This window comes from Eucalyptus grandis, chromosome 1, assembly GCF_016545825.1.
Source record: "Eucalyptus grandis isolate ANBG69807.140 chromosome 1, ASM1654582v1, whole genome shotgun sequence".
NCBI lineage: Eukaryota > Viridiplantae > Streptophyta > Magnoliopsida > Myrtales > Myrtaceae > Eucalyptus > Eucalyptus grandis.
In genome coordinates this window covers 2,716,047-2,778,391 of record NC_052612.1, presented here as the reverse complement: position 1 = coordinate 2,778,391, position 62,345 = coordinate 2,716,047, and the positions used below count along the sequence as shown (strand labels likewise).

Below are 62,345 nucleotides of genomic sequence, written 5' to 3'. Positions count from 1 at the left end.
CTCAAATCTGGAAAATGTTCGACCCCAAAAGATAACGTTTGGAAAATGAGTGGGTTTGGGCTTAAGCGGATTGGGCTCCATTTTTTCCCGGGCCCACACCTTTACTTACCAACGGTACTCTCTCTTAAAAGTCCAAGGATTCCTTTCGAAATTTTTATACTTTCGGTGTTCCTTTCAAGAAAGATCATATTAAGCACTCAAAGATTAAACAATAGTAAAAATACTGTTTGAAATAACTCCTTTTTACTGCAGTTTCAGCTGTAGAGAAAAGAAAAGCGCATTGTGACCGCACAAATTTTATTATACATCGCAAAAAGCCAAAAAATTTCTATCACATATTATTCTGGTGTTTTTACAAATTGTCTAACCAATCGTAAGGTGAAGGTCCCCCTAAATAGGGCAAGGCAAGGCAAGGCGAGGCGAGGCGAGGCGAGGCATCGGGTGAACCTCATTGGTCACAGTAAAAAAAAAATAAATTTTAAAAAAAAAGAGGAAGAAAAAGGGAAGAAAAGGAAAAAAAGGAAAAAGATTTTTTTTTAAAAGAATTCAAAAAATATTATTAAAATTGTTTACGTCAACGCCAGTTGTGCCACGTTGAATGGTGGATGTCCACATGAATTCTGATAAAAATTAGCTGGATGGATTCAATTGATTAAATGTAAAATGATTTTTGATTCAATTAGCAAAATTAAAATGTTTAAGATTGAATTAGCAAAAATACAATATGTATAAAAATTTTGGACAATTTTCTCCAATTCTCACTGTTGAATGCAAAATTGTTATTCTGCTCAATTCCTCAAAGCAGCCCTTGGTCATCACCAAAAGATGGGAAGTGCCATGAGAGAATTTCAGTTTGCGAAAATTTTCTCTTGCGTAAGAAGAATATGCTGCAACTATTATATTCTTTGATGCCAAATTTCAAAGAGGAGATGCGAATGTACTTTTCTCCCACTCCGTTGCTTCGTCGCTATTGGCAGCTTCAAGCCACCGTGAACGCCTTATCCATTCATTCTATGAAACCATCTCCTCTTTGTCCCCCACATACTTTAACCCATCAATCATGCCAATGAAGATGATTTTTACGTTTATTAGGACATGATCCCAAATATTAGTCCCTCATACACTCAGAATAATTCTGCCGATTTCCCCCTTGTTGATCTTAATAAGATGGATCGTGCCATTTTAGATCAACTAAAACATCGAATTATTATTGTTTAATCTCCCAATTTACAATTCACCAAAAATAGTGCAACCAAGATTTTCTTATAACATCAATCAGCTCATTCTCATCGGAAATACAACCCAAGACGCTGCATAGGTTACATCTTTGTTCTTTGACGACTAAAATTGGAAATGGTTGAAATGGAGCCATTCCGAGAACCAAAAGCATGACTAGTGAAGACAGTTTTTCTGGATTGAAGTTTCCATCAACTAGATCAACTAGTTGAGCTTTTCAATTTGTGTTGTTATTCTCGGTTTATACCTTAGAATCAGTATTATAGAAACGTCTTGCATGGGAAAGAAAAGGAACAATCAAATTGTCCTTGATAAATTTGTTCATACTGTCAGATCTTTCGCATCTTATAAGTTCATTTTCTGCTTCCTCTGATTTATGCAAGACTTTTTAACAAATCCTTGAAAATTTCTCAGAGTTCTTTTCATTTTTTTTCGAAATATTGATATTTGTTAATTAAACAAAGGAAAACCTTGTTATTGAGTGCAGACAAACAAGCCCTAAATCACTCCATTTGGCTAATATGATGGTTTTTGTATTTAATTTGCATTTTCAGTGCAAATTTCATTTTGAAAAGAAAATAAAAACCGAGTCACTTTTCTTATACCAACAAATTGAAAGACAAGTCAAATTGATCCCCGTGCTCTTTGATTTGAATCAATTTGTTTTTTTTTAAATAATTGTAATTGATTATGACCGCATCAATTTCAATCATCATAGATTTCTTTCGGTTGTTGCCAAAACACGGTGCATCTTTTCTATTCCTTGATGCTAACTTAGAAAGAGGAGATATGCGAATGTACTTGTATCTTCTCCCACCTCTTGGGATCCGTCGCTATTTGTAGCTTGTGCCGCCGTGAATGCCTTTCTATTCATCCATTTATGAATTAGATAGTTTTTATCTGTCCCTTAATGTATGAGATACCTTCTTTATATTTATTCTTGAGTTTTTTAATAGATACTGTCTTCCGACAAACAAATAAGGAACCATCTCAATATCCTATATATTTTGTTGTGACCAAAATTATATCAGAGGAGAGCGGTAAAATTCAAACAAAGCAAAAATGCGGCATTTATCTCCATTTCGAATATGTGAAACACATGGAACATCCCAAGTAATCACGTGGATAAATCCCATTTTAGATTTACTAAAGCATTGAATTATTATTGTTTGATCTCTCCCGTTTATGATTTGTGATAGACAATGCGATGGAGACATTACATAGATCACATCTTTGGAGGGGGTATGTGATCTCGATTAACTTTTTTGTTCTATGAAGAATAAGATTGGAAATGGAGCTATTCCTAGAACCCCAAAAATGACTAAGTCAAGACAGAATTTTCTCGATTTGAAATTTCAATCAATTGATCAAGAAGTCGAGCTTTTCAATTTGCGTTCTTCTTCTCGGTTTATACCGTAATATCAGTATTTAAGAAACATCTTGCAAAGGAAAAAAAAGGAACAATCAAATTGTCTTCGATAAAATATCGTCTTATGAGTTCATTTTTTGCCTTCTTCTAATTCATAGATGACCTTTTTAAACCCAAAATCCTTTACACGTAAATACGTATATAAGTTTTATATTTTCTAAATTTTGATAATATTTTAATTGTTCTTCAGTGCAGACAAATAAGCCTTCTGTCTTTGCCAATATGATGAATTCTGTATTTTATTTCAAAATTTGGACAAATACGCTAAAATTATATTACCATACATTGAATATAAGAGCCAGCTTCGTCGTGTTCTTAAATTTCATTTTCAGCGAGAATGGTATTTATTCTTGAAAGTAAAATTTCTCCCAACATGAATATAAATTAGAAAAAACACATTTGATTCTGTGGTTTGCAAAGTTAAAAAAACGTACTACAATTTGCGTCATGTTCATTATAAATACAAATTTACAAACCTTTTCTTTTCATTTTTATTTTGTAGTTCAAAAGTTAATAAAAATTATGTATGTTCGATCCTTACTTTGAAAAACATTTTCTGACCGAATGCATTTTCAATTACAAATCTCATTTTCATAAGAAAATAGGATATTGAATCATTTTTTTTTCATATGAGCAAAATTGAAAATAAAGATAGAGAACTTGTCTTTCAAATGAATATATCAAGTGAAAATACAGTCTATCATTAAACGGAAATATACATTTTGACTTTGAAAATAACATACCCAAATATATTTTTCAATATTTCTATTTACATTACAAGCTTGCGTTTTGCAAGCCAAATTCATTTTCAACAAAATAGGAAATTTAAGAAAAACACATCTATTTTCTTTTTTCAAATGAATACAGTATCAAATCGACCCTAATACTTGAAAATAATAGGGGAAGAAATAAGGAGAAAGGGGGGAAAATAAGAGAAAAGAAAAGACAGAAACAAGGGAGTCAAAGCAGGAACACATTGATGGCCAAGCTTAGAGCCACTCAAAAATCTCCAACCTTTTTCATTCTCTCTCTTCCTCTGTTTCAAAACTCAACAACGTACACAAGAATGACTCCTCCCTTCTCCTTCTCCTTCTCCTTCTCCCTGTCCAGTTCTTGCAGCCAAAGCCAATCACACAAAATCTCTTCTATTTGATTGGAACTGAATCAAGAATCAAGAACCAAAACCCCATTAAAGGGCCATGGCTTTCCTCCTGCCCAACCTCTCCCCTTCTCTCCTCCAACCCAAGTCCAAGGACAAGCCCTTCCACCCCAACCAACCCTTCTCTCCTTCTCAACCCACCAACCCCTTCTCTCTCTCTTCTTCCTCTCCCTCTCCCTCTTCTTCTGCGGTTTCTGTCGCCCTTCCTTGAGCAGTGTCCAAACGCCGACCGTGCAAGGCGTTGAAGTGGATAGCCCCCGCGATGAGCAGGAGAATCAGGAAAGAGACGACTTCTTCGTCAATTTTGGGCTCGCCGTCAGGACTCTCCGTGAAGACATGCCTCTGCTCTTCACCAAGGACCTCATTTATGACATCTATAGGTATACTTTCTCTCTTTCGTTTTTTCTGACGGGGGTTATTTCTAGCTCCTTTTCTTTGGGATTTAATTTTGTAGGATTACGCTTTGATAGTTTGGGATTCTTAATGCCCATTCAATAGTGTGAAGCTAGTTTTGGAATGCTCATAGCTCCATCTTTTTCCTGGGGTATTTGTGCATGTGTTTTTGATTACTATTGTCATCCTTAGCCAATTTGAAATTTCCCTTATGAGTACTGTAAGGCTTACAGTGTAAGCCGCAGGCAAGCAGACCTATCACATGTTCAACAATCCAATACTAGAGGAACAAGCTTCCAAGTCTGCAATTGGAGCGTAGATATTAAAGCCTATCGAAGAAAACATTCCTTCTAACCTCAGCACAGCCCATTATCCTACCACATACTGCCCTCTTAATTCTTAAAAGTATTGAGTGGACACTTTTTCCAACAAAAGAAGAGTCATGTATACAGCAATTCCTCGTGATCCAAATATAATGGAGAAAGGCATCCATGATAGACAACGGGTGAAATGAATTCCCTTGAAAGTGCAAATTGCCCATGTAGCTTCGCTAATACAGCCCCTAAATCACGAGAAAGCATACAAACTGCAAAACAGCAGACCAAGCCTGGGTAGCAAAGAGTAAGCGATTGCTATGCTCCGAAGCTGAGTTGCATAGGCAACATGTTATAGAAATTTGCAATTTCCACTTGAATAATCTATTTTTGTAGCCAATCTCTTGTCCATTGCCAACCAAGCAATAAAACTATCATTTGCTATGCAAGGAACAAAACAGATAAGCTTGCACCATGGCCCCTTCAATCCTTTAATAAGTATCCCAAGACCTACCCACTGAGAAATCCCCTCAAGCAAATAATTTCCCAACTACTCTGTCAGGGACCAGAGGGATCAGGCAGCAAAGAACCAGAAAGCTCAGGTTTAATTGTACCTGGAGCTTCAGATCTAGCAGGTGGCCAATGCTGATAAATCAACTAAATGGCCCGTGAACGTTGCCCAGCAGTTAATGTAACCGAAGATGAGCTCATAGAGATAATTGGGTCAGCGCGATCAAAATCTAAGGTATTTTAGAACAAAATCAAATTTGGAGGAACTTTGAGAAACAAACTCCACTTCAACGGGAATTTTCGGAATTTTACCAGAATGTATATGATCCTCAAATGAGGCCACCGTTAGTTGCTCTCCACAAATTAGCCAATGTCCGATCGTCTGCTACGATTCAGAAAGCTCTCTCTCTCTCTCTCTCTCTCTCTCTCTCAATTTAGATTATCAAAGTTTTTTTAGGAGAAAGAAGACAACATCCGCAACGAGATATCTCTATTATGAAAATGCTACGCGTTCTTCTTTTTTCCCACTGTCGAATGCTAAAATTGTTCTTCTGCTCAATTCCCCAAAGCAGTCACTAGTCATCACCGAAAGATGGAAGTCCAATCCCACGAGAGAATTTCAATTTTTGGAGGAGATGCGAATGTGCTTTCCTCTTCTCCTACCTCCTTCGCTCTATCGCTTTTGGCAGGTTTGAGCTGCCGTGAATGCCTTATCCATTCGTTCTATGAAACCATCTCCTCTTTGTCCCCCATATCATTTGACCCATCATTGATGTCAATGAAGATTATTTATATGTTTATTACGACATGACCACAAACATTAGTTCCTCATCCACTTAAAATAGTTCCCCCAATGTTCCCTTTGTTGATCTTGATGAGATGGATTGTGCCATTTTAGATTAACTAAAGCATCAACTTATTATCGTTTAATATCCTGGTTTCTGATTCGCAAAAAATAGTGCGATGAAGTTTTTCCCATAATACTGATCGGCTCATCAGAAATACACCAAAAGATGTTACATAAATTACATCTATGTTCTTTGAAGATTTAGATTGGAAATGGAGCTATTCCTAGAACCAAAAGAATGGCTGGCCAAGACAGAATTCTCAAATGACATTTCAATCAATAGATGAACAAGTTGAGTTTTTCAATTTGTGTTGTTATTTTCAGTTTATACCATAGAATCAGTATTTTAGAAACAATTTGCATGGGAAAAAAGGAACAATCAAATCGTCCTTGATAATTTCTTATTCTTTATGTTAGATCTTTCGCATCTTATATGTTCATTTTCTGCTTCTTCTGATTTATGCAAGACTTATAACCCAAAATCCTTGAAAATTTCACAATCTTCTTTTCATTTTTTTTGAAGTATTTATAATATTTTAATTAAACAAAGAAAAACCTCGTTACTTTTGATTGAGTGCAGACGAACAAGCCCTAAATCACTCCATTCTGTGAATATGATGAATTTTCTATTTAACTTGCATTTTCGGTACAAAATTCATTTTGAAAATAAAATAAAAACCAAATCACTTTTTTTTTTTCCCTTTACAGTTTTGATTGATTATAACGAACCAATTTCAATCATTACTGATTTCTCTCGATTATTGCCAAAAGCTTGGTTTCACTCTCCTTTCCATTTACGCATCTTGTTTCTATTGACAACTCGATTTGTTGATTTCTATTACACAACCAGTTACTTCATTATTCTTCTCTTCCATTAGAAGAATTCGGTGTCTCTTTTCTATTCTTTGATGCCAACCTTGAAAGAGGAGAGATGCGAATGTTCTTTTCTCTTCTCCCCAGTCGGCTTTGTTTTAAGATACCGTGAATTCAATTATTGGGACTCAATAAATTCGCTGTACTTATCACTGATGAAAATAATTGCCGGCCGATGAACACATGCTCGTCATGCGCATATTTCGCACCTGGCAAGGATTCGCTCATCCCTGAATTGACTTCATCTTGAGCTTCTCATACGTAAGAAGCCCCTAATTGTGTTCACTTCAATCCGTGACGGCGACGTTCTCGGGATCCCTGAAATGAATTTTTTTTCCCCAAAGTTTCGATGGTGCACGGGAGTGGCATAGTGTGTTTTATTCGAACGAAAATGCGCCTAGAAAGGGCGCGAATTGTGTGCACGATGAGCACGTGATTATTGTTGGCCAGCAATCAATATCGCCGAAGATGAGCTGAGAGAGAGAGTCGATTTAAAATGATTGAAACAAAATCCAAGTCCGAAAAAACTTCAGAGATGAACCCGAGGATTTTGGAAATTTTCCGGAATCGATTGTGATCCTCAAACAAGTCCAACATCTCTCCCTCTCTCTCTCTCTCTCTCTCTCTCTCTCTCTCTCTCTCCAAATATCTAATTATTAAATTATTTTCAGAGAGAGTACCGCTCAACTATTCAAAGTAGTCTCTAATCTTCACCTAAAGATGGAAGTCCCATGAAGTAATTTCAATTTGGCAATTTTCTCTTGCGTGAGGGAAATATGATCTCTTTCCTTTTTATTCTTCGATTCCAAACTCGAAAGAGGGGATGCGATTATACTTTTCTCTTCTCCCACCTCCTTATGTTCTGTCGCTATTCGTTGCATTGAGCTGTCGAGAATGCTTTATCCATTCATTCTATCTAACCATCTCCTCTTTGTCCTGCACATCATATACAAGTATACGGGTATGACTTGTTAGATAGTATCTAATTCATTAATAATATCAAGTGCCTTGTTAGATGTGATATGACCAAACATTTCACTAAACTAATGATGGATGAGATGCTTTTCTTCTAACATTTAATGCATGAGATACCTTCCTTGCATTCATTCACGGAACAGTTGGTTCATGATCTTTTACCTTATTGGGTTTTTGAATAGATTCTTTCTTCTAATAAACAAGTACGTAACTATCTGAACATCTATATACATATTTCCTACTATTCTCTCTCATATAAGTTGAAATTATATTGAGAAGAGTGATAAAGTTCAAATTGAATAGAACATGACATTTAGCTTCATTTCAGATTTGTGGAACAAATGGAATATCCGAGGCTCTGTCATACTGAGTCTCTCGCTTCAAGTCTTTCTTATTCTATTTGCACCCCTTAGAAAGAAAATAGCGAACCGCCCCATTGTATTCCTTTTGTGGTTGGCCTACTTGATGGCCGACTCGATAGCTATATACGGGATAGGGCTCATCTCTCACAACCAGGGCAATTTGTACGCTCGTGCAGCTGAAATAAACGGAGCACTTCAGGCGTTTTGGGCATCATTTCTTTTGTTACATCTTGGCGGTCCAGATACCATCACTGCCTTCTCTCTAGAGGATAGTTCGCTTTGGGGGCGACACCTGCTCACTCTCATCTTCCAAGTTGGTGCTGCCATCTATCTCTTTATGCGAATATTTCCTAGCGACAAGTTGTTGGTGATCCCAACGATGTTGGTGTTTCTTGCTGGGGTCATAAAAAATGCGGAGAGGACACTAGCACTTAATTTCTCGAGCCTCCCAAGGCTCAAGGAATCGTTGCTCCAACAAAACATCCTAAGAAGGGATGCACATTTGAAGTTGGTTGAAGAACTCAAAGATTTAAGGGATGCACATTTTGATGAAGAAGAAGCAAAATTTGCCGAGAGCAAAGTAGTGAAGCATGCTTACTTATTCTTTCAAATCTTTAAGGTCTTTGTTGGGGATCTCATGTTTCATAGTCAAGAACGCAAAATGAGCTGTGAATATTTCTGCAAAGTTTCTGCAGTGGATGCATTGAGAATCATATCAGTTGAACTCCAATTCATTTACGAGGTGCTTTACACAAAAACATTGGCAATATGTTCCAAGTGGAGCTACATTTTCCGCTTCATAGCCTTCACTGACATTGTGATGGCTTTCATCTTGTTTAGTCGCTTGAAGAAGCATTGGCTCCCTAAACTTGATGTGGAAATTACTTATTCCCTTCTTTTTGGAGGGATGGCCCTTGATGTGATAGGTCTATTCATGCTCGTTTTCTCTGATTGGACAGTTGGCAGAATGAAGTGCTACAATATAGGATCATCTAAACTAGATTCATTTTTCCATATGTTAGTATCCGCCATGAGTGACCTGAGGAAGCCCCGATTGGCCACACGTGAAGTGAAGGCTAATGCCAATGCTATGTACGCGGTCTTAGATACACCATTCATATTTCGAAGGTGGTCAGAATCCATATCTGCTTGCAATCTTTTATCCGAGTTCTTGAAGGAGAGTCCAAGAAAGATGTATAAATGCGATCGGAGCTGTGGTATCGCTTTATCTAATATTTGCAACAAGAAGATCATCTTTTATTTCCATCAAACCAGTGAGGCAATTGCCAGACTCTATGGTCCAAGGAAAAGATTAATAATTGCGAATACGAAATACGTGTCCAGTAATCTCTTTGTTAAGAAGTTATGGATCTTTATCTTTAAGGAGGTTAAACGTAAATCTGAGGGTGCGAAAACTGCAGAAGATGTGAAGCAGATATTTGAGACCAGTGGTCGTCTATTTCTTCAGAGTACACTAAGTGAGGAAATTTCTAGCGATTTTTTAGCTCATGTCACTAATACTAATTACGACAACAGTATTTTAAGTTGGCATATTGCTACTGAAATATGGTACAACAAAGAGAAATCGACAATGAGAAAGGAGGAAAGAGAATTCAGCAAGATCCTCTCTGACTATATGTTGTATCTATTACTTAATCAGCATAATGTGGTCTCCGCTGTGGCGGGTACTGCCCAGATGACGTCAGCAGAAATGCTGCTTGAGCTAAAGGGCCACATCGGGGATGCGACCAAGGATATAGAGCAGCTATGCAAGAAATTGTATGATGTTCCTCTCATAAACTTCCGTTCTACATCTGTGCTCCTAGGTGGGGTCGAATTGGCCAAAAGCATGGAAAGGCAAGGGGACATGAAGTGGAAGGTGATGAGCGGAGTGTGGGTAGAGTTGCTGTCATATGCAGCAGGTCATATTAAGGGCGAGGCACATGTGCAGGTGTTAAGCAAAGGTGGAGAGCTTCTTACCTTTGTTTGGCTGTTGATGGCTCATTTTGGTTGTTTATACAAACCTGGATGGGGCATATGTTATGAGTTTTCTCCATATGCAGTTGCATTATTCAATGCAATATCCGTATAAGGACTAGTCAACGGCGTGGGTCCTTTTCAAAGCATCGTGCCGGACAGGAAGCATCTAAACATGAAGGGCAATAAACAGCGCTCGGATTGTAGGAGTGGATTAATTTGGCCCAAGCGATGGAAAGGCCCGGGAAAGTAGAGTGGAAGGTGGTGATCGGAGTGTACATTGAGAAGAAATTGCTCCTCCTTTTCTTTTTTTCTATTCTTTGTTGCCAAATTTCAAAGGGGAGATGCGAATGTACTTTTCTACTTAATCACTCATTCTATGAAACCATCTTCCCTTTGTGCCACACCTCTTTTTAACCATAAATTATGCACATAAATATGATCTTTATGGTAATAGGCGTATACAGTTATCAGGACATGACCCAAAACATTAGTCATGTCTCGTATCCAATACACCACTCATACACTTCTACTAATCCAATCAATTTTCCCTTTGTTGATCTTGATCACATGAATAATCCCATTTTAGACGAACCAAAGCGTTGAATTAGTACTGTTTAATCTCTCCAGTTTACGATTCGCGGAAAATAGTGTGACGAAGGATTTTCCATAACATCATTTGGCTCATCGGAAATACAACACAAGACACTCATAGATTACATCATTGCTCCTTGAAGAATTAGATTCAAAATGGATTGCGGCCACTCATACATGTTTATGTTGCAGCCCTCACCTCACCGTGGCCAACGAGGGCATAGAGACCCTCACCGGTAGCTGGCAAGGGCCATGATGCACTCATTTGGATTTGGCCAAGGGCATGGAGGCCTTTGCCTATGGCTTACAAGGGTTGGCAGGCGACCAGTTGGCCTAGAGTTGGTAAAAAGGAAAAAGAAATAAAAGAAAAAGAAAAAAAGGTAAGATAAAAATTTCAAAAATTTCAAAAATTTGCAAAATTGTTCACGTTAGTGCTAGTCGTCCATCGGCCGTGTCATGTAGGAAGGGCAGCATCTATGTTAGTTATTTTCGGCCAAAATTGGCCAAAATGATTAAATTAGCAAGTTGTCAAAATATTTAGGACTAAAATGGCACAATTGAAATGCTTATGACTGAATTGAATGTTGTATAATAGGTTTATGACTTTTTAGACAATTTTCTATTTTGAAAATGCTGCAATTTTCTCTTTCCCACTATAGAATGCTAAATTGTTTTTCTCCTCTCTAATTAGTTTTTTAGCCCAATTCTTCAAAGGAGTCACCGGTCATCACAAAAGGAAAACGAAGGAGAATATCAATTTGGGAATTTTCTCTTTCATAAGAAGAGTATGCTTTCTCTTTCGAATTCTTTGATGCCAAACTTGAAAGAGGAGAGATGCGAATGTACTTTTCCTCTTCTCCCACTCCTTTGCTCCGTCGCTATTGGCAGCTCCAAGCCACCATGAATGCCTTATCTATTTATTCTATGAAACCATCTCCTCTTTGTCCTATACATCATTTGACCCATCAATCATGCCAATGAAGATGATTTTTATGGTAATAGGCGCATATGCTTATTAGGAAATGACCCTATACTTTATGTACAAGTACACCCATACGACTTGTTTAATAGTATCTAATTTATTAATAATATTGAGAATCTTGTTAGTTGTGATATCACCATACATTTCACTAAACGTACTTTTCTTCAGTCATTTAATGCGTGAGATACTTTGCTTGTTTTTATTTGCAGAATGATTATTTTATAATTCTTTTATTTGCTTGAGTTTTTGAATAGATTCTTTCTTCCGACAAACAAACAATAAACCATTTCAACATGCATACATGTACACCCATTGTTCCTACTATACGAATCGAATTATATGAAGAGGAGTGATAAAATTTAAACTAAACAAAAACATGGCATTTTGCTCCATTTCGGATATATAGAACAAATGGAATGACCAAGGTTCCATCATATTTAACTAATCATGGATGAGATACTTTTTTTCAGCCACCAAATGCATGAAATACCTTACTTGTGTTTATTCGTGTAATGATTGGTTCATGATTCTTTCACCTTCTTAGGTTTTTGAGCAGATTGTTTCTTCTGACAAACAAATAAGGAACCATTTCAACACGTAAACATATACATTTCTTAGTGTTTCTTCTATACAAACCGAAATTATTAGAGAAGAGTGATAAAATTCAAACTAAGCAAAAACATGGCATTTTGCCCCATTTTGGATCTGTGGAACAAATGGAATGTTTGAGGTTCCATTATATTGAACTAATCTTGGATAAGATACTTTCCTTTAGTTATTGAATGCATGGAATACTTTGTTTGTTTTTATTTGCGTAATAATTGGTTCACAATTCTTTCACCTTCTAAGTTTTTGAGTAGCCTTTTTTCTTCCAACAAACAAACATTTGAGTAGCTTTTTTTCTTCTAACAAACAAACAAGGAACTATTTCAATATGTATACATATACATTTGCTAGTGTTCCTTTTATGCGAACCGTAATTATATAGGGAGAAGTGATAAAATTCAAACTAAGTAAAAACACGGCATTTTGCTCCATTTCGGATTTATGGAACAAATGGAATGTCTAAGGTTCTGTTATATTGAACTAATCATGGATGACATGCTTTTCTTTAGCCATTGAATGCATGAAATACCTTGCTAGTGTTTATTCATGGAATGACTAGCTCCAATTCTTTTTCCTTCTTAGGTTTTTCAATAGATTCTTTCTTTTGATAAACAAATAAGGAACTATTTCAACATGTATGCATATACATTCCTCACTATTTGTCCTATATGAATCGAAATTATATATAGAGGAGAGATGAAATTTAGACTAAGCAAAAATTTGGCATTTTGCTCAATTTTGGATAGGTGGAACACATGAAACGTTTGAAGTTCTGTCATATTGAACTAATCATGGATGAGATACTTTTCTTATGCCATTTAATACGTGATATACCTTACTTGAGTTCATTAGCAGAATGATTAGTTAGTGATTCTTTTACCTTTTTAAGTTTTTGAATAGATTCTTTCTTCCGACTGTCGACACTTGAATTTTTACCTAATAATCAAATATGCATCTTTTGTAATAAAACATAACAAAAATCGATAATAATAATAAATAAATAAATAAAACAAGCCCAATTCGGCCATTTAGGGGTTGTTTGGTAACGTTTCGGGAACACCCATTTCTATTTTTTTGTTCGTCGGAACAGAAATAAAAAAAATAAATGCGTTTGGTAATTTTTTTTTTTGTTCTTGGGAATAGATTTAGAACAGAAACAAGAAAAAAAAAGTCGTTTCATGTTCTTGAAACAACTCAAGAAATAGATTTTTTTTTCTTTTCTTCTCTTCCTTTTATTTTCTTTCTTTTTCTCTTCATTTCTTCTTCCCTAGCTGGTCACTAGCTCGACGATGGTCAGCAATTAGCCGGACGAGGCCCGGCGACCTCGCTAGAATCTCGTTGGCCCCGGCGAGGTCGTGCCGAGCTTGCCGGCCACCGACGAGGCTCGACTTTGCCTAGATCTGGCGGCTGAGCCTCGCCCGGCCACCACGAGGCCGGGCAAAGTGGCCGAGCGTGGCTAGGCTCGACGTTGCCTGGCCTCGTGGTGGCCAGGGCGAGGCCGAGCCTCGCCGATGGCCGGCGAGCTCATCCGGCCGGTCACCAAAGAACCGGCTAAGAGGAAGGAGAAGAAAAAAAGAGAAGAAAAATGTAATAAAATTATTAATATATTAAAAGCAATTTTACGTCACAAATTTTTTGGGTTGTACCAAACGTGTTTCTGTTCCCGGAATAGAATTTTTTATAGTTACCAAATGCCTTAAAATACTCGAAACTGTTCGAGAACAAAAATAAAAAAATGTTTCTAAAAAACTGCTTCCGAAACTAAACATTACCATACGCACCCTTATTCGGTGGCATTGGCCCAATTCATAAAACCCAATTTGCCTCACTTGGACCCATAAAAAAAAAAAACATGAAATTGAAGCCCTCGGAGCCTCATATGATAAAATAACTTCTTTCTCTACGGCCCAAAGCTTTAAATCAATTAGGGAACACATTAAAGAAAGCCTTCTCTCTCTCTCTCTCTCTCTCTCTCTCTCTCTCTCTCTCTCTCTCTCTCTCTCTCTCTCATTTTGTGGCGCATAGATATCAGAGTAGGAGCAAAAACAAGATGAAAGGCGTGTGTGAGAGATGGAAGCATAACGAAACAAATTGGAGCGGGAGAGACGGCTGCAACAGATTCCCTTCTCTCTCTTGCGTCTTCTCTCTCATCCCTTTCAGTTTTCATCCAAAGCAATCCGACGTTGCCGGTGAATCGCGCTTAGCTCTCCCTGGTTCTATTTTGTCTTCTGGCGAAGAAAACTCAAAGAACTTGGATTTTGTTTCGAGGCTTGTTCACTGGCATCGACCACTAGCGAGCAAGCCATCTTCGACCTACACCGTTCACTATTGTTGAGTCGTGCAGCGTCACCCCTGTTTTGCTCTGTATCTTGATCCGGGATCTCGAAGAGTTTCATTCTTACTCGATCGGCTTTACGTAAAAGATGATCTTCATCAATGAAGTATCTAGGAAATCTATTTGAAAGAAACTAAAGGAAGCAAAGAAATTGTGACTGGATACGAAGAATTTTGGAAGATTTTTGTATTCTCTCTTCAATGGTTTCTAATGTACAGTCCCCTATAGATATAATACAAGATGTACATAATGAATGTAAGTAAAGGATTCTATGAATCAATCTAAATCTAAATCTAATCTTTAATTGATTTGTGTACAATCGTAATCGGATCAGATCCTCTGTCAAATATCACAAACAATTGCCACATATCTTCCAACACTCTCCCTCAAGCTGGTGGCTTGTAGATGTCCAAGATGCCTAGCTTGCTCAATAAATATGCGTGCTGTTTTTGACACAAGGGTTTGGTAAAGATGTCTGTAGGCTGTTTTGTCGTCCCAATTCCTCGTCTTGATCACTCTTTCTTGAATTTTTTTCTCATGTAAAATGACAATCCACTTCTATATGCTTGGTTCTCTCGTGCACTATAGGATTTGCTACAAGTTTAAGAGCCGCATCATTATCACAGAATAGCCTCGTTGCCCCCTTGTACTTGTACTCTGAGATCTTTAAGTAGACCTCGTATCCACACTATTTGGCAGGTGGTTTTAGCCATAGCTTGATACTCTACTTCTGCTGAAGACAAAGACACGGTTGGTTGTTTCTTGGTCTTCCATGAGAGTAGTGATTCTCCCAATTTAATGCAATATCCAGTGATCAATCTTCGACTCATGGGACAAGTCACATAGTCTGCATCACAATATGCTGTCATTTCCATGTTACATTTCCTGGATAGGAGTATCCCAAGTCCTGGACACTTCTTTAAATATTTGACGACTTTCAAGGCAACATTCAAATGAGATTGCTTTGAATTGTGCATGAACTAACTAAGTGTTTGTACCGCATAAGAAATATCAGGCCTAGTCATAGTCAGATATATAATTTTTCCAACGAGCCTTTGATAACCTGATGGATCTCGGAGCGTAGGATCATCATTTTGAGACATGCCCTTATCATAATCTGCGGTAGTCAACTTAGTGTTTTGCTTAATGGGAATGACAGTTGGCTTGCATCCTAATAGACCTACTTCTAATATAATTTCCAATATAAACTTCCGTTGACTGAGGGAAATCCCTTGGTCAGATCGGGTAATTTCGATTCCAAAGAAATATTTAGGTTCTCCTAGGTCCTTAATGTGGGAAGTGGCATGCAAATATTCCTTGAAACTTTCTATGGCAGCTTTATCATTTCCCATAATGAGAATGTCATCGACATATATCATCAAATAAATAGATGGCATACTTTTAGTCCGTGTGAATAGAGCATAGTCATGTTTGGACTGCTTGAAGCCTGCTGTTGCAAGAGCATTCGCAAATTTTGCGTACCACTGTCTGGATGCTTGTTTCAACCCATAAAGAGATTTACAAAGATGACATACTTTATTTTCCCCGTCTCCATAAGCCCTGAGTAATATCCATATAGATTTCTTCGTCTAAATCACCGTGAAGAAAAGCATTATGCACGTCCATTTGATGTAGAGGCCAGTCATGAATAGCAGCAACTATCAAGAATGAACGGACTGTGACATCTTTGGCTACAAGAGAGAATGTCTCGTGAGAATCAAAACCTTCTCGCTGGGTGAAGCCCTTGGCCACCAATCATGCCTTGTATTGTTCAATGGAGCCATCAGCACGATATTTAATTTTGTAAACCCATTTGCAGCCAATCGGTTTACGATTAGGTGGCAGCGATACAAGATCCCACGTTTGATTCTTAATCAGTGCTTGTAATTCTGCTTCCATGGCCTTTTGCCATCGTTGATTAGTAGACGCCTCATCATAGCTAGATGGTTCCTTATCTTCTGATAGACGACTAATGCAACATCTATGTTCCAGTGATAATTTATGAAAGGAAACATAGGATGAGATTGGGCATTGAATACCTGGTGAATTGAGAGTGGCACAAACATAATCCTTTGTCTAGGTTGGAGGTCGTGTAGCCCGACCAGAACGTCTTGGAGGATCGACTTTCGAAGGGGAAGATATTGTCTCACTAGAGGGCGTTAGCAAGATATCCTGAATTTCCTCATCAACAGTAGGATCTTCTAACGAGTTCCCCAAGATACTTTCTGAGATCAAATTCTCATCTGAAGAAGGTGTTGTTGCTAGAATAAGTGTAGGGACAGAAGGAACATTCGTCAGTGGTGCTAGTGGTATGTAACCAGAATCTCCAGATAATGCTTTGTCAAATAAGAAGCTACGAGGGGTGGTGATTATCCCTGAATTTTCATTCGGAGATTTTTTCTCACTGAATGGAAAGATGTTCTCATGAAAGACAACATTTCTACTTACCAAGAATTCCTTTGTAGATAGCTCAAGAATCCGATACCCATTTTGTAGGTTGGGATATCCCATGAATATGCAACGCCGAGCGCGAGGACTCAACTTGTCCCGAGGACCCACTGTCATGACATAACATAAACATCCAAAAACCTTGAGATGGTTCAGCTCCTGTTTCTTCCCAAATAGTAGTTCAAAAGGCATTTGCCCATTGAGTATTTGAGTGGGCATGCGGTTGATTAAATAAGCTATTGTGATAACACAATCTCCCCAATAATCTTCTGGAATTGATGGTTGGAATTTTAGGGCACGTGCGACTTCCAAAAGGCGGCGATGTTTGTGCTCAACTACTGCATTCCGTTGTGGCATATAAATGCATGAGCTTTCATGTTAGATGCCATGAGATGAAAAGAGTGAGGAACAATCATGGTGAAAGAATTCTCTCTCGTTATCAGTACGGATCCGCTAAATGGATTTTCTGAACTGATTCTTGGATAGTGCAATGAATGTTTTTAAATGAGAATAAACTTGACTTTTAGATTGCATAAAAAAAATCCATGTTGCATGAGAATAATCGTCTACTATTGTAAGGAAGTAACGAGACCCATCATGATTTATTATATGGTAAGGTCCCCAAACATCCACATGAATTAATGAAAGGATTTCACTAGGACAAGTACTACCAGATGGATTTGCAAGAGGACATATGAGACATTGAGGACAAAGAAAGGAGGCACCGTAACCCATTCTTAAATGCATAATGAAATTCTTATCATTGGTAGTCAAGTTACACAATGATGGCTTATTTAAGGAAGTGCGGGATAAATCAAAATTACTTGGAAAACTTGTTTAGAAAAATAGTCCTTCAGAAAGACTACCCCAACCCATCAGTCTGCTAGTCGAAAGGGCCTGAAAGAAACATGTGTCAGAATCGAAGAATACGCGATATGAATTTTTTTTGCAGACTCTTGACACAGAAATGAGATTAAATTGGAACTCTGGGACATAAAGAACGTTTTGAAGAGTAATTTAAGGACTGAAATTGATTGTTCCTTTCACACTAACATAAGTGATATTTCCACTGGGTAATTGTACGAAAACAAGAAAATTAAATCCTTCATTTATACTCGAGAAAAATCCTTTGTCACATATAATATGATCGTTTGCCCCTAAGTCAATAATCCATGCCTTTCTTGAAATAGAATTAATCAAGCAATACGTGACACGTGAAAAACTCCCTCCTTTGTTGGAAGTATTCAATTTTGGCAACGCCTGCATCAACTATTGATATTGTCCATATGTAATAAGTTGGTCAGCATTCTGGCCAATGGGTCTAGTGAATCTATATGGATATTCCTCAGGGCTTATGGAGACGGGGGAATAAAATATGTCATCTCCGTAAATCCCTTTATGGGTTGAAACAAGCATCCAAACAATGGTATGCAAAATTTGCGAATGCTCTTGCAACACCAAGCTTCAAGCAGTCCAAACATAACTATGCTCGCTCTATTTATTTGATGATATATGTCGGTGACATTCTCATTATGGGAAATGATAAAGCTGCCATTGAAAGTTTCAAGGAATATTTGCATGCCACTTTCCACATTAAGGACCTAGGAGCACCTAAATATTTCATTGGAATTGAAATTGTCCGATCTGACCAAGGGATTTCCCTCAGTCAACGGAAGTTTATATTGGAAATTATATTAGAAGCAAGTTTATCAGGATGCATGCCATGACTGTCATGTTCCCCTGTTTGAGCTCACTGAGTTCTTGCATGAGGGAAAAAATATTCACTCGGTTCAGTTTACCATACATCTCTTTGATGTTTTCCCACATATTTTGAGCGTCCTTTGTCGGTGGAAGTCCGGCCGTGACTTCTGGGGATATGCAATTTATGATCCAAGTACAGACAAGTTGATTGCACTTCCTCAAGTGTCGGGCTAGGCGTTCATCGAGAGGGATTAAAACGGTTTCATCGAGAAACCCATCTTTATCCTTCGTTACCAGTGCACGCCGAAACTCCTACAACCATCTGGAGTAATTTTCTAGCCCGGTCAGCTGTTGATTGATTAGCCGCAGTTCTAGTCCGTCGGCGGTGGAGACGAACATAGGGTCGTCGGGTTTTGGTCGTCTAGTGAGAGCCACCGTTGGATACGGTAGAAATCCGAGTGAAAATCCGAGGTAGGGATTTGTTCCCATACCCGGATTATTCGACCCGGTTCCATAACTTGCATTGAAAACGGCCGGATATGGATTCGTTCCAATACTCGGTTCGTCTGATCTAGTCGCCAGCCCCGTATTTGCTGATTCAACCCGATGGTCTAGCTTGCCTCGTTTACGGTTGGTGGGCTGCCGTCGGGTTGGAGGGAAACTCGTTGGCCTTGAATCCCTTGCAATGATGCATTTGGGCTTGGCCCAAACAACCATGGCTTGGGCTGTATCTTAAATGGCAGCCATTAATAAGGATGGCCCATCATGGGTTGGCCCGAGATAGGTTGCCCCAGATTTTTCTTTCTTTTTTTGGTAACCAAGGAACCCCGTAAGCCGACAACCGGCAAGCAAACCCCTGGGAGCGACTACGGGACCCACCACCACGCACTCTGTGCACGAATTCCCTAACGGCGCCTCGGGATTCGAACTTCTCCCCTCCTAAGGGGAGAGAGCCGAGCCACTGGGCCGATGGTGTTGCCAGATTTGTCTCGAGCCAAAAAAGTTTGGATATTTTGGGCCCGAGTAATTTGTTCTTGGGGTCTAGTGACATTAATAGCAAGAGGTGCATCATGGTTCTCTGGAGATTGTGCTGGGTTTGTTCTCATGGATTCTCATCGGAGGCTGAAGGTAAATTCTGGGTCATGGTAAAAAAAAAAAACGGAAATTGATTCCTTTGCTAAAGTGTTGACTCTTCTACATAGGATTGAAGATCCTTAGTAGCAATCGAGACGAGGAGAACGGAAGCAAAATCAGGAGCTTCATTGCTCGATACCATGAAAGAAACTAAAGGAAGCAAATGAATTGTGACTGAAGATGAAGAATTTTGGAAGATTTTTGTATTCTCTCTTCAATGGTTTCTAATGTATAGTCCCATGTAGATATAATACAAGATGTACATAATGAATGGAAGTAAAGGATGTTGGAGAAAACTCCTTAACTGTTTTGAAGTTGACAAAACATTTCCAAAGTCTAGTCTGAAGACTTCCAGACTTTAGTGTCAAATTAAAGACCGCCGTACTTTAAGATCAAAGTCTCGCCATCACCGACGATTTCAGATCAAGAATGAAGACTTATCTAGATGCAAGATTATATTTATTTCTTTAAGGATTTGATTCGTATGGTTTATGGATGACTTTATGGCTGGATTTAGTACCTACATAATTGATTATCCTTATTGGAATTAATTCCAATAATCAAATCTTTTGGAAGACAAACAAACTTGGAAAGTTCTACTTATGGAAACTAAGATTCTGATTGTATGGGTGAACGGAATTGACAGGCTTTCATCACAAATTATCAAACGACTCGAGATCTCCTTGATTGATTTGTCCAATGGGTAGATTGGAAGAATTCCTTTGGAAAGTGCCAACGGTCGTGAAGCTATGAATGAGTATTTAAGGCAAAATTTCTAGTTGTTCGATAGTGTGTGTGTGAAAGAAAATTTTCAAAATCTGAAACTTCCTAGTTCTTTGCTATTTCATTCATTGAGCTCAAAGTTGTATACAAAAGAGAGAAACTCGTAGTGAGACTTTGTGAGAGACCAGTAGAGACTTTTCACTGAGAAGTCGAGATCACAAAGTTGTAAAATATCTTTTGATTCTTAGTGGAATCCAACCAGTGGGCTGTCAGCGCGGAAGAGTGAACGTAGGCTTGATCTGAGCCGAACCACTATAAACCTTGTATTTTTATTCTCTTCCCTCAACTCCTTTATTTTGATTCGTAGCTCTAATTAACTGTTTAAGTTTAAACTCATTGATTTTATTTGAAACTGCTAAAGGTTGAAGTCATTCTTAGTTTGTGATTTTCTATAAGCAAATTACTTCTACTGAACTTTGCGAAATTTTTTTATCACACCTATTCACCCCCCCTCTAGGTATTATTACTAGCCCTTTCAAAGGATTCTATGAATCAATCTAAATCTAAATCTAATCTTTAATTGATTTGTGTACAATCGTAATCGGATCAAATCTTCTGTCAAATATCATGAGCAATCGCCGCATATCTTCCAACACTATTCTTAATCTGCTCACCTTTTGAAGCTAAAACCCAAGGTTAGTTGAATATGAGCTCATGTTCTATCTTCAGATGCTCTTCGTGTTGGACAGTGACCGAGAATTCTAATTTCTGTTTTTGAAAGACTTGACTGCTATTGAAGTTCATCTGATATTCCGAACCTGATGGTGTGGTTGCGAATCAATATTTCGCTATACTCAGGGCCGAGATGCTTACCTTCTGCTTGGTGAAATGCTCAATTTAAATCAGAGTCATTTAGTTCGTTCTCGAGTGTGTCTTCTACTTATTGATTGCTAGTTGTAGTCGAGTCTTATCTGAAACTAAAACGTTGATGAAATAACTTTTCCAAAGTCGAGTAGAGCCGTATGGATCCTCTTGTCCATTTGTTTGTCAACTGAACATGCTCTGTTACAACCTGTTTTGATGAAGAAAGGTAATTAAAACATCATGTTATTAGAATCAAATTTGTCCTATTCAAGTTTGCATCATTGACTGCAGAAATTTTGAAAAGATTTCATATGGATTTGGTCTCTACTCTGAACTTTTATGCCTTTGTTTCACTGCTCAATCAAATGCATGTGGTGAGTTCGATGAAATGCCTTAGAGGCACGGCTGAAAAATGATCGATGAAATTATCAGATCCGAAAACATGTTGATGTAAATTGCTTGTTTTCAATTGATTTGTTAAGAATTCAAGTCCGATTCCAGTCATATTTCGTTGTATTTAAATCTGAATGTCAATTTTTCTGGTGTTTTCGTTCTATGTTTTGCATATATTCTTGGGACGTCTCCGTGGAATTCACAGGTGAGGAAATGCCCGAGGTCAATGTCATGCTTATGGATTATCTGGGAACGTTCACGATCACTTCCTTGTGACGGTTTGATTTTTGCATCTTCATCTCGGGATTAGGTTGGTAAGTCATGGATGTAGGTTTTATGTTCAAAGAATGGTAATGGCGGAAGTTGATGGCTGATGGCCATGTTTTGATGATTGGCGATGATTGGAGGTTGATGATGGCGTCGAGAAGTGACATTTACAGAAATAGGCTTAGTTTAGTTGATCTTCGAAAATTGTTAAAGGAGGTTCTGAGAGGTTCTGAAATTGGCTAATGGGAGTTTTCTGGTTCGTCTTTCACTTGAGGAAGACAACGAGAGAAAATAAACAAAAAATGAATAATAGAAATAATAAAAGAGGATAAAATGAATAGAAGGAATAAATGAAAATGGGGCTTGTAAGAGAAAACCGGCTTAGCTTAGTCATGTTCAGAAATGGCTTCGTGAAGTTTTAATCGAAGTAGGGATGGTTAATGAGTCATTTAGTGTTATTATGTGCATTGTTGCTATATGATTGTATATGAAAGGTATTATGTAATATTTTTGTCACCCATATATTAGTGGTGATAATGCCTTGTGTGTCAAGATACCTCATGGTTCGGGATGCCTCGTTAATCAAGATAAATTGGCAATGACAAGTATGAAACATATTATACACACACTCACCTACGTATATCGGTGATCTAATGTGTGGTATTTGCGCATAATGAGATTTATATGTTCATCTATGTGCATTCGAGTATTGAATTGTATATAACTCATGACATTTTGCACAGATGGATATAGTCATTTATATGTGGAGGCAGCGTGCAATTTATGTCCTAAGGCTGCGTTTGGTTGTCCGGATTTCTAAAAGGGATAGGACTGGATATGATAGGATAAGAAATCCATAGATTTCTTCATATCCCATCAATTGTTTGGTGAACTACGAATTTAAAGTCGGATATCCTCATATCTTATCAAATGTACTGTTTGGTGAACTACGGATTTAAAGTCGGATATCCTCATATTTGCAGGTTTAATATTCACAAAATCATCCAAAACAATATATCTTTTTCAAATTAGCATATTCTCATCGAATTTCATGATTACGCATCGTAATAATCTTTTTCGTTACTTTGAAATAATCTTTTGGATAACCCCTTCAACATCAAACATTTTAGAATAACCTCATTGAATGAAAATCGTATGAAAGTTATATCACTCATAAGTAAAAAACACTTTACAAAGACAATTACTTAAAAAGTCGACAGGAAGGGAAAGCATATAATCTTAAGTATCATAATAATGTCCATTTGTGATAAAAAAAAAAATACACACTAAAACGAGGTAGCAAGAGATAGATACAACTTGTCAATTTTCCCTGTTGCAGCAACTAATTTGCTCAATAGAGTAGCAGCACGTTCTCAAGAAATCCTTTCGCCCAAGCAAAAACCCAGAAAAGAGGGAAGAAGAAAAAGCAAAGAAAATTCAAAACCTAAGCAGATTGAGACTGTTGTTGCATATTTCCATGCCAAACCCACACAACATCCTTCAAGGAAGGCTTCAAGTCATGGTCGCAAAACTCCTGGTACTCCAAAGTGTCCCCCGCTTCTTCGTATAGATAAGTTGTTGTCTATGGTGAAACAATTGCTGTAGGAGATGCAGTAGCCTTGGAAATCTGGGTATCAAATAACCGAACCAAGAACGAACAATTCGCGTTGAAGATATCAAATATTTTGCACAAAAACAGAAAGGCCTTTATAAATCTACAAATTCAAAACTACCAAGAAGACGATCTCCAATCAACCAGCAAAAAAAACAAATAGAACTACAATTCTGACCTACGTAAAATTCGTTAACGTTAGAGAGAGAGAGAGAGAGAGAGAGAGAGAATGATTCTTTACCTTTGAAAATTCGTCGCTTTCGTAAAATTTCGATGAGAATCGAAGAGCTATTGAGGAGAAGGCTTCAATGTCGATACGTTGGAAACAGAGAGACGTTTGTGGGTGAACGACGGAGAAAGAAAAAAAGCGTAGGGTTTTATGTTTCGGATAAAAGAAATCCTATCCGACCTTATCCCACCTCCCCCCTCGGATTTTTTTATCCGGTTTATATCCCGTCTATATCTAGCCTTATCCTATCCTAGACAGCTACCAAACACGGGATATGATCAAACATATCCTATCCTGGTTTTTATCCGGTCGACCAAACGCAGCCTAAAAGTATTGAAATGAAGTTTGAGGAAAAGCTTTGGGGAGAAAGAGATCAGATTTTCAAGGGTCAAATGAATGGAGTTTTCGGATTCCATGGGCCTCTTTGTGTGCGTAATAGATTTGAGGAATGAATATCGATAAAAGCTCATTGCAGCTACTGTGGAGCTCTTGTTGAGGAAAAATGAATTTTTCCTATGTATATATGAACTGGATTGTCTTATTTGTTAGCGGACAACCTCTTAGGTATCATGCTAAGATAATCGAGATAAACAAGAGAGTAACTCATGTAGAGAAGTCAATATATATTTTAGATTCAAAAGGAACAAGTTAGTAAGACTATTCCTTTATTCAAAGTCTTATGGCAATATCATGATTTTGAGAAAATAAAGTGGAAAGAGAAAATGAGATGAAATACAAATATTAATAGTTCTCTAATTGACAAGATAAATTTAAATTTCAAGGATGGATTTTCTTTTAGGGAGATAGAGCTGTGAGATGCTGAAATTTCTTCATTTCCTAATATTATTTAGGAGATTAAGATGATAAATGGTTTGCATGAATTATTTGATAACACTATTGATACATAAATTTTCGCGAAAATACTTCTCATGCATTCCATAAGAAAAATTAGGAATTGGTTTCTACATAGAAATTTTTCTACACTTAGAAATTTTCATTCAGCGCATATGCATCGAATGTTGACTTAGGCGAGATCGTGGCCAAACCAAATCGGCTGCGTTTGGGAGTAGCTTCTCAAGGCTACTTTGAAGCCCCAAGGATCTTTGAGCCAAGTATGGGGTGTTTGGCAAAGAATTTTCAAGGCCCCTTTGCAAAATGTCAGCCTTGTGAAGGCTGAAAGCCCAAGGCAGGTGGGAGGCTGCCTTGGGCTTTCAGCATGCCGAAAATGCTGAGGGCGAGGGGCTAAAAAAAAATTTTCTTCCCAAATTATCCTTGTTGTTTCTTCGTTTTTCCGGTTTTGCCCTCTCATCGTCTTCTTCTTTTTGGGTACTGTTCATCTTCTTCGGGGAGACCTTGCTCGCGCCAGCCACTGTGCCGGCAGCCCTCGACCGCGCCAGCACCACCCGCACCGGCACCCGAGCCGCCGACCACTGCGACGCCAGCCCTCGACCGCGCCAGCACCACCCTCGCCGGCGACCCTTCGGCGAGGGTCGCGTGACCCCGCTCGAGAGGTCGCCGCGAAGGTCGCGACCGCGACCCATTTGGTCGCAGATCCGGTCGCCGGCCGCGACCTTCGCGCCTGCGACCGGATGGGTCGCCGGCCGCGACCTTCAGCGACCTTCGCAGGTCGCGACGCGGATCTGCGTCGCCGGCCGTGCCAGCGACCTCCGCGGAGGTCGCGACCTTCGCGCGACCCATCCGGTCGCGGATTCGGTCGCGACCACGCCGGCCGCAACCTTCACGCGCGACCGGATGGGTCGCCGGCGACCTCTCGCGGCGCGGTGGGTCGCCCGGCCCGGATCCGGGTCGCCGGAGGTCGCCGGAGGTCGCCGGGGTCGCCGCGCCGTGGAATGCCGCCGCCTTTGCTGGTTTTCATTTTTTTTTTTTTTTCTTTTGATATTTTTTACAAAAGTCATTTGTCCCCCAAACGCTATTTTGCTCAAAGGTACTTCACAAAGGGCTTTTAAATTATAATTTACCAAACACAGTTTGCATTTTGGAAAACACATTTAACTCAAAGATCTTTGCATTTTCCTAAAGACTTTCCCCAAAAGTCTTTCCAAACGCACCCATCGTACCCTCTTCTTGCTCATTTTGTTGAGATATGGAACTCGCGTGGGGCATCATCTGTACAAGTCTAGATTTGAGATTACAAAACCCAAAGGATAAGAAAAGGCAGAGACGTTGGGTCCAATGGGATAAAAAGCAGAACCAAGAAAGCAGAGATAAGAAATGGAAGAAAACGAGAGCAAGGAATGGGAGCGCTTGGTGGGGTGCACGGGCAGGCTGACAATAGTGTAGATGAAAACGGGGAAAGAAAGAAATTAAAGAGGGGCTTCCATATACGTGGAAAAAACGGGAGAAATGTAGAAGATAGCTATAGCTTGTGTAATCCTCATGCCAGCCACCACCGTGACCAGCTAGCCGTCGCGCCTCCATAGCTCAGCCGCACCGTAGCCCCACACGCCCTGCCAATCTTCCTTGCCCGTCCGCCAGCCGGCCTCACTTTTGGAAACGAAATTCCCTGATCCTCAACTGAACTAGATTTGATCATTGAGTCGCCTAAATTGGAATTATTGCAATCTAACATGATTTTCTTGAGATTTTTAGGCATAATCTCGATTAGGAAATTTTCCCATCTTGAGTCGTGCATCATATTGCGATGTGATCTTTAAGGCTTAAGTTCGGATCTCAAAATGGTCGTTTCCTATTTTGAGCTCAATGAATAGTTTGTTATGGGTTTAATATATTGCATGTCCTTGATCTAGTAAATATTCCTATTAAAAAATACAAAAAAATTTACATTACATGTTAGGATAAACTATTTTCCTAGTCTGCAATTGCTCCTCTAGGACTCATGTAGCAACTTAGGAAATTTCCTAATTTAGAATAAGGTTTAATCTTAAATTATTTTTTCCTTTGAATTAGATAATTACATATTTTAGGTTGTCTCCTACTTTAGTTTAAAAGCAAATCGTGAAAAATATCATATAGAATCAGTTGCATCTATTGACATCTCATTGTTGCCACGTCATCGTTGCCATTGTAATTTTCACATTGAAGAAATTAATAATCTAGGGATTACATTATATATTGAGTTTAAATTCTTTGAATTGTTATCGTACAACCCAAATCTGGAAAATGTTCGACCCCAAAAAAAAAAAAAAAAACCTTTGGAAAATGAGTGGGTTTGGGCTTAAGCGGATCGGGCTCCATTTTTTACCGGGCCCACACCATTTCTTACCAACGGTACTCTCTTAAATGTCCAAGGATTCCTTTCGAAATTTTTATACTTTCAGTGTTCCTTTCAAGAAAGATCATATTAAGCACTCAAAGATTAAACAATAGTAAATATACTGTTTGAAATAACTCATTTTTACTGTAGTTTCAGCTATAGAGAAAAGAAAAAAGCGCATTGTGACCGCACAAATTTTATTATACATCGTAAAAAGCCAAAAAAATTTCTATCATATATTATTCTGGTGTTGTTACAAATTGTCTAACCAATCGTAAGGTGAAGGGTCCCCTAAATACGGCAAGGCTAGGCTAGGCGAGGCGTCGGGCGAACCTCATTGGTCACAGTAAGAGAATTTTTTTTTTTTTTTTAAAAGAGGAAGAAAAAGAAAAAGGAAATAAGGAAATAATTATTTTTTTAAATAAAAATAAAATTTATTAAAATTGTTTACGTTAAGATCGGTTGTGCCACGTAAAATGACGGATGTCCATGTGAATTTCAATAAAAATTAGCCGGATTAATTCAATTGATAAAATGTAAGATGATTTATGACTCAACTAGTAAAATTGAAAGGTTTAAGATTGAATTGATAAAAATGTAATATGTTTAGAATTTTTGGACAATTTTCTCTATTTTCCGACTGTCGAATGCAAAAATTGTTTTTCTGCTCAATTCCTCAAAGCAGTCCCTGGTCATCTTCATCATCAAAAGATGGGAAGTCCCATGAGAGAATTTCAATTCGGGAAATTTTTCTCTTGCGTAAGAAGAATATGCTGCAACTATAATATTCTTTGATGCCAAATTTCAAAGAGGAGATGCGAATGTACTTTTCTCCCCACTCCGTTGCTTCGTCGCTATTGGCAGCTTCAAGCCACCGTGAATGCCTTATCCATTCATTCTATGAAACCATCTCCTCTTTGTCCCCACATACTTTGACCCATCAATCATGCCAATGAATATGATTTTTACGTTTATTAGGACATGATCCCAAATATTAGTCCCTCATACGCTCAGAATAATTCCACCAATTTCCCCCTTGTTGATCTTAATAAGATGGATCGTGCCATTTTAGACCAACTAAAGCATCGAATTATTATTGTTTAATCTCCCAATTTACGATTCACGAAAAATAGTGCAACCAAGAGTTCCTATAGCATCAATCAGCTGAAATACAACCCGAGATGCTACATAGATTACATCTTTTGTTCTTTGAAGAATAAAATTGGAAATGGTTGAAATGGAGCCATTCCGAGAACCAAAAGAATGACTAGTCAAGACAGAGTTTTTCTGGATTGAAGTTTCCATCAACTAGATCGACTAGTTGAGCTTTTCAATTTGTGTTGTTATTCTCGGTTTATACCTTAGAATCAGTATTATAGAAACGTCTTGCATGGGAAAGAAAAGGAACAATCAAATCGTCCTTGATAACTTTGTTCATAGTGTCAGGTCTTTCGTATCTTATAAGTTCATTTTCTGCTTCCTCTGATTTATGTAGGACTTTTTAACAAATCCTTGAAAATTTCTCAAACTTCTTTTCATTTTTTTTTCGAAATATTGATATTTGTTAATTAAACAAAGGAAAGCCTTGTTATTGAGTGCAGACAAACAAGCCCTAAATCACTCCATTTGGCTATAATGATGGTTTTTGTATTTAATTTGCATTTTCGGTGCAAATTTCATTTTGAAAAGAAAATAAAAACCGAGTCACATTTCTTATACCAACAAATTGAAAGACAAGTCAAATTGATCCCGGTGCTCTTTGATTTGAATCAATTTGTTTTTTTTATTATAAATAATTGTAATTGATTATGACCGTATCAATTTCAATCATCATCGATTTCTTTCGGTTGTTGCCAAAACCTAGCTTCACTCTCCTTTCCATTCTACGTATCTTGTTTTTAGACAACCAGTTAATTCATTATTCTCAAGGTTGCAATTGATCATTCTTCTCTTCCATGAGAAGAGTACGGTGCGTCTTTTCTATTCCTTGATGCTACATTTGAAAGAGGAGAGATGCGAATGTACTTTTCTCTTCTCCCACCTCTTGGGCTCCGTCGCTATTTGTAGCTTGTGCTGCCACGATTGCCTTTCTATTCATCAATTTATGAATTTGATAGTTTTATCTGTCACTTAATGTATGCAATACCTTGTTTATATTTATTCTTGAGTTTTTTAATAGATACTGTCTTCTGACAAACAAATAAGGAACCATCTCGATATCCTATATATTTTGTTGTGACCAAAATTATACTAGAGGAGAGCGGTAAAACTCAAACAAAGCAAAAAGGTGGCATTTATCTCCATTTCAAATCCCGTTCCAACTTGGAAGGGGGAGGTGGGGTTCAAATCCCCACATTCTCGGGGGGATGGGGGGTAGGGACGCGTAAGTTTCGAGAGGGGTTGCGACTCTTTACGCCCGCAAAGTAGGGCACAAGTCTACGAGTGAGTGTAGAATAGGCATAGAGTAGGGACCGACCAAAAAAAAAAAATCTGTTAAACAGATTGAACATCCCAAGTAATCAAATGGATAAATCCCATTTTAGATTGACTAAAGCATCGGATTATTATTGTTTGATCTCCCATTTATGACTTGCGATAGACAATGCGACGGAGACGTTACATAGATCACATCTTTGGAGGGGTATATGATCTCAATTAACTTTTTTGTTCTATGAAGAATAAGATTGGAAATGGAGCTATTCCTAGAACCCCAAAAATGACTAAGTCAAGATAGAATCTTCTCGATTTGAAATTTCAATCAATTGATCAAGAAGTCGAGCTTTTCAATTTGCGTTCTTCTTCTCGGTTTATGCCGTAATATCAGTATTTAAGAAACATCTTGCAAAGGTAAAAAAGGAACGATCAAATTGTCTTCGATAAAATATTGTCTTATGAGTTCATTTTCTGCCTTCTTCAAATTCATAGATGACCTTTTTAAACCCAAAATCCTTGACACGTAAATATAAGTTTTATTTTTTTCTAAATTTTGATAATATTTTAATTGTTCTTAAGTGCAGACAAATAAGCCTTCTGTCTTTGCCAATATGATGAATTCTGTATTTTATTTCAAAATTTAGACAAATAAGCTTATATTATATTACCATACATTGAATATAAGAGCCAGCTTCGTCGTGTTCTTAAATTTCATTTTCAGCGAGAATGGTATTTATTCTTGAAAGTAAAATTTCTCCCAACATGAATATAAATTAGAAAAAACACATTTGATTCTGTGGTTTGCAAAGTTAAAAAAACGTACTTCAATTTTCGTCGTGTTCATTATAAATACAAATTTACAAACCTTTTCTTTTCTTTTTTTATTTTGTAGTCCAAAAGTTAAAAAAAAAAAATTGCGTGTGTTCTATCCTTACTTTGAAAACCATTTTCTGACCGAATGCATTTTCAATACAAATCTCATTTTCAAAAGAAAATAGAAAATTGAATCATTTTTTTTTTCATATGAGCAAAATCAAAACAAAGATAGAAAACTTGTCTTTCAAATGAATATACCAAATGAAAATACACTCTATCGTTAAACGTAAATATACGTTTTGACTTTGGAAATAACATACCCAAATATATTTTTCAATATTTCTATTTACGTTACAAACTTGCGTTTTGCAAGCCAAATTCATTTTCAACAAAATAGGAAATTTTAAATCTATTTTCCTTTTGTCAAATGAACACAGTATTTATCAAATCGACCCTAATGCTTGAAAATAATAGGGAAGAAATAAGGAAAAAGAAATGAGGAGAAAGGGGGCAAAAACAAGAGAAAAGAAAAGGCAGAAACAAAGGAGTCAAAGAAAGAACACATTGATGGCCAAGCTTAGAGCCACTCAAAAATCTCCAACCTTTCTCATTCTCTCTCTTCCTCTGTTTCAAAACTCAACAACGTACACAAGAATGACTCCTCCCTTCTCCATCTTCTCCCTGTCCAGTTCTTGCAGCCAAAGCCAATCACACAAAATCTCTTCCATTTGATTGGAACTGAATCAAGAACCAAGACCTCATTAAAGGGCCATGGCTTTCCTCCTTCCCAACCTCTCCCCTTCTCTCCTCCAACCCAAGTCCAAGGACAAGCCCTTCCACCCCAACCAACCCTTCTCTCCTTCTCAACCCACCAAGCCCTTCTCTCTCTCTGCTTCCTCTCCCTCTCCCTCTTCTTCTGCGGTTTCTGTCAGCCCTGCCTTGAGCAGTGTCCAAACGCCGACCGTGCAAGGCGTTGAAGTGGATACCCCCCGCGATGAGAAGGAGAATCAGGAAAGAGATGACTTCTTCGTCAATCTTGGGCTCGCCGTCAGGACTCTCCGTGAAGACATGCCTCTGCTCTTCACCAAGGACCTCAATTATGACATATATAGGTATACTTTCTCTCTTTCGTTTTTTCTAACTGGGGTTATTTCTAGCTCCTTTTCTTTGGGTTTTAATTTTGTAGGATTAGGCTTTGAGATATATATAGTTTGGGATTCTTAATGCCCATTCAATAGTGTGAAGCTGGTTTTGGAATGCTCACAGCTTCATCTTTTTCCTGTGGTATTTGTGCATGTGTTTTTGATTACTATTGTCATCCTTAGCCAATTTGAAATTTCCCTTACTATAGGAACAAGCTTTCAAGTCTGCAATTGGAGCATAGATATTAAAGCCTATCGAAGAAAACTTTCCTTCTAACCTCAGCACAGCCCATTATCCTACCACATACTGCCCTATTAATTCTCAAAAGTATTGAGTCGACACTTTCCAACAAAAGAAAAGTCATGTATACAGCAATTCCTCGCGATCCAAATATAATGGAGAAAGGCATCCATGATAGACAACGGGTGAAATGAATTCCCTTGAAAGTGCAAATTGCCCATGTAGCTTCGCTAATACAGCCCCTAAATCACGAGAAAGCATACAAACTGCAAAACAGCAGACCAAGCCTGGGTAGCAAAGAGTAAGCGATTGCTATGCTCCGAAGCTGAGTTGCATAGGCAACATGTTATAGAAATTTGCAATTTCCACTTGAATAATCTATTTTTTGTAGCCAATCTCTTGTCCATTGCCAACCAAGCAATAAAACTATCATTTGCTATGCAAGGAACAAAACAGATAAGCTTGCACCTTGGCCCCTTCAATCCTTTAATAAGTATCCCAAGACCTACCCACTGAGAAATCCCCTCACGCAAATAATTTCCCAACTACTCTGTCAGGGACCAGAGGGATTAGGCAGCAAAGAACCACAAAGCTCAGGTTTAATTGTACCGGGAGCTTCAGATCTAGCAGGTGGCCAATGCTGATAAATAAACTAAATAGCATTCTACAACTTTAGACTCAAAATGAATGATTGGTTTTGTTTTGTTGCTTGATGTGGACGTATTTCTACATTAGTTCGCAGATTTTCAAACTTGTCCATTGGTGATATTCCTTTTCAGATTGTTCGAACATATTTAACAGAATTGTCTCATGCGAAACTGTCGAATATTCACACTTTTGGCTGTTTATTTGAAATCATTTTGCAGGGTTCTTTTAGAGCTGAATTTTCGCCTTTGTGAATCTGATTTTTCATGGATGTATGATGTTACGATTTCCATGAGAAGCCTTATGCAAAATTTTAAGTACGTTGTATCTTGTCTTGATGCTGATAGAAATTTTTCTTTTTATGTTGGTTGTCTGTTGTTCAGGGATGATATCACTTTTATGGACCCTTTGAACACCTTTACTGGGATTGATAACTACAAATTGATTTTCTGGGCATTGAGGTTTCATGGAAAGATTTTGTTTCGTGATATTTCCCTCGAGGTATACAGAATTTGGCAGCCTTCAGAGAATATGATATTGATTAGGTGGAATCTAAAAGGGGTTCCTCGGGTTCCATGGGAAGCAAAAGGGGAGTTTCAAGGGACGTCACGGTATAAGTTGGATAGGAAAGGCAAGATCTACGAGCACAAAGTGGACAATCTAGCCTTCAATTTCCCACAACCCCTAAGCCTGCAGTTTCAGTTCTGGATTTGGTCACTGCATGCCCAGCTAGTCCAAATCCAACATTCTTGTGGGGTCCAGTTGATGTGCAACCATCATCCTGGGTGGAATTCTATCGAGTTGTGAGGGAGACTTTGGACCTTCAAGATCATTTGCTTGCACAAGACGGTTTGCTACCTTGCTCATAGTAGAATGTGCAGCTCATAGTCTTGTAATCGGTAGGGCATATACTTGTGAAATAGTGCAACGCAGCTTGTGTAGTATAATAATTGATGGCAAATAAAGCTGGTTTTTGGTGAATGATGATACGGTATATGTACATAAGGAGGTATGTTGAACAGTTCAATGTATACTCTTGATTTTGGAGGAGGTGGAGGCGCTCAAGCGTATGGTTAGTCAGTACATATAGACACTCTGATACAGCCCTGGCTCTTCAGTCCTCTGTTTCCATTGAAGTGATATTATTCCAATTCAAAGTTTTTGCCCCCATAGTGTGCAGTTTTTCTATTGCTTGTGGTTTAGTGGAAGATTGTAGCTATGTTAAATCAAATAGGGAGATTTAGAAAGGGAATAATTAAATATATTCACTCAATTTTTAGAATCATGGTAGCTTGTTCTGCATTCCATGTGGCAGTGAGCTTGCCGGGTTCTTTCTATTTTACTCCCCATGAGGTTTTGTTTTATGCGTAACCATGGAGCTAAGGGACATGTTGCATCCTCATTGAGGTTTCAGTTTTTCTTTTTGATGTAGATGTGTATGGGTGCTGACTAGGTTCTAAATCAGGCAAATGCTTATTCTACTTAAGCTGAGTTTGAACTGAAGTGCCATTGTTGTTTGTGTCCATTGGAACACTTGAGCGATGAGTTCTCTTATAGAGATGTGAGAGCTTAAACTTTCAACTCCACTTTGGTTAAAGACTTTTATTTGCAAAAGTTCTTTGATGTCATGCTGTCACAATTTTGCCTTATTGTCATGCTTACATACAGCAATATTTGGATAGGGGAAAAGAAGAAAAACAGAACCTATTCGCAAGTGTGCCTGGGACTGCAAAATCTGTTGTTGAAATATGTACTTGCCCTCTAATATTTTCAAGGTAATAAGCGATAATGTTTTAACTAGGATGTTAAGAAAATGCATTTGATTCTTTATGAAGTAATTTTTTGCCTCTTGACAGGGTTGTATCTATTTCTCGAGCCTTCAATGTGATGTAGTGCTTGAATCCTTGCTTAAAAGAGTTATAGGCAGAGAATAGAAGCGAAACAGATGTTTGGCTTCAAACGTGGGGATATACTCATCACTATTCTGTAATTCGTTTCATATGAAATCTTTCCTAGTAATATCACCAAGGGAAAACAGAATCTTAATAGGGCTTTTGCATGGTAATCTCAGGGGGACAGAATTTACACAAAACCAGCATATAGCTATCGCAATTGGTTTGAATTTCAATATCAATATCAGTCCGCTCTGAAGCTGCAGCAAGAAAATGAACCACAAATCTGAATATTAGATAAGAACTCCATGTTTATAGTGAAATTCAAAAGTGTTGCGAAAGGATGAAAGGCAAGATCAATCTCCAACGAGATGTTAGCCTGAGAATCAATACATTGTCTAATATGTGAAAACGAAAGTGTTTCCGCCATTACCATCAAATGTTGAGGCAGTCCGAATGTTGAGCATGTTACACGAATATGTACACTCAAATCAACAAACAGTCCTATCAGTGGCGGCAGTGGCAAAAAAAAAAAAAAAAAAAAGAAACGATTGAACGGCATTAGCGGCAGTGGTGGCAGCAACCGTAGAACAAAAGCCAGTATTTACTATCTAGGTAGCACCGACACGCGACACGGACATGTGACACGACACGACACGACACGTCGACACTTAAAATTCTATACAGCTAAGAAAGCTGATGTGCTAGGTAAGTTTACTCTATTTGGAGATTAAAATTCGCATTGTCCCTCTATTCATTCTAATATTCGGGTACTTTCTGTTACCTGACGGGCTAATCTGTATTGCTGTATATCTTGTAATAGTCAAAGTAAGTCACAACTATTACAAGATGTACAGCACTATTACAAGATGTACAGCAATGCGGATTAGCCCGTCAGGTAACAGAAAGTACCCAAATATTAGAATGAATAGAGGGATAATGCGAATTTCAAGGAGTAAACTTACCTAGCACATCAGCTTTCTTAGCTGTATAGAATTTTAGAAATCACGTCATGAAGCAGAAAGAATCAAAATGAGCCAAATTAAAAAGGAAGCTCATCCAATGGTTTTATCGCTGCAACACAACCGAGGTCTGACCCCAGATACTTCTCATACGTGACCTTCAACTGCGCCAGTCTAGCAGCTTTATGAAATCTCAGTATCATCTCTGCACATACTCTGCAAGAATAGGCCAAGCTCGTAAATAATGACTGCAGAATAAGGAAGGTTCACAAAAGAATGATCTTGAGATCTATGCCTGATTTGGGACACTTCATAGCGTGCATGTCTGATGAGCAGCGGTGTCCAAGCTGGAGACATCTGTAGCGTACACCTTGCAACGTATAAAGCCGATGCACATAGCAGTGAAGGCTTGAACTCCAACGCCTCGTATTCCACCAAGCAAAGCTCGATAAGATAAAATGCTAGGTGTTCAAGCTGGAAGAAGTGACCGAGTCAACGAGAAGTGTTAGCAGGTTTAGCGCTTAACAAAATAAAACCAGGGCAAGATAAGCAAGATTTTGCAGGGTATGGACATTCAAGTTTCTATCTATACCTCTATAGTCCAAAATCCAACTCACATCTACATTTTAAATGGTGTGAAGCTCTTCATAGGAAGACATGAAATCATCTTACATGCTAGTCTGACCAAACTCATTCATGAGCTACTGCTTACCTTTTTGTCTGAATGAGCAGCTTTGAGAAACCTCAGCATGAAAACATAAGGAGTAGGCAAATTCAGACGAAATTTCAGCTGCTTTAAGATTGATTTTTCCTGAAAACATGACAAAAAGAAGCCATTACATGTTGCTAATAAAGGCGAGTTTTTCCTAGTTAGTAGCATATAAGAAAAATGTCATAAAAGGTCTAATTTTTGCTCTTCCAATCCTACCATTATTTTACTGGATGATTGAAGTTTAAGAGGCCAAAAGCAATTATAACTTATGGGGAGGCCTTTTATTTTCCTACCAAGTGAAAAGCAAGTTAGATGTTCTTTTCTCTTTCTTTGGCCAGAGCAAGTTATACATTCCACATTGCTACGCATTACATCAAATCAAGTAAGCTATCCCAACCACATAACACGACAACACATACCATCCCTAGCATTTGCTCTCTTGTGTAGGACTCTGCTGAGATGCTGATGAGGTCTTTTATCTATTGGAAGAGAAAGGACAGGAGTAAGCATGTGTCAGAAACTTGCCCACATATAGAATTACATGTGGCAAGAGAAACTTCAACATACCCTAGGATGCCAAAAGTCTTCATATTTAGATGACAGCAAAAGTGCAGTGAGACCAACCAACTGCATCTCTTTCTTCTGGATTGATACTTGAGATAGATACCGGTCTAGCAGTGTCACCATGAGATAAAGTGTCTCATGCATTAAATCAAATTTGAAGTGTACCTACAATATTCACAAAGATGTCTAATAATTTTTAACTTGTGACAAGATTACAACTAATACCATAAAATTAGATTTAAGAGAGTGAACTGGAAAAGGGAAGATAAAATGTTGAGTTCTTAAGTCAATACCTCAATGAGCCAATTTATCAATATGGCTCTCATTTTGGGTGTAATGTCTGTTTGAATTGACATGTAATTTGCCAAACCTGCACTATATGCCTGCAAAACGAGACACTTAATGGATATAAAGGATAGGAAAAATTTACTTTGTGCACTACAACAATAAAGTTAAATTTCGGGAACCCACTTGGAGGCACCGAATGAATTAAAACCTATCTCATATGATCCAGTGAAAATACTACAGTCTCCAAGTTTTCATGAAACCTAAATAGAGTCAATCTCTAATCCCTTTTATGTTCCTAAACAATAAAGGCTAACCATGAAATCCTTCATCTATATAGTGAAAATGTAAAGCACATTTGCCTATATGAACAAAGCTGTCATATCCCTAATTCTAAGACATGTGAGACAAGAAATTCCAGATGATGGTTAGCAATAACCAAACGAAGTGAACAAAAAAAGTACCTCAGTATTCCAATAATATTCGTATATATCATCAACATATTCAGCAACTTCAAGTTGATTGCTGGAATCGTCTATGCTTGGTAATTTTTCCAGCTTTAAGACTTCACCATTTTCGCCGAGGAACTGCAGAATAGACAACCACCCTCAGATTTCATGCAACAATCACATTATGAACTAAACCAGTTCTAACCTTTGATCTAGCCATCAAAAGAGATGTATAAGATCTCCTCCGCTGTGGTTTTTTCTTGGCAATGAAACCTGATGTACTTCCACCAGAGTGGATGATATTACTTGATGATATCACTTCCTTGTCCAGTTGAAGTGTATTCTCTGTAAGAGGAACTGACACTTCTGTCTCTTTTTCAAATGATACTCCATTGACAGATTTGTCTGCAATCTTTACATCCTTAGATGTTGAGGTCCTTTGAGCATTTGAAGCCCCAATTGCGTTGTTAACAACTCCCTGGTTTATAGCAAGTTCAAGCTTAATTTAATCACAGTACCAAGTTAATATGACTGCATGTTATTGCTTGACAAATTACAGTGAGAATAATATGCAAACAAAGAGTTGCTTGGATACGAGTAAAATGATTACTGATGAAAAATTTGAATGTACTTCCAATGCAATTATCTTTGGTATCATTTGAATAATAGAAAATCTAAAAGAAAATAACTGAAATACAGAGCAATTGAATTAGTGAGCCATTTAGATCTAAATGCTACCCATGAAACTGTGATACAATGTATAATAATTAGTTACATCCTCTGCTCACTAGTATTAGCAATAATCTAAATATTGAGATATCTGCTGTTAAGAATGAAAAACCAATTAACTCAACTTATTAAAACCCAAGTCTAGAAATGATTTGCTGGTTGGGATAGCTCTAAGACATACAAAGGTAGAGTGTGTGTGTGTGTGTGTGTGTGTCTTTCTCTGTATTTGAGGTGTAAAAAACAAATGTATCACATACATACAAACATAGCCTAGAATTATCTAAAGGTCATCTTGTGAAGTATGAATTTTCTCTTGGCCCAAAAAAGGTATGAATTTCTTACATGTATATATTTGATTATTACTTGTGATGTATCCCATTATTATGAACTTAGCTGACAACGATAAAATCCATGTTAGCAAATATGAATTAAGCTCTCTGCTAAATAAAAATTGCAAAACAAACTTTCAGGGAAAGCTTACTCTTAACTGAAAAAGTTGATGCTTTCAAAGACTTAAACACGTAAACCAGTTATTAATAGAAATAATGCAAATTATGACATTTATTATTATTTTTTAACGATTCCACCTTATGGTGATTAAAGGGTAAATATCAGTCACAATCAAGCGTGAACCAGAATAATTTCTACCCTTGCACGACTATGTTATCAGTAGCTACTCAAAAAGAGTTGGTGCAAGGAACATCCATAATTATATTTAGTGAATCTCAAACTAGAAGCATCTATGAAGAATAAACCAAGAGAAATTAAACAAATTACTACTTGATAAGAGTGGTTAGCTGTTAACTGACTGCTCATAGGTTTGAAAATTTACCAAAAAGATGAGACACAAACCTCAGAATGTTTTCTTGAAGATGCACCGACAGTAGATTGAAACCTTGGACCCCTACAAAAATTGACAAATATGTTGCGAACGTATATCAAAATTTTTATTATAATGAAAGTAATCCTATTCCAATTCGAAAAGGTGAGATTAAAGAAGAAACGCAGAGGTAAAAGGAAGCACAAGTACAGCACACAATCTTGGATTATTTTCAAGTTTCAGTATCGCCTCATCAAGGTTAGCAACATCCATTCAGGAAGCTTCCACTTGTCTCACCACATCTTAAAAATATAAGTAGCACTTCATTAACTATTTTCCGACTTTTATCACCAACTGCAAAGATGAGAACATCAATATAGGCCAACGTGACTTCTGTTTTGCAATGAATACATTTGGGGGGACTAGCTATACCTATACACACAAATTGCAAAAAGCTGGTTGTCCACAGTTCATTTCTTCCATTAGTAAAACTTGAGGTCACTGATTCACTGATACTTACATCATTGTGCAACCACCTGCCCTTGTACTTGCGACATGGCTTGTAAGATTGCTCACACGTGGAAGTACTTTATGACCGCCTTTCATCTTGGCTGAAAGAAAGTGCAAAGTTAAAGCAATTCATTGACTTGCTAAGAAAAAAATCCCAGTGAATAGCAACTTACTGGGTATAGCACTTCTGCCGTTTCTCTTAGCAGTACTTTCAGAATTTTCCTAACAGAAAAGCAACTTCTTTCAGGAAAATCCCCAGCAAAAGGCCCATGCAATATACTGGAGTAAAATGTGTGCCGTGAAAAAGAAAATCAAGAAAAATAACTAGTGTACTTGGTTCATTATAGCAACGTGGTAACATCTTCAACATAAACAGTTACTTATATATATCAGCAACGATTTCCAATGATGGACTTCTTTAAAACTAGCATTATATTGCTCAATTTTACCTGGCTGTTCCTCCTCAACACTGGCAAAGATTTCCTTAAGACAGAAAAAGATAACCAAAGGAATGAATCAATGTAAAGAATGCATATTTTTCTATGAGAAAATGCAAAAGTTAGCTCTCATACCTTGTTAATGTAGCATTAATTCGAGTCCTGACAAAAAAGGCAAAATTACGTTACACTAAAAAGTCGTAAACAGAGTGACAAAACTGAGCCAAATAAGAGTTAAGCGCAGTAGTCATTTTGAGGATCCTGGAATCAACATTAAAATGAAAATCACAGATAGCAAATACCTTTGTTCAGTGATGCTATGATCATGAAATGGCCCCTTGTTTACGACTCTTTGAGAAGCACTAGCAGTATTAACTTCTTTCATACATGGTAATGACAGATAACTAGTAAGTTCCCAAAAGGCATTTCAAATGAGGTAGAAATCATGCTTAAAAAAATAAAATCATGTTTCACCTCTCTTCACTGTAGGAGGCTCTTCATTCCTTTGATTCATTTGTTCTCTCGCTTTTCCCTGGTTCAATCAGATGATATATTTATACCCATTATGATCATGCCACATGTGTTAAAAGATATCAAGAGATGCCCAAGTGCTAGTTTACAAAATGGTATTATGCTGCCGCATATTGTGGTCAATAAATAGGAGGGGGCAGGGGTCATCTCAAATCATAAAACTAAATGGATAATTTATTCATAAAAGGAGCATCAATCTCCCGCAGCTTAAGGTGCCATTCTGTGATTGTCTAAGGAACTTCAAAACTGGCTCAAGGCTTCAATTACCCCATATTTGGTGGTACCCGACATTTCATGGAAAAGATTTTATCCAATAAATGATATGTTCAGACACGACAAATCACCATGATAAATGCAGATTCAGATTTTCATACAAGTTCCTTTCTGTTGCCCTTTTTCTTTCCCAGTTTTATCGCTTCAGATGAAAATCTTTTCCTCCTCTTAGTGCTTCAGTTGCTCTTTCTTCGCTAACGCCATCAAATCTTGACCATTTTCCTATTTCTCTATTTCGTAAACTCCCCTTTGAGCTATTAATTGGTAATTAATTGGGCTTTAAATACAACTCTTCATTGCGTCAAGAGTGACAACATCACTATCTAATTCAACCTGACTATAAAGTCTGGACACCTAGAGCAAACACGTTAGTTTGCCAACCACTTATCAAGTCTTAGAAACATCAAATACAAAGGTATAAATAAGCCATAACCCCCAGCCAATTTACCACTACTCACCAAATTTCAAAATGTAAGAATCGATAAATCTGATAAGTTCAGAAAGAAAATGCTAGGCTGCTTCAAGAGAAGAAAAAGTACCATCGCTTGTATATAAGATAGCCAAGAGCAAAAGAAGGGGAAAAAAAGAGAGCAGGAATGCAGCTTACCACCACAAAGGATTTCTTTTTCGCAACTCCTGCTTTCCTAATGCTTGGATCCACCGAAACACTGGCAAAAAAAAGGTGTTGAGAGCTTTACCAAAAACAAAATCAAAGGAAAAATAGAATTGCTGAATGCATTTCGCTGTAGGTATCCAAAACAAAAACTTCCAACTTTTACGACTAGATGTAAGCCCTACAAATATGTGAAGCACAAAAGATCTCTAAGCATACCGATGCAAAGATGGGAAGCCCTCACTTTTGTACTTCCTGCAATATATTGTTTTTAATGTGATTAGAGCTACGCACACAATTAGGATGCTAATGGAGAAACATAAAATTCTGTAGTCATGTCAACTGTCAAAAGCCACGAAATCTTCACATAACATGCCAGAAATAGATAGGGTAAAAATAGAAATAAAATAAAGGAAGAGAGAAAACTCCCTATCAAGATATAGCAATGCTCACATTGGTTTGGACCCATCGCAAACAACTTTATCGGAAACATCACTTTTTCGAACATTGCTAACATCAGCCAAAGCTTTTCTTCTTATATTTGCTTTGCCTAACAAAAACAAATTATAATCAGAAGAATACAAAATCTCAAGAAAGCTTTCTTTCTCAGCCTAGTTTAACCGTACCAGAAGCATCATTTTTACTAGCGGTCTTCTTTTGGTTCTCAAAACCAACCTGCAAGTGAAATGACTAAATATTTAATGCGTATATGGATTAAGTTCATAAGAAGTAACTTGAACGAAAGGAGACTAATGTAAAAGTTCCACTATGCAAGAGACAGCAATTCTCCTTGCTTCACTTACAGTAGTCCCACTGACGCCTTTGTTAGCTGTCATTGATGTTTTTCTGCAAGAACAAAGAAGACAAGCTAGATAATACAAAAAATATTATTTCTAGAACAACCAGAACAACTCCTTGAAGTAAAATAGTTGTTTATAGGCTCTCTAGCAGCAAAATACCATGTCTACCACAAGCCCTTGATGATTAAAGTGGAATTGCCTAGTACTCTCACAAAATGGTTGTAGGCAGCTTCTGATACCAAAATTATGATAAAATGTTTGACATGTAACTTCATAGAAATTTTGAAAAGGAGTCCAGGGAATTAATGATGAACGCAGAATTTCTACTGTAATGAGTGTCATGGTGTCTCGTGGTCTGAGCGGTTCAACTCTATGGATACTAATAACCGGCCAATATAGCATCCTCAGCTCAAAGTCTTCCGGTTCAAACAATGACATGACCCGCAAGCAACCGGTCCAAGATAACTTTCCTAAGATTCTACATGGAGATCTGAATTCGGTTCAGGTACCACTTGATATCCGAACCTTTAAACAACTCACACTGTAAATATCAGGGAAAAACAGCTCAAGCACTGGATAGGTTTCTTTAAATTTTTCCCACATGAAACTCATCTCCCAATAATGAAGCTGAACACTACCATATAATCCATCAGAAAAGAAAACCTGGACGTGTCTAAAACAAAAGGAGACTCGTAACATTCCCTAATAGCAGTAATTCCACGAGAAAAGTTCAGAAACGTCTCTTACCGTGGAGGCACGCTAAACCTTGAATTTGCCTGCGCAGATTTTCTTTAACCCAAAAAAAAAAAAAAGTGACTATCAGAAGGCAAGATTTGCAGAGCACTAAGAGACTGAACGAATGAATCAAACAACTCACAATCTGTCCGCCGCAGCTTGATCAGTACCGAGTTCCCCGGCATCCGTGTAAACCTTGAACTTCCCGGCGCAGACTGCTTGCATTTACAAAACGATGACGCGCGTCGGCAACGCCAAGTACAAAAGATCTAACGGAAAATTCGAATTCCAAAATAAAAAAGAAGAAGAAGAAGAACTCCTACCGTTCTTCTTCTTGGAGGATTCCTCCGCGAACGGATTCAGGCCTCCTTTGACCTTCGCCTAAGAGTTTCATCCAAGAAAACGCGAAGAAGATTGCAGCAATCAGAAGCCAAAAAAACAACGAAAGTTGCGCCTGCTCTCGGCAGATTCGACATCGGTAAAAACATCGCGAGAAGACGAGGAGAAATCACCTTGGCGGTCACCATTCCTGCTCTGCTCGATCGCTGCGACGATTTCATCCCAGCCGAGAGAATCTCTCTCTCTCTCTCTCTCTATCTGCGAAATGCGAGTTTGAGTTTTGAGTTCGAGAAAGAGAAGCGCGTCTTTTCGGCGTTTTGAAATGTGAGCGTGCATTGACATTAATACCCTCCTGCGGCCAAAGGAGGCCTACGTGAAAACTCTTTCGTTAAACAAAGATGATTATAAATTTTGGCCTAACATGTAACGTAATCCTTAAAAAATTTATTTATTCAATGAGATTTTTGAATTTTAACCCAATGTACAATAACGTTCATTAATTTTTAATATGACTTTTAGTATATAATTGATATAGTTTCTTAATTGTATGAAAATATTTAATATTATTTCTAAAGTTGAATTAATGAAACATTTAACATTTAGGAAAAAGTTACAAAAAATCCTAAACTTTAACTCAGAGTGATATATTTATTTTAAACTATTTTTTTGTACAAAATACCACAAACTTTATCGATTGTAATATATTTACTCCAAACTTTTACTTATATAACACATTTATCCCAAATTTTGCTTTTATGTCGTCAAAAATCCCACACTTTTTTTATAACAATAAATTTCAAGAGTAAATATGTCATAGATTTTTTTTTGTGGAGTTTTTGGTACCACAATAAATAAGTTTGGAATAAATGTGTTACATTGTACAATATTTGAATAAATGTATTACGATGGAGGAAATTTAGGATTTTTCATGGCTTTTACTCATTTTTATAAATTCAATGACTAAATTGAATATATATCCAAATTTTAGAAATTATATTGAACATATTAAAATTTTATAAATTTTATGGACTATACATGTCATTTTTCTACCGAGCTTAGGAGTAATAAGTCCAACAAAAGAATCGACCGGGTTCAGACTGGCTTGAGAATCAAACCGGACCGCTCGCCCCAATTGAACGAGTTCAGATCGGCTCCGGACGATCGAACCGGATTTCTGCGCTCCATTTCTTCCGAGCTCCGATAGGAACGACGGGTTCAAAAAATCAGACGACGCCGCCGTCGAGCGCTTTCGTCGCCACCGCCGTCTCAGAACTTCTCCGACGAGCGAAGCCGAGGGCCGTCGCGATCAGCCACTGTAACTCTCTCTCTCTCTCTATATGCACCCGCAGTGAAGTTCCTGCTACTGAGAATTCTCTGCTCCGTGCGGGCTTCGGATTGTTGCCTCCAACAGTTTCAGCGACCGACGCGGCCGGGCAGTCGAGGTACGTGACGGGTTCGTGCCGGAATTTGGGAAAAGCGCCGAGGGTTTTTGGTCCGGTCGATTGAAGCGTGATAACCGCTGGCGATTGTGAAATTCCTGGGTGTTTTCCGCATTTCAGGTCGCGCGGAGGATTCGGCCAGGGGGCAGGGATCGCTTTCAATGCTGTAGTTGCCCGAGTGTCGTGGCTGTGATCGAATGGCGTGCCATCAGTCCGCGAGCGTCCACGTTCATTCCTTGTGGAGGAGCTTCATCTGCTCCAGGACTTATTTGACGAGGACCGGAAGCATTGGCAGATTGAATCCCGCGATCCATCTACCCATTTCGTCGAGGAAGGTAACAATCGCGGCCTGTTTTTGTAGGCCTTTTCTGGTCGATGTCGTGTGCATCTAATTTATTATCTTTAGTATTGCTGTGGTTGGTTGGTAGTGCTGTTTAGTGAGTAGAGTTGCTGGTATCACTTGTTGAAGCTTTGTTGAACTCAATCAAGGACATTGAGTTGCAAGCCCATAGAACAAGATATTGCCTGCAACTGGAGGTGGTAGTAGAAATATCTGTTCTTAGTGGAAGCTGCTGGTTTACAGTGCAATGCTATATTGCCCTGAAAATCTTTTGAAGGGTAAGTAAGGAATTCGTCTGTGAACAAGTATTCAAGAGACCTACGGTCATTGAAATTCTTAGAGACACATCATCCTTTTAACCAAAATGTGATTAGCATTGAAACATGAGTCTCAGAAGAAGTCCATTTGGAGGATTGCTGATAATAGTTCCAAACCACCCCCTCCCCCTCCTCCTTCTCCTCTAGTAAGGTAGTCTAAGCTTCACCCTACCTTGCTTTCTCCTAGTCCATTGTTTCATATTATGTAATATGGAACCATCTTCTTAGTCTATCTTACAGACTGAGAAGTGGCACCAATGTGGCAGCAACAAATCAGATTCTTCACTGGTTGTAGCATCATGCAATGAACTTCTATATCTTAGGATTGAGTTACAACTTACAAATGACGAATGCATGTTCGCTAGGCAACAAGAGAATGATGTGCTGTTTTTGCTGCCTTCGTGCATGCGATCACACACTTAGCAATCATTTGCCAAATTCTCTTTTCTCTGTTTTTCAATCAAAAGGATACTTCTTAATCAAGTTGTTCCTCCACACCACTGCAAAAAAGTGGACCAACTCGACAGGAACCTCTTTGTTCAATACTTGTTTCCATGAATGGCTCCTGCCTCCCAAAACTTAATGGAAATATATGGAAGAGGAGGAGAAGTCTTTTGGTATCTAAATTGATCCAAATTAATGTCACTTCCCTCTTTTATTGATTAAGGTTTAGTTGAATGCAACTACTAGCATGAAATCAAAGGATATTTGCTAGGGAATCAGTGGCAACTTTTTAAAACGTACTTTTTAGAGGCATACAGAATAGGGTCCATATTATAGCTTGAGCATTGTTCACTATAAGGTTTGTGTTTTTTCGTTGTATACCATGCAGTCTGCATCTTATAATTAATAAAACCCAAATTCACGAAAATGACAACATGACCAACAATTGTTGAGAAAGAGTCTTGTGCTCGTTGATATGACCCTGTTTAGCAGGGCTGGGCTCTAGTCCCATCCACGCTACTTCACTGGATGGTTTCCAATCCGCATGGAAAACCATGGCTGTCTTGCATTATTCTTTTAAGTTTCTCCTTGAAATCTGTTTTCAAGAATGAAGAATGAAGAAGTTTTCCGTTGTTTTTAGTTGTACATAAATTCTAGAAACAAATCCACCATACTCTATAGTTGAAATGTTTGTTAATGTATATCGTCCCCTGTTTAGAAAATAAATTTGTTTCGTGGACTACAGAGGGACAATTAGAAGTTTCTGCAAAATTGAAATCAACATACAATTTTTGTCCTATGAAAATCTGCAATAAAATCTGAGAGAGTGAATTCAGGATTATATTGGCAATCCGAATTCTTGTTTACAGATTTCTTTCATGGCACAAGGGGTGTTTTACAGCTATACAAATATTTAGCTACTCTTTTCTTGGATTAGCTTCTGCTAGCATTTCATTATCTCTCTCTTTTCCAGGGCCACTATGTGCTGGCAAAATGTTCGTTTTCAACTCTACATGGAGTTGCCACTGAAACTTCTAGGAATTCGGTGATTCCTTCTAAAACTAGTCCTTCAGTAGGCCAAGATGCACTTTTGGATCAAGTCAATCAGGGAGAAAGAGAAGCAAAGGCTGATCCTTCCGGTGGCAGGGTAATGCTAATTGATGGCACATCAGTCATATATAGAGCATACTACAAGCTTTTGGGTATGTCATGCTACACCTGCTGAATCCTTCAACTTTTTCTTCTGATTTTGTTCTGAGGTTGACTACAAAGCAAACTTTGGTACTTCTCCTTGTATCCGACATTTCCAATATAAAACAGCATTGAAACTAGATTATTATTAAACTACCAAAGAATAGTGTCTACTAAATGAAGATTTAATGAGCATTTTGACCAAAGTTTTGTTTACTATGGGATGAATGTAAGGAAAGTTAAAAAGGGAATTGCAGTTCTGACGCTAGATTTTGGTAAATAGCATGGATGAATTTTCTCAACTAAGACCCACTCCGCTGTGGGTGCGTTGGTTTGGACCTTTTCCCCTCTAATTGCGGAAGGGGGGAGGTTCGAGTCACCGCATGCGCATTAAAGCGTGACTTAAGCGGAGCACCGTGGGAGGTGGGTCCCCGCGCCAGTGCTCCTTGGGGGTTTACGCCGAGCGCCTGTTGTGAGGCGGTTCCTCCAATTCCAAAAAAAAAAAAAAAAAAAAAATTTCTCAACTAAGTGAATTCTGAAATGGCAACTTCACCATGCCTTTTTTCCCCTTGTGATAATTTAGAGTTTTATTGGCTCCCGAGGTGGTTTTATTGCCACTCCTGCTACAGGCTAAAGCATATCGACAAATGGATCAGTCAAGTGTTATCCCCATGCTACTAGAAGTAACTTCTTCACATGTAACTACCTAAGATCAACTACTTTATGAATAGAATCTGCAACTATAGGTATAAGCTAATGAATTGCAAGATCACAAGACCTCTACAAGCAATAGATGCAGGCAACACAATGGAGTTTTAACTTTAAAAATTTCAAAATATCCCTTTAAGATGTGGAGTAGCCCATTACAGTTCATGATCCCGTGATCCAACAGCCTCTGTTTCTAGAACACAATCTAAATTATCTTGCCCATACTTCCGTTTGACACCGGGTGATCCTAAAACAATTGGCTCTGTGATTCATCTTCTCCAGAACATGAAACACATCCTTGAGACACTAGCATTCTAACAAACTTCTATTATAACCTGGCAGAAATACTGTCTTGGTATATAATTTGCAAACCAAAGCACTTTCTGCTGAGAAATGGTTTTCCAAGAGGTTCACCAAGCATTAGCAAGAGGAAAATGCCATTCTTTGTTGGTATCCAAGTGACAGCAATATTAAAAATCTATGTGAAGGAACTAAACCTCCACAAGCTTTGGATTACCTTTTTCAAATCTTTGTTGGCTATTGTATACTTCATACATGCATCTTGGACATTTTGTTTTGAAACTTCTGTGAACTTCACTGTAGCTTGATGTCTTAAGAATTATTTTGACTCCTTGACCCAACACTTCGTTTGCACAAATCACTTTATTAGCTTTGTAATGTACAGCAGTGGATCATCTATATCTTTGTTAATTGTTCTCTTTCCCGTAGTGAATGTTTCTATTAATTGATAAACTTGTTTATTTTTTTTGGTTAAGAGTAGCCAGGTTGCATCATGGGCACTTACCACATGCAGATGGGAACGGAGACTGGGTTTTGACTATTGTTACAGCTTTATCTCTTGTAAGATTAATCAATTGGTGTCTTCATTCGTACAGTCCTTGATCAGTACTGAACTCATTATTGGACTTTGTATGCCTTTGTATAAGCTTTGGCGAAATGTCTACAGTATTCTCTTCTCTGTGAAGAATTTTATAGCCTTTGCCTAAAAATGGTAAACCTTGGTGATATAATGGCAGTGCACTTACTGTTGATAATTTAAAAAAAGGACATTGTGCTTAGTGGATAAGACTTGAGACTTAAGAGGAGATTTGCTTGATTTTTGTTTGTTCCACTCAGGGATATCATAGCATAGCTACAAATGTTGTACTGACTTACCCAAAGAACCAATATTTATTCATGTTTTGGGTTGAGTAACTTACCTATGCAGTAAGAGAGGCTAATTTTTTGTTTGTTCCACTCAGGGACATTGTGCATATTGGATAAGACAAGATGGTTGGTATATCTTGCTTCGTTGCATATCACCACCTAGAGAACTTTCCTCTACTACGTATAATTTGACTGTCGCCCTTTTGTACTCATCATGCTTTTTATTGATCTTAGTTGGTTTACAAAGTTGGACAGTTTTAGGATGTCGTTTAACTTACATCAGTTTGATTGAGCATCACGGACTTAATCACTCCGTGGGGTTTAATTTGCTGCAATGACTCAAGACTGCGAGGAATTTCAAATTCTCATAGTGATGCGTTCACACCAATTCCTGTCTTATAATGAGTGTGCAGTTTACAAAGTTAATTCTGTGCAGTCCAGTTGATGTACTTTCTGATGATTTTGTGACTTTTTTTATGAGAGTGTGCATCATGCATCCATTTTTCAACCATGAAAAGATGGTGTCTCTTCATTTGAAATGGGTAATAGGAGCCTTTTGGTAGAAGGTCTTAAGCATAATATTGAATCAACCACATCCACTAGTCTATACACATATCCTGCAACTTTCAGTTGAATGACAAACTTCACATACTTGCAATTGACCACCGGCTGGCTCAGTAATGTGAGCTTATAAGCAAGTGGGGCATAAAATGGTTGAATGTTATGGATGGGTTGGATCAATGATTGGGCCTAGGCCCTTTGACCTATATTGGCTTTGCATTCCCCCTTACGGGGTTAAAAGGTACCCCAAATCACCACAATTGGGTTGCAAAAATCTAACGTATTATCAACCCCTGAGATGTTGCTATCCGAAAGGTTCTTCTCTCCCTTGACCATACTCCTAAAAGGATATTCTCGTCCTTGCAGCATCACTGTGTTCTATTAATTTTATACTTCGAGATTGACTTGACTGCTCTAATCTTAATGGCATCATTTTATTCCTAAAGCTCTTTGTTCATGAAAGGAGAACTAAAGGCCATCGACCTTTTATAATTATCTCCTATAATAAATATATAACCGAGCTGTTTTCCAAGTGAAGAAAATAAATGCTGATCTTGAAATGATTTATTGAACTAGCAAATGATGCTTAGATATTACATGACAAGAAGAGTGTTCTTTTGGCCACTTATAGTTTCACACTAGTTATTCTGCAAGTAGTGCATCACAATATAAAGTCAAGTTGGTTTCATCAGGTATTTCCATCCTTACCTTATCTTCTGGATATGTGGATTATAATTGCTGTTTCACATGGTATGAAATTGTTTCAATAAAAAACACTTTTTTTTTGTGTGTCAAGTGTTCTTACGTAGGATTTTTCAGCTCTGGAAGCATGGTGAACTTTTTCTTTATCATTTTCACCTTTTCATTTAAATTTTTCTCCTTCTTTTTTTTTCTTTTTTTAAATACTTTATCTTGTTTCTGCTGCAGATAATTGATGTCCTTGAATTCGGCCCTTCCCATGTGGCAGTAAGTCCTCATCTCCCTTTGGAGATCTATATTTGTATTCATAGTTGCTAGCTATTATGTTATTCCTCATTTTGTAAAACAGTCTATCAAACCAATATAATTAAAGGCTTCTTCAGATGTTTTCTCTGCAAATGCCCCTCATTTGCACTTGTATAAAGCTAGAGATTTTTTTTTTTTTTTTTTTTTTCCTTTGGGGTAGAACTTATGCTAGCATTTATTTGCTTAAACTTGCAAGACTCAGTATTTCATGTTCAGTTTGACAATTTTATGGATGTTGTGAGAAAGCCTACCAGTCTGTTTGTCTTATCATTTGCTTTTTCTATTCCTCTAGTAAATATATGTTGCTTATTTTTTAGTATTGATTTCCCTGCAGGTGGTATTCGACCATGATGGTGAGAGTTACCCTTCGCACTTTCCTTTTCTTCTGAAGTCTCTTCTATTGCGGTAGATGCATTTAATTTTCATTTATAATTTTCTTCGAACTGCATGCTTTCTTTATATTCCCCGAATAGTAAAACATGGATAGAAAGAAAGCTACCGCACAAAAATTATTCTGTGTCAGATTTGGCATATTTAACAAGCATGCAAATTTTTTTTTTTGTGCTTCCTCTGCAATGAGTGAGTTTTAGTTGACGATGCATTTGAGACACTCTTATTTTACCTGCCTTGAAATTAATCTTAATCGAAGAAATTTCTTTCAGGCATTTGCATGCTTTTTCTGAGGAGCTGCTCTTTTGTTCCTCTTAACAGATTAGATAATCGGATGGTTTTAATTGAGGGTGAACAATGAACTATATGCTTTGAAGTGAACAACGTTTCTTTTCCTTGGTCGTTGGTTCCTGGAAATGCTTGGATCTTCAAATTTTTATACAGCAAAATAATTTCATGATTTTGTTAATGTTGCAGACGAACAATTTTTTGCTTATTTATGTTTCCTTTTTATCATTTATGGGTTGTGACTTTTGGGCTTTTGGACTGCCATGATCTTCAAATGCTTGCTTCTGAACCAGAAATTTTGTTCTTTTCTGAGTTCTTCTCATGAATTACTCAAAACATCTTCATGCACATATATAGTGTTCTCATAGATATGGTGAGCCATGTGATCTAAATGTGGTAAAACTTGAATATTATTACCTTCTATTTCACCAATACCCTGGTCAATCAATGAACGCATCTCCCTTCAGGAAATTTCATTGACGTTGCTACCTGAAACTTTAAAAAATTTCAATAATGAAGTTGTTAGAAGCAAACAACAAAAGCCCGATACCTTTCGCCCGGGGAAATCATTAAGAGGGAGCCTAAATTTGAGCTTGTTAATATATCTAGTTGGATCTACCTTCACTCAAAAGTTTAAACCAGTGAGTTATGGGCCAATTAGAATATATTAAGTGCTCTAAACCACATCGATTCTTCAATGTGGGATTTTTCTAACACAACTCACACTTGCATTCTAACAATCTCCCCTTCACATGTGAGCTCCCCCTTAATTCAAGTATCCTTCTGCATCAAAATATGAAGTCTTCTACTAGGCCGACATTGTTACACCACAATGCCTACCGCTTGGAAATTACGCCTAACTTCATCCACCAACGCTTCCACAAATATCGGAACAAACCATCAGCTCTAATACCAATTTGTTAGGAGCAAACAGCAGAAGCCTAAGAGCTTTCACCTAGGGAGATCATAAAGAGGGAGCCTAGATTTGAGTTTGTTAATATATCCAATTGGATCCACCTTCACTCAAAAACCTAAGCCAATAAGTTATGAGCCAATTAGGATATATTAAGTGCACTACACCGCATCAATTCTTTAATGTGTGATTTTTGTAGCACAACTCACGTGTGCATTCTAACAAAAGTATTATTAAAACTGGAATATTCACTAAGTATAGCAAATGGTGGGGTTGTTCGCTAGCATGTTTAGTGGGTCCTTGAAGTTTTTGGGAACTTAGGTCCTTTGCAAATATTTGCCAAAATTTACATCATTTTGAGCATTAGAGCAACCTGTCGAGGAATTATTTGTCCATCACTTCAAGGAGCCCTTCATGTTACTTTCTATTGTTTGGCTGGACTTTCATGATTATGTTTGCTTCAATGAATGTGACAGAAGGGGAGAAGGTTAATGGAAGAGATTATGCTTAGTTCTTTTGAATAGTTTAGATTGTGAGTAATTTAAGTGTTTGGTGGAAGAGTATTTTCTTTGAATTGTTTTCCTTTACAAAGCTCGTGTTCTTTATTCAATGGTAAGTAGGTGATTGTAACTAAATTTCCATAGAGATTTTGTCCTAATCAGTGGCTCTTCCTGTTGTCTTAAGTCCCTTCTTTGAGACCGCAGTTGCTGCCCCATGCCATATTTTTAGCCATTTTTTGAGAGAGAACAATTTGTTTGACTCTGCTTTTTTTTTTTTTTTAATGGAAATTTTTAATGTAAATTATTAGTATGGTTTGGAAATAAATGAAATTAGATTAACTGATTTCTAGCTACTATTCAAGAAGTTCATTGAACTCTGGATTACAAACATAATTGAAAGCTGCAGCTTAATGCATTAATTTCCTGGGAAAGCATCCAATGATAGCTTCCGTCTTGCCATGCATACCTCTCTATCTCTCTCCCCCCATGCCATGTGCAAAGGAGTGATGGTGTGGGTGATTCTTGCAGTTATTTTCTGTTGTGACTTAATTTCCGATTTTGAAGCAGTTTTTTAATAGAGTTTTACCTCACCTTCTAATGGGGTATTGCCCATGTACACTGTGAGTGTGCATGAGGACAAGACTCAATTCCTTAGAAGCTCTGGAAGTTCCGGACTATCTTTTGCTAATAACGGATGTTGTAATTTTTTGTTCTGCCTTATTTCTGAAAATTTACATTGTTGTTTCAGTCCTTGTGTAACCAGTTTGTCTTGCTTTGTGATTAACTTAAAGTGTTTAGTTGGTGATTGTGAGATGCTTGGCTTGCACTAGTGGTTTTAAGCAAAATCATACTAAGGGGACCTTTTATTTTCAGGAATTCCATTTGGTCATACTTTTAATCAGTCCAAAGAAAGTTTCATGGCTAAAGGTATGCTTTTCAGAGTTTTTTTTTTTTTTTTTTTTTCGAGATTAGATAAAATAGTTGGGCCATATTGAAGCCAAGGAAGTGATGTTTTCGTTTAGTATGACAAATAAGAGATCGTTCATACTTGATCATTTAAGTGTGTCACCTGTAGGGTACATGCCCCTGTTTCTTGTGGAATTCTCTTATATGAGTATTGCACTGTGGAAGATGACTAACATCATCCTTCTCTCAAATATTGTCTGATACCAAGTCACCTTACAGGTGTTCTGTTGGATTACCTTTTATCTTTAGAATCTAGCATGATAAAAGTTCTTCTCTAGGTATATGCGATCTTTTCCTTTTAGTTTGGAACAGCTTGTAGAATATGTCATCCTTTTCTTTTTTTTGGTTGGAAGTAGAATATGCCATCTAGAGTGAGGTATACTAGGGCAGTTCATTCCAATGTGGTATGCATATTTAATCAGAATGAGATTGTGAAGATTATCCTTATTTATCTGGCTTTTTAAGCATCAGTAATTTTACTGATGTCCTCATTTAGCTACCAAATGTCAATTATGATATGTCTAATTCAATGTTTGAACAATGGATTTGTGACAATAAGTTGGGGGGTTGCTTGTATTTGTAAAAATAGATTGCTGACAATCTAGCCTACTTATCTTCGCTTTCTAACTTCATTATTGTGGATCTGCTTCAAATTTGACTCTGATGTTTTGTAATTCATGGCCTTGCCATACAAATATCTGTTGGTTAGAAATAGTTGTACTCCGGACAAAGCATCATAACATGAATTCCAAGCCACCCCAAAAGAGTTATTTTATCTTGACGATTTTATTAGTTACACCTCATCTTTTTAAAAGGCAAATTCAGATGGGGACTGTATGAATCTTTATTAATGACAAGGAGTTGACGATTGTTGTTGAGTTGTAAAGAGCTGAATGGTGCTATTAGTAGATTCTCGTGCGACTGGATATAGTGAGATAAAGCACGATCTATAGAAATGGCAAGGAGTTGATGATTGTTACCGAGTTGTAAGGAGTTGAGTGGTGCTATTGGATTCTCATGGGACTCAATATAGTGAGATAAAGCACGTTTCTTGGTGACGAAATCGAAGACTGGAGACGACTAACTTTCCACCCTCGAAGGCATTGTGCTTTCTTTAAAGGATTGTTGTCTGTGTCTAACTTTCCACAGATGGTGGTCTTAATTGATGGATAATAAAGTGTTAGGTTAATTGGAAATAGAAGACTTGAGACAACTTTGGAGAATGATGTGCAATTTTGTAATGAGCTGTTTTTGGATATTATGACTGGTAGTTAGTGAAGGCTTTTCCACAAATATCTCTGTCTACTGCATTGAGTATAAGTAAATGGGTGATGAATGGTTTCTATCAACTTTTTTCCCATTGAGATTAAGCTTCAATTTGTTTCATTAGTTCAGAGGTCCTTCTATCGTTGTTAACCTGGGGTGACCTGCATATGTTTCCGTGGAAGGGAATTAACTTGATAACGAGAAGATGTTTTAAGAAACATGCCTTGGAGAGCATTGTCTTACGATATGGACTAAACTACATCACTGTCTGCAAGCTTAATTTTTTGAAATAATTGATTGCACACTCAATTCAACATGGTATCAAGCCAAAAATTCTTCCATTTGATTTCTCATGCTAAACATTTATTGGTGACCTCTCTTTATATTATGGGGATTGGCCGTTGTTTCACCCACATGCTAGGGTTTACAGGCTTCAGGCTTTTGTCATTCTTTCGGCCTTCATGTGAAGGAGTATTATTATGTTGAGACAATTTCAAGGAACATTCACAAACTTCAAACTTTGCCTGAAAGGTCTATTTCCTGTGTGATGGGAGGATTCCCTCAATGTATTTGAGAAGAGAATGATTATCTTATGTTTGGATAATGGAATGTGTTCAGATGCAGGAAAATGTCTTTTTTAAGATACGGCTTATTGTCTTCATTACGTGACTGAGTTTGTGCCTCTTCCTTTTAGTGTACTTGTAACTAAGCATTCATATTTAAATTCAAGAGCAAAGTCAGACGTATTGACACACTCCTGTACGTTGAGTAAGACTCCATACCTGTTAAAGGGGTTCACTTTCGTATAGATTCCTCTAGTGACTTTTCTCACATTAAACATTTCATAAGCAGTGCCTTGAATTGGTGTTTTGACTTCTTTTGTGATCATCAAGCACAATAGCTGATTAAAATATTGCAGCAATTCCTTGTTCACATTCTTTACATCATTCTGCACTTATTTTTTGTACTTCACTTGTCCATTTAATTAAATTGCTTGAACTATCAGCAAAACCAATGATGCATTCTTGGATATATTGAAGGTCTTAATTTTCGGCATACTTTATACCCAACATACAAGAGCAACCGTCCCCCCACACCAGACACCATTGTCCAGGGACTCCAATACCTGAAAGCATCCATCAAGGCCATGTCCATCAAAGTAATTGAGGTATATGATTTATCAATTGCCTATTTCCTTAATAAATATACTAAAGAGTGAGAAAAGGAGTGGCAGGTGTGAGATCTACAGACAAAGAAAGCGGGGCCTTCCAATGCTCATCCTTGGATAAATGTTTCATCACTAATTTCTTTCACAATCTCTTGATATTTGTTCAAAGAGTGCAGCTTTGAATGGTTGAGGGGATTTCTGAGGGATTGACTATGGCAAATTATTGATGTTTTAATAGTTTGGGCTAACCAGTGAGGAGCTACATCAATTGCAGGTGCCTGGTGTTGAAGCTGACGATGTGATTGGAACCTTGGCTGTAAGGAGTGTTGAGGCAGGCTACAAGGTATTTTCTGCTTTCACTTAAAGAAGAGTTTTGCTTCTGTGATGATGATTTTCATGCTCCAGCTTGCTTTTGAGCAATGAGAGTACTTTTATAGTTTGTATGACAGACTCTTTCGTCTTTCATTGACAAAATGGTGATACAACAACTATAAACCAAATTCTTCCCTGAAAGTTTGTTATTATGCTGATCCTTCCCATGCACTATTCCGTCCATGAACCATTTAAAATCTATACTTCTGTTGTGTTCAAGGGTTCCCTTCCAACCCTTGTTTCTTCAGCCTCTCCTTACATGTTCTGACATGGACTCCATGCATGTAGTGCATCTTTCTACAGGAACTACTTGATGCCGTCAATCTTTTGTGCTTAATGGGGATCCCAACATTTTCTCAGCTGTACTCATTTTCATTTTCTCCTTTTATAATAAAGCCCACATGTAAATCAAAGCACCTTCACTTTGATTATATACTTGCTTTATGTATTAGCTGATACTAGACCTGTTGACCGTGAAACAATCCATCTCAAGAAGCCTTGCTTACCTTAGCTTAAGAAGCATTCTTCAATCAATTATAGCTTTCATTGTGACGATCCATTGCACCTGTCCCTACTATATCCATAATAATAACTCAATGATTCCATCTTTCTGCAAAATGGACTTAAGATGCAGTAATGACTTCTTGGCCTCTTATATGCTAAAGCCGCATCCTTTCTACTTTGATGTTTACTTTGATGAAAGTTCAATGGATTTTTAAATCTTGCTCCTTCAATTTTTCTCTTGTGGTCATGGTAGGACTTGGGCAGGGCCAGTCCCCATTGTTATGGCCATTAGTCCCACCCTAATTTCATTCACCAGTATCATATCATTTACAAAAAGCATGCATCAAGCAATTCCCTTGTTCTTCTTGTCTGTCTGATTTTATATTCGTCAACCTCTTCAATCAGATTCTCAGATGATTTCAGTATTTTCACATCCATAATTGTTAATGCTACCTGCGCTCCTTTTGCCACAGGTTCGAGTCGTCTCCCCAGACAAGGACTTTTTCCAGATTTTGTCTCCTTCATTACGTCTTCTGCGCATTGCTCCACGTGGTCTCGAGTTAGTAGAAAGTCACTCGTTGCTTTGCCTAAAATTGGTTTAACTTTTGTTTAAAATCTCTATGTGGTGATAAAGAAAGAGGTCTTTATGTTAATCGTTTTTTTGAATTTGAACCAGAATGTACTTTATAATATTTTTCTGTGCTACAATATACAACATGAAGAGGTTGGTTGAGAAAAGACTTCAAAATCTTAGCACTGAGAATGAAAATTCGGTTTCAGATGTTTTGCCATTCTGCTTGAGATCACCTATCCTAATATCTTGGGCCAATTTCAACAAATCGGGAATGTCGATGGATACATCTCATAGGATTCAAGTGGGAGGGATGTGAAATTGCGCTATGCACTGATGTTCTCTGTAGTTGTCCAGTGTAAGTCAGAGGTAATTATTCATGAGAGGAGTTCCTGGGTAATAGGATTGTATCCCTCAATGAGGATGCTTCGTTGGATGTGTAAACGGTAAAAAAGGTCATGTTTGTCTGAGAAAGATCTGAGAAAGATGTGTCATTTATTTTTGTGGTTTCAATTGACAAACCCTCCCCACCCCCCACCACCACCCCCCCCTTGAAATGACCATTTTAGCAGGGGTGCAGGTCAGAAATGTACCAGATAGGATAGGCCTAATAGGATATGGGGCAAACATTTAAAAATGACCTTGATTATATAGATTGTACGGAGGATATGATACTGACTACTGAGTAGAGTTTGATGGCTACACTTTTAAATTGCTGAAATGTCTAACACAGAAGCAGTATGAATAGAGATCTAAATTTTCCATTCTTCCAGACCCAGATGTGCAATATATGGAAAAAATTTGACAGCTTAATTGATCAATTACTTATGCCCCTCTTGCTAACGTTCACATATTTCTTTCTTTAAAAATTGGAATTTTCATCTGTAAACGTGGGCATTTTGACCTTGTCATACACATAATTATTATTTCTGTCATTCCTAAACGATTGAAGATTTTACATTAAACATCATACTCCACTTTAAGATGATGAGACTTCTAGCTCGATTTCTTAAATAATTAATGGGTTTGTGTTCTTTATACATGTTGGGTTTCATCTATTCTTTTGCTTTAACAAAGTGTTAAGATCTAATAGTTGCCCACTCAACTTTAGAAGGTTATATTATAGTCATACAATTTCTTTGGGTATGTTATGATTATTCTTTCCATTGGGGTCTTCACAGTTGTCTCTCATTTTGGCAGTATGGTCTCCTTTGGAATGGAAGATTTTGCTAAAAAATATGGAGCTCTAGATCCTTCTCAATTTGTTGATGTCGTGTCACTTGTAGGTGACAAATGCGACAATATCCCAGGTAAATTTTTAATTCTTATTGGTGACTTAATCATATATAGTAGGTATATCACCAAACAACATTGCTGAGGTGGATGATGGTGACCTTATTGTTTAATCTATTCTTTCTTCAATATCCACTTTGGCTAACCAGTTGTTTAAAGACTGAAATGACATCCCCTTGATAGAGGTGGCATTTTCTGGCATGACATGAAAATTCGACCAAGCATGACATGCTGTTAACGTTTTTGGCTTTATTGAATCATGTCTGTACCATAATCCTGACAATTATTTCACATGGTCATGGCACGCACACAGGGCCCCTGTTTTGGAGTCACCCTCTCTTTGGATGAGAGCATAAAAGGAGATTGCTGATGGCACATTTCAAAATGTTTTAAGCCTTCGCAATTTTTGGAAAAGACATTGCAAATTTTTTTTTTTTTTTTGAGATTGGTGATTGAGGCATGGTTAATATTAATGCAGGAGTTGAAGGGATTGGCAATGTGCATGCTGTGCAACTGATTACTAAATTTGGTAAGTTTGTTTTGGTCTGACATAGTTGTATGCATTTTGTCCAAGTGGACAAAGGTCAAAACTTGTTTCTTCAGTCTTAGCATTAATAAACTTATAAAAACGAGTTACATGTACATATTTTCCATTTAAATTAATTTAGTATGGACCCCGTGGCACCTCGTGAAAAGGATGCCTCTCAGATGCATGAGAGGGCATTTTCTGGTGCTATTGTGGTGGATAATAAGATATGTAGTTAGCTCAGCATCAATGTTCTCTTCCTGCGCTCATTTAGCTGCTTTTTTGGCCTTTTATACCAAGTAAATTATTCAGCTTGATGACTTGGAAGTTATTTTATTGATTGGGCAGGCACATTAGAAAACTTGTTGCAATGTGTTGATCAAGTTGAAGAGGAACGGATAAGAAAGGTTAATTTTATCTTACTTATGAGTCAGAATGCATCAGACAAACTCAAGTTTTTTTTTTTTTTTCACTCGCAGCTTCACTTTTTGATAGAGTGTCTGATCTCATAACTTCTTCTTTTTAGGGACACATGGTTTGATTGCTCACTTGCTCTTTATGGATAACTAATGCATCTCTAATCAGATTGACAAGTACTTTCACCCTTTTTCCATGCAGGCTTTGATAGCGCAGGCTGATAATGCTATCCTCAGCAAGAACTTGGTATTATCACCTGCTTTTTCTCTAATGTCTTGATATTAATGCCCTGAACAGAATTACATGTTTCATGTTAACTGCATCTCCTTTCCATAAATACATGTATCCTAAGGTGAATCCTTGGTTTTTGACTTTTACTGATTTGTTTTTCCTTTTCTATTATTTTTCAGGCATTAATACGTACTGATCTTCCATTCTACATGGTACCATTCACCACTGAAGATCTCGCATTTAAGAAACCTGAGGTTTGTGTAATCATAAAACTCTCTCTCTCTCTCTCTCTCTCTCGCGCGCGCATGTTTTGGATGTATTAGGAGAATTCTTGCATCAGAATGCACTTGAATCATCTTCTAACTGGTTCTGTGATGCATTAAAAGGTTTAAGGCATGAAGTTTGACTTGAACTTTGGCAATCTAGACACAGCACCATGCATCCTCTTGCTTGAGTTCATGAAAGAGCAGATGAATCAGCAATGCATGTACTGTTTGGTTTAGTTTATTTCTTTCTGTGAGCTCACAACTGGCACAGTTTTAACTTACGGGATTGACTAAAATCAAAATTTCCTGTTCTGATTCTGGGGGTGATATTGTCGTGCTTACTCCCATTCCCAAGCCCAAGGTTGAAAGGGGGCAGGGGGAGTCCATGAATACTTCATCATTTGTTGGAAACATGAGGCCCCATAGTTTTAGGTTGCTACTGGCCACTCATTCACCACATCGGTTGTGCTTTGACTATTATATACAGCACTACCGATTTCTTTGCACTTAATAAATTTGTTCCCAATGTTCTTCCCAGCTGCATATAAGAAACTCACAAGCTTCACCTTTAACCTGGCATGGTTACAGGATGACGGGGAGAAATTCACCAGCCTTCTAAAAGCCATTGGTGCATATGCTGAAGGATTTTCAGCTGATCCGATCATTAGAAGAGCTCTTAATTTGTGGAAGAAACTTGAAAGACGGTGATCAATTCTACATTTTGTACAGTCAATCAAAAGCCACCAATAGCATGGTATCCATGAGTGTGTACTCTTCAGTGACATGGGTTGAAGATTATGGGTCACCTCCTCCTCACAATTATTTCTGCAGAGGCCGGGAAGGGAAACCCATGGCTCGGTATTTGAAGTTAGTAAGTTAGTAGTCTGGAGAACTGCATGGAAGCATAGCTACTTCAATAACAATTTCTTAGGCCTATCTATTTTCATTGTATTCTTGCCTGTTTTGCTGCACTGAGACTCAATGCCGCACCATCACCTGTTTCATGAAAGGATGACGGAAGAATGATAGTGGTCTTTTTAGCATACAAGTTGCTGATTGATACTGTATTCGTGTCAAAGGATTGTGGATAAAAGCTAATGAGATCAATCAGGCTGCCAAAGCAACAAACATGGCAATACTTTTCTCCTGTTTATCAATTGTAATTTTGATTTTCCATTTCATATGTGGAAGTACTGAAGCAGTGCTATAAGACCTCTGCTGGTTTTGTAGGATCACATTTCTTTAAATATAATCTGTAGAATGAGGATTTTTCTTACAGATTTTTTGTTTTTGTTTGCTACGTACTTAATTTGGTGCCTGTTCTAATTTATAAACAAACGCTTTAGGAGTAATGGACTTTTGAATCACTTTTTTATCATCGTTATTTTTTGGCACCGTGTTTTTCATGGAAGTTTTAATGTGCATTTGAATTGAATATAATGTCCACTGTGGTCAAGATTTGTCTTATTAAGTTTCTTTTGGGGATTTGAAATTTGAGAAGCAAAAAAAGCAATATCATTTGAGATGAATGTAAAAAATGGCAAACCTTGGTGACATAAAGGCGGTGCACTTACTGTTGATAATGTAATAGAAGGACCTTGTGTATGTTCGATAAGACTTGAGACTTAAGAGGAGACTTGCTCGATATTTGTTTGTTCCGCTTAGGGATATCATAGCACAGCTATAAATTTCGTACGGACTTACCTGAAGAACCAATAATTATCCATGTTTTGGGTTGAGTAACTTACCTATGCAATAGGAGTTGCTATTTTCTTTTCTTTTTTCAGTCATGCTTGAATGGTTGGTATATCTTGTTTCATTGCAAATCACTGCCTAAAGAACTTTCCTCTGCTACGTATAATTTGACTTTAGCCCTCTTGCAATCATCATGTTTTTGTTGATCTTAGTTGGCTTAGAAAGTTGGATGGTCTTAGGATGTCTTAGGACGTCTTTTAACTTATATCAGTATGATTGAGCATCAAGGACTTAAAATTGCAAGGAATTTTGTATTCTCAGAGTGACACGTTCACTCCAATTCCTGTCTTATAATGAGTGTGCGTTTACAGAGTTGATTTTGTGCAGTCCAGTTAATGCACTTTCTGATGATTTAATGATGTTCTTATGAGAGTGCCGATTGTGCATCAATCTTTCGGAAACAAAAAGATGGTGTCTCTTCGTTTGAAATGGGTAATAGGAGCCTTTTGGTAGAAGGTCTTAAGCATTAAATTGAAACAACCACATCCACTAGTACTTTGCTCATATCTTGCAACTTTCAATCGAAAGACAAACTTCACGTATATGCAATCGACCATTGGTGACCCGACTGGCTCAGTAATGCGAGCTTATAACCGAGTGGGGGCAATAAAATGGTTGGAC

General features: G+C 37.7%; 3 protein-coding genes and 1 pseudogene across 7 annotated transcripts; 3 read left to right on the top strand and 1 right to left on the bottom strand.

Annotated features, from left to right (window-relative positions):
- Window positions 1–8,042: 8,042 nt before the first annotated feature.
- LOC104428069 lies at window positions 8,043–10,190 on the top strand. The gene has a single exon (XM_010041068.2). The coding sequence runs from the start codon at window positions 8,043–8,045 to the stop codon at window positions 10,188–10,190; it is 2,148 nt and encodes a 715-aa protein (XP_010039370.2).
- A 20,825-nt stretch (window positions 10,191–31,015) lies between these two features.
- Window positions 31,016–33,578, top strand: LOC120291104 (annotated as a pseudogene).
- Window positions 33,579–35,231: 1,653 nt separating this feature from the next.
- LOC104448401 (cyclin-B1-5) lies at window positions 35,232–43,398 on the bottom strand. Of its 3 annotated transcripts, none has more exons than XM_010065939.3 (24): window positions 43,300–43,398; window positions 43,111–43,168; window positions 42,930–43,005; window positions 42,800–42,841; window positions 42,056–42,098; window positions 41,879–41,927; window positions 41,706–41,802; window positions 41,472–41,507; window positions 41,247–41,307; window positions 40,310–40,367; window positions 40,138–40,213; window positions 39,971–39,997; window positions 39,848–39,881; window positions 39,572–39,620; window positions 39,409–39,499; window positions 38,921–38,972; window positions 37,545–37,817; window positions 37,355–37,477; window positions 36,899–36,988; window positions 36,609–36,770; window positions 36,461–36,520; window positions 36,042–36,140; window positions 35,625–35,803; window positions 35,232–35,545 (listed from the first exon to the last, which is right to left on the bottom strand). In XM_010065939.3, the coding sequence occupies exons 1-24, from the start codon at window positions 43,345–43,347 to the stop codon at window positions 35,410–35,412; spliced, it is 2,019 nt and encodes a 672-aa protein (XP_010064241.2). In that variant the 5' UTR covers window positions 43,348–43,398; the 3' UTR covers window positions 35,232–35,409. The 3 variants fall into 3 exon arrangements, with proteins under 3 accessions (XP_010064241.2, XP_010033607.2, XP_010026638.2); XM_010035305.3 differs by having other exon boundaries at window positions 40,138–40,210; XM_010028336.3 differs by having other exon boundaries at window positions 42,930–43,002.
- Window positions 43,399–44,285: 887 nt separating this feature from the next.
- LOC104432514 (DNA polymerase I) lies at window positions 44,286–61,247 on the top strand. 3 transcript variants are annotated; one of them, XM_010045327.3, is made up of 17 exons: window positions 44,287–44,441; window positions 44,538–44,568; window positions 44,686–44,900; window positions 46,640–46,868; window positions 48,347–48,426; window positions 50,221–50,259; window positions 50,633–50,651; window positions 53,263–53,316; window positions 55,662–55,789; window positions 56,064–56,132; window positions 57,139–57,224; window positions 58,437–58,546; window positions 59,008–59,058; window positions 59,404–59,462; window positions 59,674–59,718; window positions 59,883–59,957; window positions 60,558–61,247. In XM_010045327.3, the coding sequence occupies exons 3-17, from the start codon at window positions 44,763–44,765 to the stop codon at window positions 60,675–60,677; spliced, it is 1,302 nt and encodes a 433-aa protein (XP_010043629.1). In that variant the 5' UTR covers window positions 44,287–44,441; window positions 44,538–44,568; window positions 44,686–44,762; the 3' UTR covers window positions 60,678–61,247. The 3 variants fall into 3 exon arrangements, with proteins under 3 accessions (XP_010045130.1, XP_010043629.1, XP_039167333.1); XM_010046828.3 differs by lacking the exon at window positions 53,263–53,316 and having other exon boundaries at window positions 44,286–44,441; XM_039311399.1 differs by having other exon boundaries at window positions 44,325–44,568.
- The last annotated feature ends 1,098 nt before the right edge of the window (window positions 61,248–62,345 follow it).

What these genes read in the sequence shown, in the direction of transcription:
- LOC104448401 (XM_010065939.3), bottom strand. Translation starts at nt 43,347, where the DNA reads ATGAAATCGTCGCAGCGATCGAGCAGAGCAGGAATGGTGACCGCCAAG. An exon ending in CAAGCTGCGGCGGACAGATT is followed by an intron (nt 42,842 to 42,929) that starts GTGAGTTGTTTG and finishes TTTGGGTTAAAG; the next exon opens with AAAATCTGCGCAGGCAAATT. An exon ending in TTTTGATGGCTAGATCAAAG is followed by an intron (nt 37,478 to 37,544) that starts GTTAGAACTGGT and finishes TCTATTCTGCAG; the next exon opens with TTCCTCGGCGAAAATGGTGA.
- LOC104432514 (XM_010045327.3), top strand. Translation starts at nt 44,763, where the DNA reads ATGGCGTGCCATCAGTCCGCGAGCGTCCACGTTCATTCCTTGTGGAGG. An exon ending in GCAACTGATTACTAAATTTG is followed by an intron (nt 59,059 to 59,403) that starts GTAAGTTTGTTT and finishes TTGATTGGGCAG; the next exon opens with GCACATTAGAAAACTTGTTG. An exon ending in CTATCCTCAGCAAGAACTTG is followed by an intron (nt 59,719 to 59,882) that starts GTATTATCACCT and finishes ATTATTTTTCAG; the next exon opens with GCATTAATACGTACTGATCT.
- LOC104428069 (XM_010041068.2), top strand. Translation starts at nt 8,043, where the DNA reads ATGACATTTAGCTTCATTTCAGATTTGTGGAACAAATGGAATATCCGA.